The following is a 72,089-nucleotide window of genomic DNA, read 5'->3' on the forward strand; positions in this document are numbered from 1 at the left end:
CGCCAATTTATCTTTATTTCTTCTGCCATATCTTGTTGTTTTGTCATCAAATTGGACAAATATGCGCAAATACTTGCACCTGTTTTTATTCATCGCACTGCGAAATATTGGTGGTCCATACTTTTTGTCCCATAGCAGTTCTATGTTCAGATCTTTGGCTTTGACACGGCCAGTAGTATACAAAGGTCCAAGTAAATACTTCAATTCTCTCTCATCGACCGGCTCCCACTGATTCTGCATGTTGCTTCTTCATGGGTATACCGAACATATCTTCACACATCGTCTTGAATAAATAATAACAGAGCGTCTAAGGGATCTTCGATTATTTTATATCGAAAAAGGAACCTTATTTACTCCCCCTGATGATGTTGTGACATTTCGTCTTCTGTGGTCAAGGAGGTACAGAATATCATGTGGTTCCGTCCTTTGCATATACAATCTTTTCATTACTTTGGCACCGATTTCCAACATCTTCAATCTCAGAATTACTAATCGTATCAGAAACTTTTAATCCTTCGCTTTCCCAATTACTTCCGCTATCTTCAAGTTCACTGCGCATAATGTCTTCGTCTTCGTCCCCAACAACTGGAGATTTCCTTATACAATATTTGAAGAAGCACCATTTCTACACTTTCATTAGCACTAACATACACTAATAGTTCCACAGCGTGCACCACAACAAGAATCAACTGATACAAATGTGCCATATAACTAATAATTTAAAGACAGTTACCTATATTACTACCACTGCAACCCAAATGTATGAAGCAATTTAGTAATGAGTCCATTGGACTCATGTTGGCCTTTTATGTTACGAAATTAGAAATATATTTTTAAAACCTATCCTAATGTATGTTTTTTCAATTCCAAATTGTATTCACACTTTACATTACATACCGATAGCATATCTATAAAGATACATCTATTGAGCAAGAAATAAATTGCAGCTGGATAAAAATTATACGCGATGAGTCCATTGGACTCATGTTGGCCGTTTAAGGGTTAAAAAAAAAAAAATCTAGGCCTCAAGAATGAGTTACTTGAATCATTTTTTAAAGGAAATATATAAGGTTATCCTGAAATTCCGGCTGAGTTAATTTTAGATGGAGGCTAAAAATTGTGGAACAAGATACATAAACTCGTTCTCCTCATCTGGAACAAGGAAGAATTGCCACAAAAGTAGAAAGAATTAATCATTGTTTCAATTCACAAGAAAGGCGACAAAACTGACTGTAATAATTATCGAGGCATTTCTCTTCTGTCAACATCCTATAAAATCCTTTCAAATATTCTATTAGCAACATTGACCCCATACGCAGATGAAATTATTGGAGATTATCAGTGCGGATTTAGACGAAATCGATCAACTATCGACCAAATATTTACCATTCCCCAAATACTCGAAAAAAGTGGGAATACAATACCCCGGTATATCAAATATTTATTGATTTTAGAAAGGCGTACTACTCGGTTAGGAGAGAAACATTATACAACGTTCTTACAGAGCTTGCAATGCCGAGAAAGCTAATTAGATTAATTAAGATATGTTTAAATGAATCCCAAATTAAAGTCCGGGTAGGAAAATTTTTGTACAGGAGCTTTCAAGTCGAAAATGGCCTGAAACAAGGAGATGCGTTGTCGCCATTATTATTTAACTTTGTTCTGGAATACCTATAAGGAAAATCAGAGATAGCAACCAGGGCCTAGAGTTGAACGGTATTCACCAGGTTATGGCATATGCTGATGATGTAAATTTAATAGGGGATGATTGGAGAACAATAGAAAGAAATGCAGAGATCTTATTAAACGCTTGCAGGGACATGGGTTTAAAAGTAAATGCAGAGAAAACTAAATACATGGAAGTGCGTCGTGACCGGAATACAGCAAATTATTAATGCGTTAAAATATTAAATAATACTTTTGATAAAGTGGATAGTTTTAAATATCTGGGATCAATATTAACAGACGAAAATCATATTCACGGAGAAATTAAATGTCGACTAAAAGCTGGGAATTCGTGCTACTATTCGGTTCAAAATCTCTTGCCGTCGCGAATTCTGTCGAGGAATTTGAAGCTTAAACTATATAAAACGATAATCATGCCTGTTGTTTTGTATGGCCGCGAAACATGGTCACTTACTCTGAGGGAAGAACACAGACTGCAAGTATTTGAGAACAAGATCCTGAGACGAATATTCGGACCAAGAGGAACGGGAATGAGGAATGGCGTAAACTTCATAACGAGGAACTACATAATTTATATGGTTTACCCAACATTGTTAGGGTCATCAAGTCTAGGAGGCTTAGGTGGGCGGGTCATGTAGAAGAAAGTAGAAACGCTTTCAAAGTCTTGACTGGAAGAACAATCGGAAAACGACCATTAGGAAGACCTAGGCGCAGATGGGAGGACAATATTAAGATGGATCTCGCAGAGATTGGAATACACAATAGAAACTGGATACGGTTAGCTAAGGATAGAAGTCAGTGGAGAGCTTTTGTGAACGCGGCATTGAACGCGCGCGGGGTTCCATAGGCCATAGAGTTAATTAGTTAATTAGTTAGTGTAATATATAAGGTTGTCCAGCGTTCACTACAGAAATTAATTCGTAAGGCATCAGAAGAGCTGCGAATCCCTCGTGGGTAGGACAGTGCACAGGGTATTCCGAAAGGGTTTTAATCTATTTCCCTACAGACTGCAATTATTACAGGAAATCAAACCAGATGACAAACCAAAACGTGCTCCATTTGCTGAGGATATTATTCCAGGGATGGACACTTTCTGAGGCACATTGCATATTCAGATGAAACAACTTTTCGTGTGTGGGCGAAAGTAAATAAACGTATCGTATGCACCTGGGGCGCAACCAATCTATAGGGGAGGTAGTGCGTGGTATTCCCAAAGTTAATGTCTGCTACTCATGTTAGGCCGCACTATAGGGTCGTTCTTTTTCGCCGAAATAACAGTGAATGCCTCAAAATATTTTGACGTGCTTGAACTGTACCTAATACCCCAATTGCATGTATATCAGCCTCATGTTCTATTATAGCACGATGGCGCACCTCCACACTGGATGTTATCAGTGAGATATCTCCTTAACAGGATTTTCCTACAACGTTGAATTGGAAGAGATGGTCCAATTCTCTGGTCTTCTCGGTCCTCCGACATTACACACCTTGAGTTCATTTTACGGGATTATGTCAAAGATCTAGTGCACCGCACGCCAATGCATGGTGTTCCTGATTTGAAGGCAAAAATAATAGCAGCCATTAAGACAGTTGATCTCGACATGTTATGACGGGTTTAAACAGAGTTGGAATATTGAAAAGATACTGTACGTATCAGAAAAGGAGAACGCAAGTAGAACGTGATTAAAGAACCAGAAAAAGAAACCTTTTGAGTTGGTGCTTCAGACTAACTTTACTTTGTTTATCTAAGTTAATTATAAGTCGAGTTATATGACATTGAAATTGCAAAGTACCTTTTGGGAAACCCTGTATATTTTTATTGTTAATATATATTCCGTATATTCACTTGATATATGTATTTAGCGTAGTTTACGTCATATTCAGTATTTAGCAAAATATCTAGTGCCTTAAAAACGTTTCTCAAATCACTAAAAGACTGTTGTGTCGTCACTTAAATAATATTACTGATACGTGTGAGCTGAAACATGATGCATATGTACTACCATGAGCAAAATAAATGACGCGTCTCTTTATTTTGAAGTTTTTTGAAAATATCTCCGTTTTCTTTATATGTTCGAAATTTCGGAAGGTTTCCCCAGCAGGACAGGTTAATAACAAACCCGTTTTTAATATTTGTGTTAGATATTAGCTTAAAATAAAGAAATTAGAAGCAAAAAACATTAAATCGACAGAAATCTCGAGAATTACCAACTCTGCTAAAGTGGGAAATTTTCAAGAACGCGAGGGAATTCTGCAGTTCAACACGAAGCAGCGACATCTATGTCATTGAGAGAAGCGTGGATTAGATCTACAAACGAAAATTTTAACGAAATATTTCTAGTATGTCTTATTATATGCATTATCAGCGAACTCCAAATATATGAATATATGCTAAGTATTAACGTATAGATAGTGCAAATAGTGGAAATTATCTATGGAAAAAGACGAATTGTTAGCCCAATCGTAATGAAAAATCGTCTTTACTGTAGAACAGGTTCAGCTTACGTAAGAGAGCAAATAGCTCAGTTAGGTAAAGCAACGAGTTTGTATACCGAAGGTAGAAGGTTCGAATCCCGTGGAAGTACTGTTGTCATTTTTATCACTAAGGTTATTTTATTTATTTTTTATTTGGGAAAGAATCAAATTGTAACATATGTGTAAAACTCATGACGATACCAAAAAAAAAAAAAAAAAAAAAAGAGAGAGAGAGAGAGAGAAAATATCGTCGCATTTGCATTAGTGTCTCTAATTTTTGTTTGCAAACAGATTCGTAATTATTTCCCCTGTGCTCACTGATGCATAACGAATGTTTTCCAGTAAATGTTAATTCTAATTTGGAGAATTTTATAGTTTCACAATGTTTCTCACTACATAGTCTTCTATCTACGTGTTTGGATATTTTGATAACATATTTCCCTATTAAATGTTTAATTTTGTCTATAAATATTTGTCTTAAATTGAAATTGTTTTGAATTTACTACATAAGCAAAGTTGCCCGAAGGAGGGGAGCTAAAGTAATAGATATTCTACGTAAAAGCAACCTATTGTAGAATGATGATGCTTCTTACCTTCAGCACATAATGTTAACGTTAGAGAGTCAGAGAGAGAAAAATCCTGGTTTTTCCTCCTCTATGACCACCCATCTTAAACCTCTACATATCATTGTTCGTCTCACATAATTTCGGCTCTCCAAAGACATTCATATTTATTATTATTATTATTATTATTATTATTATTATTATTATTATTATTATTATTATTATTATTATTATTATTATTATTATTATTATTAATGAATATGCGACCCTTATATAATGTTGTAACTTCACTGTTAAAGAAATAGCAAACTTTCTGAAAGGAACTTACTTAGGAAACAGATCTTCCTTCTACTTAGCCAGAGCCCACTCTGAAAAATTGCATCTGGCATTCTGAGTGAAAGTTCTATGGGACTATTAGAAAAATATATTCCCGTTTTCACGCTGACGGTAGAATTTCTTAAACAGTTATTGAATTACGTTCGAAGGGTAGGCGTAAATAGCGCCCCCGCAACAATGTGGCGTGGGGACCGCACAAGCTGCAAGGCCAAAAAATATACAGAAAGTACGCAGGGGCGGAGCAGGCCAAATTTTCACACGGGCAAAGTGACTTTTTGGCGCCCTTCCCCTAGTAGTAGCCTATATTTTACATTTTATCATAGTGTTTTTAATAGTTTAAACCAGGAGCGTCATTTCAGATTTTGCTTTGGGGGGGGGGCAAGACCTCTTGATATAAGTAAAATTTCGCGTTTTTCACTGATTTACTACTATTCTAATGATAAAATCTATATACATCTCAAACTCACGGGGGGCAAATGCCCCTCCCTGCCCTCCCTAAATGACGCCCCTGTTTTAAACCCATTTTCAAAAAGAAATCCATTACCTAGGAAAAGTTCACAAAGAATATGGCCCGCTATAAACAATACCAACTCCACCCCCCTGGTCTAGTGGCTAGCACGCCTGCCTTCTGTGGTACCGGGTCCAATTCCCGGTGGATTACTGTTGAACGATAAAAGTGGTTCGGATTCCACTATAATTAGTATCCACATCTCCCTTGCCCATTAAGGCATAACCGTGGAACGCTAAACTCAAGCAAACAAACAAACAATACTTAATTCCCGGCACTCTTTATTCTACATGCCATCTCTCAATTTTTCGATACAGCCCCCTTAGTACTATGAAACTCTCTTCTTCCATAGTGAAATGGAAAAAGATCATATAATTGCCACTACTTTACAAGAATATAAACCAAAAACGTCAGTAGAAAGCACATTAAAAATTTACTTTTTGAGGCTCGTTTTGGTGCCCCTCTTTCTCTGGCGCCCCGGGCAGTCGCTCGACCCTTAGTCCGCCCTTGAAAGTACGGACGCATAACTAAGAACTGCGGAGGAGAGGTTAACCTTCATGTTATGCCCCTGGTTTGACGTGTTTGAAATGTTCAGTAAGTGATCAGTTGGTGAAATAATTTCGACGGTTACTGATGTTTAAAGTTTAGCTAGGGTCCCGGGTTCGATCCCAGCCCCCGCCAAGTGAACTTTGTGGTGGACAAACACCGTGTGCGTGGGTTTTCTCGGGGTTCTCCCGTTTCCTCCCACTTTCTTCATTCCACCATTTCATTCATTTCTCAAAATCACCGTCTCCTTTAGCCTAACCGGCATAACCGTGGGACGTAAAACTCAGAGATTTCATTTCATTTTAAAGTTTAGCTAAGACAAAGCTACCTAATCAAATACACTTGATATCGCGATGTCACAATTTGATATTTCCTCACATAAAAAAGATAAAAACAATAGTAATAAAAACCCTTACTCGTACTGGGCTCCTAACTAACTAACAACCTAATTCTTACAGACTAGTTGCTCTGACCAACTGAGTTTCGATTTCTTACGCGAAAGAAGTCTGTTATATTAAGAGGCATGCTTTTCATTATCAAAACTGTTCGAAGTAATACGAACATGGCTTAAGAACAGAGACGGAACTGAATTACCACTCGATTGACCTTGAGGGCAAATCACCAAAGCGTAGCTATAAACGTAAGTTCAGCATGCATTTCTCTGGAGTTGTGTTCAGTATTCCTATCTGCCAGTCATGCTTGTTCGTAGGAGTAATATGTTACAAACCTAACCTTTCGATAGAGCACAATGACAGAGAATCAAAATTAATGAATTCTTGCCCTTGTGAACTTGGGATACCACCATGTGCAATAAAACTGTCGCGTCTTCTGAAGTGATATTTTATCGAAAATAACTCGTTTTCCTTTATATATCCGAAGTTTTTGAGAGTTTCAAAATGAGAAAACGTTACTGACAAACAAGGACGCATTTAGGGGTGGGTCCAGGTGGTCCGGACTCCCCTCTGAAATCCCAACTTCTCTGTAAATTTAGCCTAAATTTAAGGATTATCTTTTAAATTTTATTATAATTTATCCTAATATTGAAGTCGGACTTCTCCCGAAATAAATTACTGCATACGTGCCTGCTGACAATTTTCAATATATTCCTTAAATAAGTAAAATAACTAAATTAGGAGCAAAAAGCTTCAACACGGGCTAACTTTTGTCCACTGCCAATATTGTTAGAAGGGATATTAATAGCACAAAACTGCTAGGCAATGCTGAACCTTGGAACTTCACTCCGAACAGCAAGCTTATTATTGAGAACTACATATGAAACATTTTATCAAAACTTATCTAGCTTTTACCTGGCATGAAATTATTATATACACCAAAATTCACTCTCCTAAAATGTGTATCTAAACATTGCTCTACGTATCTACGAAGCAATGAAAATTATTTATCGAAATATGTGAGCAGGGAATTCTAACAGCCAGCCATTTTATTTAAATCGTAGTAAACCCTGTAACCGGGCGTTAACGTGAAGACAAAGCTTGGTCCATTGGTAAAGTGTTGGAAGAATATAAACTCAATGTTCGTAGGTTCGAATCTATCCACTCACCATAACATTTTGTTCTTATGTGTAACGATGAAATAAGAAAGAAAAAATGTATAACCGTTAAGACAAAACTTCAACCAAGTCTGAAGAGAACAATACTAAAATAGTAATACAATGACGTCAACCAAAAATTATTTCATGTAGCGTTTGGACGAAATTACAGCTGTTAACAATTGCAGAAATAAAAACAGGCTGTAATGCAGTCTAGACTTCTGAATGCATTTACTTCCTGAAAACTTCCATCTCGTCATTGGTATGCCGTTAATCATTGTAAAACCTTTCAATTGGAAGTGAAATGACACAGACTAAAACAGTTTTAAATCAATAAATGTCTATGTGTAAAAGTAGGTGTCTTTTATCTGTAGTTCTGAGTTCCTTTTACTTTGAAGTGACAAATGAGAGAAGAAAGTATGGTGTTCGAAAAAAAAATCAAATTTGAGATTTCAACGAATTTACACGTATTATAGCCCCTAACACCGAAAAAGTTATTTTTCGATACATGTCCATCAGTTCGTCCGTCCGTTCGCTACACTTTTCTGTGCACTCGCCTAGAAGCCATACCGTTCAACTTATCTGCACCAAATTTTAGTTTAAGATTTTCATAGTATTTCCTATAGTTTTTTTTTATTTCCCTCCTACTCCCAAAACAAGGGTAGTTTCCTGTACGATGAAAATAAAAAAAATTTATTTTCTCATAACTGGCTCTAACGATCTTCTTTTCTTTCTTTTTTATAAATCAATATTTAATTAGCAACCCTATTTTGTGGTATAAGGCATTTATCTGAGAAAAATCTACAAGGGGTAGTTTATACTAAGGGGGTGAGTTTTTTCTCAGTGATTTTCTCAAAATGGACTCAAATGTTTTCGTTCATATTTCATAAATAGAGATTCATTAATAACTTATCAATATGGCATAACTCGTTTGTCCTAAAAAAATGCGAGGGGTAGTTTATTCTTCGTGGAGTGTTGTCTGGGCGATTTTCTCAAAAACGACTCAAAAGAGTTTATTCATATTTCAAAAATAAATATTTCGTTAATAACCGAACAATATGGCAAAACTCGTTTGTCCTGAAAAAATATGCGAGGGGTAGTTTACTCTTGGGGGTGTTTTTCCTCCACGGTTTTCTCAAAAATGAGTCAAGCAATTTTGTTCGTACTCAGAAATAAATATTTCATTAAAAACCTAGTAATATGGAATAACTCGCTTACCCTGAAAGAATCCTCAAGAGATAGTTTATTCGGGGAGTTATTTTTCCCTCACGAATTTCTCAAAAATTTCTCGGACAATTTTATTGATAATTTATAAATAAGTATTTCATTAATAACCCTATATTTTAGTATAAGTCATTTCTATGAAAAACAATTACAACGGATAGTTTATTTTTGGGGTCAAGGTTTTTTCCCCGACAATCTTCTCGAACGACAGGCGATTTTGTTGAAATTTCGCAAATAAATATTTCATTAATAACCAAAAGTATATCTTAACTCATTGTTCGAAATAATTCACAAGAGGTAGGTTACTCCTGGCGTGTTCTTTTTGAACGACTTTCCCAAAGTGACTCATTTGATTTTTTTCATATTTCATAAACAATGATTGCATTAATTGGTCTATTATATGTCTAATGAAAATGTGCTCAAAGTGTGAGTTAGTTTTGTAGTATGGATTTTCTTCAATCGAAGTTTTTTATTCGATAATCTGACATTCGATGTATTTGAATAATACGATAATTTTATTCGTATTATCCAAATACACACTTCAGTAACAACTGCGGCCTAACACAGTTAAGAAATTGAATTGAAAAAGTTTAGTGCGGTGGCCCTGTAATTGAATATTTTTTGAGAAACTCCCAAGCTTTTTGTGGTAAACTCAGGCTTTTCTTTTTCGAGCGACAAAAGAGAGAAGAAAATATAGTGATTGTGAAAATAATATCAAATTCAGATTTCAACGGATTTACATGTTTCATGGCGTCTACATACCGAAAATGTGACTTTTCGACACCCGTCCTTCCGGTCCGTCCGTTCGGCACACTTTTATATGCACTCGCCTAGAGGCCATACCGTTCAACTTATCTACACCAAATTTTAAACTTAGGGTTTACATAGTATTCCTACAGGAGATTTTCCCATTTTTTCCTACCGCCTAAAATAAGTGTTGTTTACTAACAGCCGAAAATCGAAAAAAGCTATTTTCTCCAAAATGGTTTTAACAATTTTGTTTATTTTTCATTAATCAATATTTAATTAACAACCCTATATTGCAGTATCAGATATTTCTCTTAGAAAAATTTACGAGGGGTAGTTTATTCTTGGAGGTGACTTTTTCTCGACGATTTTCTCAGAAAAGACCCTGGCGAATTTTGTAGACACTTCATAAATAAATATTTGACCTTACAACATGGTATAAGTCAATTGACCTGAAAAATATATGAGTAGTAGTTTATTCTTGGACTTGAATTTATTCCCAGTAGTTTCTCAAACACGACCAGTTGGCAACCCTGTATCTCGACAACGAAGCTGAATTCGAGAACTGCAAGAGGACCATTTGTCTCCTTTTGATGTCACGAATCACCTCCCGAAGTTTGTGGACATCTTTCAGGTTCACCCTTAATGAAGCTTCTTTTCGAAAAGTTAACTATTAACTTTAGGCATTGTTTATCTTTTTTTAAATCACAAATGTCGTTATTAATTTTAAGGCAGAGAACTACTTCTGAGAGAATAGATCTTGAAAAATAATTTTAAAACTTAGACTTTTGTTTTCGAGACATTCCAGACAAGACGAGACATTTTACAAGCTATCTCGTGTCCAAAACATTTGCCTCGTATTATCTTGGATGTCACAAAGCGCGTCTTGTCTCTTTCTCGAGACATGTCTTATCTCGTGCGCATTCGTTAACACTTGGGAAGGATTATCTTTCTACTCAAAGCATTGTTTTTATAATGGTTGCATATTTATGATAATTGCTGTCCACATAAATTACAGTCCTTTCAGTTGAATCAATTTTTATTATTATTATTATTATTGAAATTGCAATATCTAGTTTAACGTTGGACGATTATGCACCTACGCTAAGGGAGAATGATGATGAATGAAATGGTGAAATGAAGAAAGTGGGAGGAAAATGGAAAATCTCAAGAAAACACATACCCATGCACACGGTATTTGTCCACCTCAAATTTCACTTGGCACGAAGTGGAATCGAGCCACGGACCCCCTGCACCAAAGGTCCCTGCAATGCTTTATTATTGTTATTATTATTATTATTATTATTATTATTATTATTATTATTATTATTATTATTATTATTATTATTATTAATAATAATAATAATAATAATAATAATGATAATAATAATAATAATAATTGAAGCGAGCATAACGAGTTTCAACCGTACGACTCAACCAACGTTTGGGTGCCTGTTCGTCTGCTCCTCTCATAAAAGACATTTCATTTTAATGAAACTAGTAAGTGCCTTCTTTTAGCTCTGCGAAGTAACTATTGCTTGGAATATGAATCTGCAAAACATAAGAGGTAAAATTAACCAAATGGTGCAAGTTTCCACTTATATATACAAAACAATTTTGCAATATCAACTACGTGAATCTTGTCCCATAAAGAAGCCGAAACCCCTACACCGAAGAGCCCTCCGAGATTTGATCATTGTCCACACGGACTGAAATTGTCATTTGAAGCCAAGACTTTAATATGAAGCCAATAATTTCTTTAAAATAGACGGAAAATTCGGAAGTTATAAGCATTTTCATATTTTTGCCTTTTCCCATAAGGGAGCCGGAGCACCCTATACTGAAGACCCCCCCGGAGATTTGATCATTGTCCACTCGGACTGAATTTGTCATTTGGAACCAACACTTTAATACGAAGCAAAATATTTCTTTAAAATGGACGAAAAATTCGAAAGTTATAAACATGTTAATAATTTTGCCTTTTCTCATAAGGGGGCCGTATTAGCCTACACTGAAGAGCCCCACGAGGTTTGATCATTCACCACTTGGACTGAAATTCTCATTTGAAACCAAAACTTTAATATGAAGCCAAAAATTAAACTTTTACATCAATTTAAACTGACTGGGTTCCGGTTCCCCCCACTATTGTTTAGTTTAGTTAAGTGGTAATTTGTGACAGCTTCACATCATCAAAAGAATGTTTCACTTCCCCTCCCCTCCCCCAGGAGTTCGTGCTGGGTCCACCACTGGAATCAATAGACACTCTTGCTATTCTTTTTGTCACCCTTGATTGTGTAGGGGCTCCCTCGTACAAATAAAGAAGCGGTAATATTACAATCAAGGGGCGCTATATATTAGGTATTTTTTTAGTTACCTACCCTTAACCGCACAGGGTCATCTTTCGTAGAATAAAAAATATTACGTGATATTCCAATCATGAAAGGGGAGAGGATGCTGTAAATATATTTCTTATTCATTTTGTCTGTCCTGCTTATCAAAAATTACTTTCTGTTGGAAGGCTACTGAAATGAGAGGGGCAAAATAAAAAGTCGTACCCCCTCATACATGGTTGCTCAAATAAGTACTAAAGAAAGCATTTTAAACTAAGATATTTAAGATTTAAACTAGGAAACTAAGATATCCTACATTATGTAAGGATGGCGTATTCAGGATTATTATTATTATTATTATTATTATTATTATTATTATTATTATTATTATTATTATTATTATTATTATTATTATTATTATTATTATTTGAATGTTTTTGGAGCACCGAAATTTTGTGAGACGAACAATGATATGTAGAGGTTAAGATGGGTGGTCATAGAGGAGGAAAAACCAGGATTTTTCTGTCTGACTCTCTAACGTAAAGATTATGTGCTGAAGGTAAGAAGTATCATCATTCTACAATAGGTTGCTTTTACGTAGAATATCAATTACTTGAGTTCTCCTCCTTCGGTCTACTTACCTTATGTAGTAAATTCAAAACAATTTCAATTCAATACAAATACATTGTAAAACTTTTCCGTAATTAAACATCTAGGGAAAATTAAACATTTAATAGGGAAATCTGTTATCAAAATATCCAAACACGTAGATAGAAGACTATCTAGTGAGAAATATTGTGAAACTTTATAAAATTCTCCAAATTAGAATTAACATTTACTGGGAAACATTCGTTATGCGCCAGTGAGCATATGGTGAGCAGTGAGCACAGGGGAAATAATTACGAAACTGTTTGCAAACAAAATTAGGGACGCTAATGCAAGTGCGACAACAGCATTTTTTTCTTTTTTTGGTATCGTCATGAGTTTTACACATACGTTACAATTTGATTCTTTCCCAAATAAAAAATAAAAAAATAACCGTAGTGTAGTGATAAAAATGATAACGGCACTTCCACGGGATCGAACCCGCTACCGACAGCATACAGACTAGTTGCTTTAACTAACTGAGCTATTTGTTTTTTTACGTGAACTGAGCCTGTTCCGGTAAAGACGATATTCATTACGATCGTCCTACCAATTCGTCCTTTTCCATAGATAATTTCCACTATTTGCTCTATCTTTATGTTAATACTTAGCATATATTCATATATTTGGAGTTTGCAGATAATGTATATAATAAGACATACTAGAAATATTTCGTTAAAAGTTTAGTTTGTAGATTTAATCCACATTTCTCTCAATGACATAGGTGTCGCTGCTTCGTGTTGAACTGCAGAATTCCCTCGTGTTCTTGAAAATTTCCCACTTTAGCAGAGTTGGTAATTCTCGATATTTCTGTCGATTTAATGTTTTTTGCTTCTAATTTCTTTATTTTAAGCTAATATCTAACACAAATATTAAAAACGGGTTTGTTATTAACCTGTCCTGCTGGGGAAACCTTCCGAAATTTCGAACATATAAAGAAAACGGAGATATTTTCAAAAAACTTCAAAATAAAGAGACGCGTCATTTATTTTGCTCATGGTAGTACTTTAAGACGACAGAAATCAAATGACACAATGGAAGTATTTCTTTTTCTTTATTATAGGAAAGTTATCAGTCCTCCAAAACGTATGTACTAAGCATTTGCGGAACAAAGTCTATACATTAAAAATGAGTGTCCTATGTGTTTATCACGCTAACGATAAATGAAATAATAAAAGTATCCATTTCATATAAATAAGCTGGTACCCTTCTTAAATACCACAACATATAAATTATTTTATTTTTTTTTTTTATTAATAGAGAAGCTGATCGTACATTTGATATATCTCTATAAATAACGACTTGAATGTACGCACATAATGCATCTTATAATGCTAATTTATAAATATTTACCTAGCAAAGAAAAATGAAATGAAATCTTTAAGTTTTACGTCCCACGCTTATGCCGGTTAGGCTAAAAGAGGCGGTGATGATGAGAAATGTATGAAATGGTGGAATGAAGAAAGTGGGAAGTAACGGGAGAACCTCCAGAAAATCCCCATATGCCGTGTTCTTCCGCTATAAAGTTCACTTGGCGGGAGGAGAATTTGAACCAGGAACCCATGCACAGAGATGAACGCTCTACCACTTTTTTTAAAAGTTAACTGACTCACCGAACGTGTCTCAGCAACTTACTTGAATTACTTATTACTAATTTTACTTGCTTTATTCGTTTTAACTTGCTTTTCCAATCTTCTAGAACGACAGGGACACGAACACAGAAACATCGAGGACAGTTAAAATCACAAAGGCTCTTCCACCGGGAATCGAACTCGGGAACCCGTACACCAAAGGCGAACGTGCTAGCCACTAGACCAGCGGGCAGGGCAACCACTGAGCCACCGCGGCCCCTTTTACCCAGCAAAGATGTAACATTTTTAAATACGTATATCAACAATTTACAATATATAATTTGACAGTACAGTAGTTCAGCAGTAGAGCGCTCACAGCTTGTGCGAGAGACTCTTGGTATCATCTTGAGTCATCCAAACTTGTGGCGGACAATAACACTTATGTAGTTTTTCTGAGGGTCTCCCTCATGTCAACAATTATTTCTTGATATTTTACTTTCGTTAATCATCAGTCTTTTTTAGTCTAAACGGCATTAAACTTAAAATTTAATTAATTTTATTTTACAATATATAATATAGGCATGCTATTTGTAACAATTTCTTCTTCTTCTTCTTCTTTTACCTTCATAAAGCAAGTCGCGTCAGGATCAACCAAAATAATTATTGATAATTGAAAATGAAATTAAATCTTTGAGTTTTACGTCTCGCGGTTATGCCGGTTAGGCTAAAGAAAACGGTGATGATGAGTAATGAGTGAAATGAAGAAAGTGGGAAGAAACGGGAGAACCCCGAAAAAAAACATGCACACGGTGTATGTCTACCACAAAGTTTACTTGGCGAGGGGTGGGATCGAACCCGAAACCCCATGCACCCGAGGTGAACGCTCTACCACTGAGCCACCGTGGCCCTATTGATAATTGAGTGGTTCGGATGAACATAACAGTATGAGAGATGATAACTCAATGATGAGCATAACGTTGAAAAAAATGAAATGAAATCTTTAAGTTTTACGTCCCACGGTTATGCCGGTTAGGCTAAAGGAGACGGTGATGATGAGAGATGAGTGAAATGGTGGAATGAAGAAAGTTGGAGGAAACGGAAGAACCCCGAGAAAACCCACGAGCACGGTGTTTGCCCACCACAAAGTTCACTTGGTGGGAGCAGGGTTTGAACCCAGGACCCCAAGCACCAGAGGTGAACGCTCTACCACTGAGCCACCGCGCCCCCGAGCATAACATTGAGTGGCTGGTATGTACACTTCCGGTTAAATTCAGTTAGTGGGTAGAATGAGTTGGGATTGAACCACAGAACTGTCATGTAAGAGGTGTAGTTTTAGAAAGGTACCTACAGGTGGCATGGAAAGATTGTTTGGTATATGTCATTGCATTGAATTACATAACAAATCTTTTTCTTTTATTTACCCAAAAGTTATAAAATGTGACATGTCAGAATGTCTCCCCGAGCAGCTCAATCTATAGTTACTGTGTGTTAATATTATTGTTATATTAATTGGTATCTCCTGCACGAGCTTTTTATGACTGTTAGAAAGGTTTCCGCATACACTTTCGTCTTCTGTCCAGAAGGATTCAGTATTACCATGAGAATTCTTAAATATAGGGCGTCTATAAAGTCTGGCTCCGGGTCATTTGTTCGGAAACGCTTGCGCAGATGGAAAAATCAGTGAACACGTATCCCATTATTTTAGGGGCACACGTTTTGAGTGGAAAAGTGTTACCCCAATGTTCCCTGGGGGGTCCCAGATTTGGACAACTCAAAATTTTCAAATGGCAATTGGGGGTGAAGTAGTATATCGTTGGAAAGGTATTATTAAAAGAAAGAACATGGTACCAGTCCCGAGTTCCTACACGAACCCTGTGCTAAATGATGGTTGATATAAGGGTGTACACAGTGTGCATTGCAAATTCTGTGGCCACCCCTAGCAATCTGAAACAGTTGATCAGATGTCAAAAGCGAACAGCACGTGTCGCATCATTTCATAAGTACAACATATACACTGCACCACAAAACTTAAGCAACCCGAGAGAACGTGGTATAAGTGACGTGTGGGCCCCATTCAACACTGGTTAGTAGCATGCACATACACAGAGATACACAGGCAAGGCGAGCACCCACTCTATCGCATAAGCGCGGTGAACAAATTATGCCATGAGGCGTACACCACAGCCCAGTAGTGTCCGAGGCTCCAAGCATTGAGTCAGTGGTTCCTTTGTGGGGTACACGCCTTGCAATGGCTGGTAGACGACATTTGAGTGACATTGACCGCGGGAGAATAATTGGGCAGTTGGAATTGGGCCGATCGCAAGTGAAAGTGGCGCAGGAATTCAACGTGAACAAAAGTGTTGTGTCGAGGCTGTGGAGTCGCTTCCAAAATGGAGGTAAAGTCAGTAGACGTCATGGAGGAGGCCGTCCGAAGAAGACGTCAGCCGTCGAGGTCCGATTTCTCACAATTTCTGCCAAACATAACCGTCAAGCTTCATGCTCTCAACTGGCCAATGAGTTGTTTCAGGCTACAGGACAAGACGTGACTCGTAAAACTGTTCGTCGGCTGCTCAATAGAGCAGGACTGTATGCAAGAAGGTCTGTGCTGTGTGTGTCATTGAAACTGGAGCAAAAACATGCGCGTTACACATGGTGCAAGGAAGATGTTGCATGGGGGAAACACCAGTGGGCGCGTGTCATGTTCTCCGATGAGTCGAGATTCAGCCTGTCGTCAGATTCTGGTCGGACTTTAGTGTGGAGAGAGTCAGGAACACGCTATCATCCAAACTTCATTGCTGAACGGCCGTTCTATGGCAGTGGTTCCATTATGGTGTGGGATGGAATTATGCTGGATGGGAAAACGGACCGCCATAGTGTGCAACATGGCACTTTGACAGCACAACGATACTGGGATGAAATTCTCAATACACATGTGCGCAATTTCCGCTGAGCATTTTGCCCAGACTTCCTGTTCATGGATGACAATGCCCGTCCACACCGTGCACATCTTGTGTCCTAGTATCTGAAGAAAGAAGACATTACTCGTATTGCATAGCCTGCATATTCGCCGGATCTGAATCCCATAGAGCATGTGTGGGATGCTCTTGGGCGGAGAATAGCGCAGCGCAGTCCACCAGCGCGCACTCTCCCTGATCTGCAAACAGCTCTGCTCGAGGAGTGGCGCCGTCTACCGCAAGACTTGATCAACACTCTGATTTGCAGATGTCGTGCCTTTATACCTGTTCGTGTGGTCAGACGCCATATTGACCAGCCTATGCCGTCGCACAATCCAGCTTCACATGTTGAGGTATCGTTGTGCTGAACTTTTTGGTCACTCTGTACATCCTAACTGTATTGTTCGTCTTCATTTGTGTTGCATTGTGCATCTGGACCGTGTGTTTTATTTCATTATACTTGGTGCAGTGATCGTGTCGTTTTATTTTCTGCCACTTTCTTCGAGTTGCTTAAATTTTGTAGAGCAAAGTGGATGTAAAATAAATTACCCCTTGTTCCTCCTAGGGTCTGAAACGAGTTTAATCTCAAACGTGTCGAATAGACACGTATGTCATATTGTATGTCGTGCGAAAGATCCGAATAAAAAGTATTGTTATAGGACGTGTGTCCAAAAATAATAATGGCGTCAAAAATATCGATGAATCAGGCCATCTAACAGACACATGAATTTTCAAATTGTACGAAATTGATGTAGAGGTTGACATCAACTCTGTTAGCCATCTGAGTACGATATCCTGTAGGTTTACTGTTGAAAGATTCGAAGAATTGCACACAAAGAAATAATGTGAGATCAGGCTTTCGAAAGGGTGTCTGTAGTTGTGAGAAATCGCCAATAATAATAATAATAATAATAATAATAATAATAATAATAATAATAATAATAATAATAATAATAATAATAATAATAACACTAGTCAACAAGGTTTTTGCCACACGAAAGAAGAATGCTGATCTCTAAAGAACTTTCGCCGCTGAATTCGAATCTGCAATCCGTTTTTCTCTATCATGAACAGTTTTCCCGTGACAGAGGGATTTTCGGGAAATTTCCCCCAAAATTTCCCTTTTTCTTCATTTTTGTACCTCTAGCTCGGGTACCCTTAGACATATAAACATACAAATTATATTCTTGATTAGCCTGATTTCTACTTAGTAAACCCTGTAAGTTTCGTCTGAGTCGTATCATTCTTCATTGAGAATAAATATATTTCTATAGATATATGCTATGTGTACTGTCCATTTTACCATATACAATAGGTGCAGAAAAATCACATGTAACTTCCACGGGAATTACAATATAAGCAAGGTTTATACTTCCTTGGATTTATAATGAAACATACTTTACAATGATGTATACACCATGTCCGCCATTTTTATAAGAGGGAAATTCTAGAGGGATTTTTCGGGAAATTCCCTAAAAAAGTAGATTTTTTGTCTCATGCCACTGTTCATATAGTGATACAGAAACGGGAATTGCGCCAGATTAATTCTATTGGAAAACTGATCTTTAACTCCAAAAGTATACAACAAAATTCTTAGTTTCCACGCCTTTTAAACGTTATTCAAGATAGTAAACAAAAAATTAATATTGACCTACAAAAACAAATATCAATAACTCACAATGGATCAAATGCACAACTGCTTTACAAAGTATGAAAATACTTACAATTAATTCTTCCTTTTGTAGTGCCAGTCACTTTCTCTAACTAAAAACCAGCAGTAGTAGCCCATCATATTAGGATTCCATTTACCTTGATAACGTTGCTCCATTTTTTGAATGTCCTGATGGAATCGTTCCCCTTGTTCGTCACTTAAAGCTCCTAAATTCTCGGGGAAAAATTCCAAGTGAGAATGAAGAAAGTGAATTTTCAGGGACATTCTACATCCTAACCTTTGATAGCTATCCAAAAGCTTTTGAACCAATTGACGGTAATTTTCTGCCTTATGATTTCCCAAAAATCCATACACCACTTTACTGAAAGCTCTCCAGGCGGATAGTTCATCATTATTTAACTTTGTCTCAAAGATGTTGTCCTTTAATAGTTTCCGAATTTGGGGCCCGACGAATATCCCCTCTTTTACTTTCGCGTCACTAAGTTTTGGAAACTGACTTCTAAGGTAGCAAAACCTTCTCCATTCTTGTCCATGGCCTTAACAATGTTTTTCATTAAGCCTAATTTTATATGTAAAGGCAGCAGCAGAATTTTTTTCTGAATTAACTAAGAGAGAATACTTAACATTGTGTTTCCCTGGCATATATGTTTCTCTTGGGGACCATTCGTTTTGAATGTAGTGTGATTCAGTTGCCCTACTGTCCCACAAGCAAAGAAAACAACAGTATTTTGTAAATACTCCCTGAAGCCCCAGTAATATAGCAATAACCTTTAAATCACCACAAATTTGCCAACAGTACTTATTATAATGTATCACAGCTAACAACACAGACAAACTTTCATAAGTTTCCTTCATCTCTATGCCATTGGAATTGATGGTTTAGTGTTCCCATTATGTAGCAAAACAGCCTTAAGGCTTGTTTTAGAGGAGTCGATAAACAACCTCCCTTCTTCAGGGATGTGTTGGAAACCTAGTGCATCCATTAAACCATCTATATTTGTACATGCACAGAGGGAATTTTGCATTATATAGTAACCTGAAAATTGTTCATGTCGGTTTCTGAAAATTGAAATTCTGGTGGTAGGAGCCAGTAAATTCCATTCTTGAAGTCTCCATCCGAGCAACTCAGCTTGTTGCTTACTCAGATTTAGATCCCTCACTAAGTCATTCAGTCTGGACTGGTTAACAAGAAGAGGTGTGTTTTTGGTTGGGCTATAGTTTGGATCAAAGGAAGTTGATGGTTCGGGCAACTCATCTACTTGCTCTTCTGCTGGAGAAGATTCTTCTGACTGTGCGTATGGAACAGGGATTGGGAGTTCAGGTCCATGTGGTATGGGTTTTAGAGCGGATGGAACATTTGGGTACTCAATATTAGATTTTGTTCGTTTAGAATGACCCCAAATTTTTCTTAGACAGAAATAACTTCAGCATGACTGGTTGGTTCTCGCCAGGCCATTGGTACCGCAAAAGGCATAGCTCGAGTTTTATCGCCACTTTTCCATTTAATAAGAGTAGAATAGCATGTTACACAGCACACATGGGGAGCCCACACTTTGTCTTGATCACCCACATGACACATAAAATAGCTATAATAAGCTTGTTTTAACGTTTTTGTTAATGCACGGCGCTGACTTTTCACAGTATATTTTCCACACACGTAACAGAAAGTATTCGGTGAGTTTATACACGCATGCCCCGATCTCTTCATAGCGGAGAAAGAAAACAAACACGCACAAGCACTTACGACCACTTGTCACACGTAAATCCAAATTAAAACTAAACCTACAATATGCATGCAGTTATACAATACTTCCTTATCTATTTGCTATGGACCTGACAATTTATCAGTAGATTCCGATTTTGCGCAGCTTTATTGCATCAGCTAAACACGTGTTGTTGTACAGCTGTATCAATGCAATCACATGGCAGGTGGTAGAAAACCACAGACCTCTTACTCCATGTCGTATACTCTCACTTTTCGTATTTGTGCCTGTATGGGTAAATGAAATTGTGTTTTTTTCTTTCGGTGCAAAGAACGCAACATCACATCTTAAAATAAGTAGTACGGACAACATACATGCAGCTATATTTATTTCTCTAGAAATAATAATGCGATTGTTCTGAAACTTGCGAGGTTTCTTAAGTATAAATCAAAGTTTTATATGGTGTCATTTTTGTATTTATATTTCAAGGGCCAGTGGTACGAAAATTTGGAAAAAAGGTATATTTTAAGGGAATTTCTCAGCCCCCTCCCCTTGTCACGCAAAAAACTGTGGGTGATAGAGAAAAACGGATTGCCCTTTCGATTTCAGCGACCAAAGTTCCTTTAGGATCAGGTGTTTTCTTTCATGCGGCAAAAACCTTGTTTACTAGTGAGCTATTGATTTATTGAATTGATATAAATCTATATGCCGGCGGAATTCCCGCTCCTATATCACTATATGAACAGTGACATGAGACAAAAAATCTACTTTTTTAGGGAATTTCCCGAAAAATCCCTCTAGAATTTCCCTCTTATAAAAATGGCGGACATGGTGTATACATCATTGTAAAGTATGTTTCATTACAAATCCAATGATGTATGAACCTTGCTTATATTGTAATTCCCGTGGAAGTTACATGTGATTTTTTTGCACCTATTGTATATGATAAAATGGACAGTACACATAGCATATATTTATAGAAATATATTTATTTCTCAATGAAGAATGATGCGACTCAGATGAAACTTACAGGGTTTACTAAGTAGAAATCAGGCTAATCAAGAATGTAATTTGTATGTTTATATGCCTAAGGGTACCCGAGCTAGAGGTACAAAAATGAAGAAAAAGGGAAATTTTGGGGGAAATTTCCAGAAAATCCCTCTGTCACGGGAAAATTGTGCATGATAGAGAAAAACGGATTGCAGATTCGAATTCAGCGGCCAAAGTTTCTTTAAGATCAGGTGTTTTTTCTCATGTGGCAGAAAAAAAAGTTAAAATTTTTTGACTAGTGTAATAATAATAATAATGATAATAATAATAATAATAATAATAATAATAATAATAATAATAATAATAATAATAATAATAATAATAATAATAATAATAATGAGAAGAAGACCAAGGACGAGGATAATTCTGTATTCAAAAATCAAAACTAGAATGAGACTTGACCGAACTAGTTATCAAGGTTACTGGCACCTCTGATAAACACTCTTTCTGTACCAACGTTCCGTACACACAGGAACTGAAAATCCTTTTCTGTCCTTTGTGCGGAAGAGAGTTTCCTTCTGCGCCTGTGTAGCCACACTGTCTATGGTTGGCTACAGACATTTCAATGGAAACTATGTTGACACTTTGACCGACCGCCATTTTGGACAGGTTTCGAGTAGGGACACCTGACTGGTACCATATTCTTTCTTTTAAAAATACCTTCCCAACGATATACTGCTTTACTCCCCTTGTCATTTGCAAATTTTGAGTTGGACTCGATTCCAGACCGCCAGGGGACCCTTTAGCAAAACTTTTTACCTCGATGTATTATACTTTTGAAATGATGCCACAAGTGTTGTTCGCTTTTGAATCTGACTCACTGTTTCAGATTGCTATTGGTGGCCACAGAATCTACAATTCACACAGTGTTGACATTTTGGCCTACCACCATTTAGCACAGGGTTCGTGTAGCGACTCGGGATTGGTACCATCTTCTTCCTTTTAACAATGCCTTTTCAACGATACACTACTTGCCCTGGGACAACACTTTTCACTCAATTCGTGTGCCCCTAAAAATAATGGGATACGTGTTAGCTAATTTTTCCACTTACCCAACCGTTTCCGAGTAAATGACCCGGGGTCAGACTTTATAGACGCCCTGTATAGAATTATTCGTAGTATAGTTGAAAAATCAACTTCGTATCACAAGTTTGCAGGATTTCATTCCAATCAGGGATAAGCTATGTCACATTTTATTGTACAGGCGTATGTAACCCAACCAGTGTGTCGCGACATACTGGTGTACCCAACATTCCCATAGGGTGTGTCGCCAAATTTTAGCACATAAAAAATGTAACCCTATAAAATAAGTTAAAATTATTTTTTTAGACGAACTGTATCAATCAACGTCTCCAGTGGTAGCAACAATGCTTAGTATTGGCTTACCATCCTTAGCAACGTTCTACAAGGCAATAATTTCTCCTAAAATGGAATATTTTTCATCTATCTGGACTTTGGTAGTTCTTATAAACCTATTTCTGCTATACTCAGTTCTAAACGTCTTCCTGCCAACAGTACGTTTCAAAGTACCTCCCACACGTGCGAGGACAAAGCAAGAACTGATAGTAATACTAAATATTCAACTACCTGACACTCGTTATAAAATCAGCGATCTCAAATATCTGTACAAACTCACACATGGCTAGTTCAGATCCGAAACTTTGCTCTCAGAAGTGTATTTCCAAATTCCATTGAGACAAACACGTAACATATATCTTTTTATATACTACGACCTAGGCTGTCAATAGTTCAACGCCCTTTTTTTCTAGAGCCTTCCTAAGTTATACAATAAAATGTCACGAGTTCAATCGTGGCTAAGCGGTTAGTGTACGCGCCTTAGGCGTGAGAGACCCAGGTTAAATTCCCGGCAAGAGCTCAGGTTCATATACCACGTTGATCCGTAGTTCCCGTCTCAAACTCAAAATCAACTCAACAATAAAATGTCACATACACCTATAGACTTATTTAATTCTGAAGCTGCATATAATAATAATAATAATAATAATAATAATAATAATAATAATAATAATAATAATAATAATAATAATAATAATAATAATAATAATAATAATAATAATAATAATAATTTATCCTTGGTAATCTAGGGATTTGAGTTTTCAGATTTGCTGAGTCCTACTGTTAATGAGTTCTTGGGAATACGTTGAATATAATTTGGTGGTTTCTATTGTTATATATCGGCCTGTACCGCAATACCTTAGTATTAAGCTGAAGGTCCATGACTATTTCCATATAGCTAGAAGTATCTCCTTCTCAAGTCTCAATCGTAGTTTCTCTTTCATATCGGAGACGGTGCTTTTGTTTAGAATGGGTACAAGCAAATCCACCCACACTGTCTCCTCATTCCCACACTTGGTGAAGGATTGAAGTGTTTGGAATCACCCATAATCATGTTGTCGTAACGTTAATCGAGTTTTCTAGAAGGCTTCTATCGTGTACTTCTAGGGACGTAGACCACAAAAAATGAACCGAAAGCGATCACACATGAATCTTTCTATACTACGTGCAATTTCTATTTCAGCACAAAATAAGATTAGGATTAGGATTTAGATTTCTGGGCTTTTGGCATCTAAGGCCATTTAGCCCTTCACGTTTGAGGGATGACGTCCCTCGGCGAGCACATAATCCGGGGAAAGGGAAGGAAGAAGGATGGGGAAAGAAGGAAGAGGCCTGGGAACTATAAGTTATGTACCACCCCGGCATCAGCCTGGTGTGAATGAGGAAAACCCAGGATAACCTCATTCAGAGTGGCTGGCCTGAAAAAGCGTTCTACACTTTTTCGACCGAGCACCCCACCGGCAATCGAACCCGGGACTGCTCGCACCGAACGCGAGAGCGTTAGCGACTACGCTACGGGGGGGGGCCAAAACAAGATTCGGTATGATGAAATGTTTAGATAGATGCCATCATACCAGAACTTTTTCCTGATAAAATCACAATCTGTCATGGTTCGTCAATACGATGATGTTTACAGATAGAAGATGATTTCAAAACCTAGTTGATACGTTGTTGATTACTATAGTGCAATGTTGATTGGCCCTTTGTTTATATGTTTGTTGTTATTGTAGTTATTGTGATTTGTGAAAAATTATTGCTCTTTTTGTAAGTGGGAATAGTCATGGATGTTCGCGAGGTAGGCAAAAGAGTGCTATTATCCCTCCCTGGAATACAAGTGAATTAATAATTTGAACTAAATTTCCAAGCACAAACAATATTTTCTAAATTTCTCGCCAATATTAATTTATTTCATGGCAAGCAAAATATAAAAGCATTTGTCATTTTGTTAGAAACTACCGTGAACACCGGAATGATATCAAACAAATCGAATCCTGGGCGACTCCTTGCATTATATTTTAGTTGGCACTCCTATTTCAAGCGGAGAATTTTATAAGAATAGAATACACTTCGCATTCATATATACATACAGGGTGTTTCAAAACAACACCGACAATGTTTGAGAGGTGATTACTAACACCAAGATGAAAGAAAAACTATAGACCAACTTAGATGCACAAATGCTTCCTTTCGGAGTTATAGGCTGCCAAAAACATGAAGAAATCAACTTTAAAAGTCCATAGCTCCAAAATTATGGGTATTACCGTACTCAGGTCAATACGTTACTAAGGAACTAGTATGTACCCTATCCAAATATCCAATTTCCACAATCCTGAGGTAATTCCGCAACAATTTTTACAGAGGTAGTTTCCCGTAGCCAAACTCTCTCTATAAAAATTGTTGCGTGAGTACCTTAGGATTCTGAAACATGTATCTGTGTATAGCGCAAATATTAGTTCTTAAGTGAAGTCTTGACCCGACTACGGTAGATATCATAGTTTTGTGGCTATGGACATTTAAAGTTATGTTTTTAAAAAATCTTTTCGGCAGCCTGTAACTCTGAAAGCAAGCATTTGTGCACCCAGGTCGGTCTATACTTTTTGTCTTATCTTGATGGTAGGAATCACCTCCCAGACGTTATTGGCGTTGTTTTGAAACATTCTGTATATGACTTAAAGATGTAATTATGTATATAGGGTCTTTGTGATATATACATATAATTTTACATACTTTACTTTGGTTTCTTGTATTAATGTATTAGAGGCACAACTAAAAGAGAGGCAAACATTTTACAGACCGCATGCTAGTTTTATGGAATGTTTTTGGCATGAATTTATTTGTAATCAAAAAACTTTTTTTCCCCTACGGTGTTACTTTATGTGAGCAAAACGACAAATAATTGTCTTCTTACTACCTCTGAATATGGCGTTTCATTACAATATATTATACACAAATATTTAAAGAGTAAAAGTATATAGTTTGTTAATTCATCATACTGATGGTCTTGCAGACAAAGATAATTGAATTGGTTATTCCAAGAGTGTGGGTGAAGAAAAAGAAATCTCACACTTCAAATCTCGGGAGAGGAAATGAAAGAATAGACACTGCTTATTGATTCATTAATTTATTAAACTAATTAACAGACAACAATCTACATAAGAGAAATAGTTATGCGTGATATTTACAAGTTGTAACTCAGTTCAATAAAGTTCAGTTAATTCTATAAAATAAACGCTACAGTATATGATTACCATATTGAATAACCGTAAGAAATCATCCTTTGCCGAATTTATCCTGTATTTGTTCTTGAGTTGTTTTATCCCCAGAAAGGAAAGAATGGAAATGCTGAAAAAATCAAGATTTATTGGATTAATTTTCATATTCATAATAAAACTGATTATATTATTATTATTATTATTAGTAGTAGTAGTAGTAGTAGTAGTAATAATAATAATAATAATAATAATAATAATAATAATAATAATACTTCACAGGAAATGATCAAGTTTCTTCAAAATATAAAAGAGACATTTTCAAAATATTAATGGCTATTCTACAATTGCATCAGTGATTGAAGAAAGCATCTAAATCCATTTTGTGTAGCTCTGAGGTATTAAAATCTCTTTATATTCAGGACTGCAAAACTTTATTGCTCTCAGCCTAAAGTTCAATGTTTCGTTTAGATTGTTGTAATACCTTCTACACCCGGTCTTTCTATACAGAAAGTGTCTTACATCGTTAGAAAAAGAATTTGACTCTGGTCCTCTTAACTAACTAACTAACTCTATGGCCTATGGAACCCGGAGGTTCAATGCCGCGTTCACAAAAGCTCTCCACTGACTTCTATCCTTAGCTAATTGGATCCAGTTTCTACTTTGTATTCCTATCTCTGCGAGATCCATCTTAATATTATCCTCCCATCTGCGCCTAGGTCTTCCTAATGGTCGTTTTCCTATGGGTCTACCAGTCAAGACTTTGAAAGCGTTTCTACTTTCTTCCATTCTAGCTACATGACCTGCCCACCTAAGCCTCCTAGACTTGACGACCCTAACAATGTTGGGTAAACCGTATAAACTATGTAGTTCCTCGTTATGAAGCTTCCGCCATTCCCCATTCTCGTTCCTCTTGGGTCCGAATATTCTTCTCAGGATCCTGTTCTCAAATACTTTCAGTCTATGTTCTTCCCTCAGAGTAAGCGACCATGTTTCGCAACCATACAAAACCACAGGCATGATTATCGTTTTATATATTTTAAGCTTCAAATTCCTCGACAGAATTCGCGACGACAAGAGATTTTGAACCGAATAGTAACACGAATTCCCTGCTTTTAGTCGACATTTAATTTCTTCGTGAATATGATTTTCGTCTGTTAATATTGATCCTAAATATTTGAAAGTATCCACTTTATCAAAAGTATTATTTAATATTTTAACGCCTCCACAATTTGCCGTATTACGGTCCCGACGCACTTCCATGTATTTAGTTTTCTCTGCATTTACTTCTAAACCCATGTCCCTGCAAGCGTTTAATAATATCTCTGCATTTATTTCTACTGTTCTCCTATCATCCCCTATTAAATTTACATCATCAGCATATGCCATAACCTGGTGAATGCCGTTCAACTCTAGGCCCTGGTTGCTATCTTTGATTTTCCTTATGGCGTATTCCAGCACAAAGTTAAATAATAATGGCGACAACGCATCTCCTTGTTTCAGGCCATTTTCGACGTGGAAGCTCGTGGACAAAAATTTTCCTACCCGCACTTTACTTTGGGATTCACTTAAACATATCTTAATTAATCTAATTAGCTTTCTCGGTATTCCAAGCTCTGTAAGAACGTTGTATAATGTTTCTCTCCTAACCGAGTCGTAAGCCTTTCTAAAATCAATAAATAGTTGATGTACCGGGGTATTGTATTCCCACTTCTTTTCGAGTATTTGGCGAATGGTAAATATTTGGTCGATAGTTGATCGATTTCGTCTAAATCCGCACTGATAATCTCCAATAATTTCATCTGCGTATGGGGTCAATCTTGCTAACAGAATATTTGAAAGGATTTTATAGGATGTTGACAGAAGAGAAATGCCTCGATAATTATTACAGTCAGTTTTGTCGCCTTTCTTGTGAATTGGAACAATGATTGACTCTTTCCACTCTTGTGGCAATTCTTCCTTGTTCCAGATAAGGAGAATGAGTTTGTGTATCTTGTTCCACAATTTTTCGCCTCCAGCTAAAATTAACTCAGCCGGAATTTCATCTACACCCGGAGATTTGTGTTTCTTTAATTTCTTTATAGCGGCTTCCACTTCTATTCGATTGGGTTCTGGAATATAGGGTTCTGCGGTGTGTATCTCCTTTTTTCCACGCACATTAGTTTTTGGCTGCGTGTTCAGCAAATCGTCAAAGAAATCTTTCCATCTATTTAGGAGGCTATCCGTATCAGTGAGAACTGTTCCGTCAGATTTCTTTAATATATAAGCACGAGGTTGATAACCTTTCTTAAATTCGCTGATCCCCTTATACATGTCCCGAATATTTTTATTTTTACTATTATCTTCAAGTTCCTTAATTTTAGCTTTCAAAAAATCCCGTTTCTTTCTTCTAAAAGTTTTGGAAGTTTCCCGCCTGATATCTGCGAAATTTTGTGTAGTTATTTCATTCGGATTTTGTAGCCACCGTAATTTTGCCTGTTTTCTCTTCTCTACTAGTTTAATGCATTCTTGGTCGAACCATGGTTTGTTCCTACGTATTTCCGCGTGTCCCAATTTTTCTATTGCTGAACTTTTAATGCTATCTCTAATTTCAATCCAAGTATCCTCAACACTAGTGCACTCCGAGTCTTCTAAAACCGAGAATCTATTCGAAACTTCAATCTGGTATTCCTCTCTTACCTGGCTCTCTTCTAATTTCTTTAAATTAAATCTCTCCGTTTTCGGGCATTGAGTATTACATTTATTCAACGATAACCTCTCCCGTATTATCGCTGCTACCAGGTAGTGATCAGTGTCACAATCAGCCCCTCTAAACGACCGGACGTCAATTATGCTAGATTGTCTTCTTCTATCTACTAAAACGTGATCAATTTGATTATGTGTTTTTCCGTCTGGTGATGTCCAAGTGTATTTATGAACGTCGCGATGTGGGAATTTTGTACTCTTCACGATTAGGTTTTTGGATGTTGCAAAGTTCACGAGTCTCACACCGTTGTCATTACTTTCCTTATGCAAACTTTCGTTCCCTATAATCGGTTTGAAAATATCCTCTCGTCCTACCTTCGCATTGAAATCCCCTAATAGAATCTTCATATGGTATCGCGGGAGTTGGTCAAATATCCGTTCCACTTCTTCGTAAAAACTATCTTTTATATCGTCACCCTTATCTTCAGTTGGAGCATGTACATTTAAGACAATAATATCACACCACCGTCCCTTAAGAGTAATAAAAGAAAGTCTGTCAGTAACAAATTCAACCCGTTTAATTGCTGGTAATATTCGTTTGTGAACGAAAAACCCTGTTCCTAACTGGTGATTTTTATTTCCTTCCCCGTAAAAGAACGTAAAATTTCCGGAATTCTCAGATCCACTTCCTTCCCACCTAACTTCCTGAACTCCTACTAAGTCCATCTTGTATTTCTCTAACTCACTCGTTACAGATTTTAACGCGCCTGCCCTATAAAGACTTCTAATATTCCATGTTCCAAATCTCATGTCCATTTTCTTTTGCTGATGTCGTGCCAAGTTATCAGTCCTTGTCCGAGGCTTTTGTGAATGTTTCTGAACAAGTACCTTTTTTTACAGGATGAGGGTGTTAGCCTTACCCAAACCCCCAAGCTGGAGGACCACTCCTAGTCGTCTGTCCGCGACTGCTTATTCAGTATATTCGCAGCTAACCTCTATATCTAGAGGCCTTCTCCTCGATCCGCAACCTGAGGACGCGCCATGCCGTGGTGACAGGAACCCACGTTACACGGACTCTGGTCCTCTTAGATACATTTTTTGTATCGTCATTGTACCTGAACAACTGTAGTTTTGTTGCTGTTTCTCTTAGCCTGGTCCAACCCACTTCTTCATCCTTCACTAATCTGGAAGCACGTGGAGTTAATACCGTGTTGCAATTTCGAGCAGACTTCCTTAACTTCCCCAATCATTGAGGGATGTACAGCTTTTGCTTAGTGGCGTGACATTGCAACAGTCAAGTGCACTCAAAGATATGAAGTCATCAGCAACCAATCACCAGCGCCAATATCTTCTTCTTGAGACGATAGTGCTACGTGATTGGAGGAAGGTTCATATAGCAGTACAACTCTGCCGTGTCGTGACAAAACGCTGTAATTTTGGCGGAGCAGTTTTGCGAAAAAGAGCCGTAAAGTTTTCATCCGAAAATGTAATCTGTATCTTGTAGAACCAGTGTATCTTGACTTTGAAAACACGTGGTTACATGTAATGTTACGTAAATGCATGTTGTGTGATTAAATTTGGTGAAAATTAATGGTTGACCATTATTGCCTAGTTAACCTGGTTCTACACGATACAGGTCACAGTTTCGGATGAAAACTTTACGGCTCTTTTTCGCAAAACTGCTGCGCCAAAGTTACAGCGTTTTGTCACGATACGGCAGAACTAATAGATTGTGGGTCACTGTTAGGACGATATGAACCACCGTTACTGGGAGACAAACAACAGACAAGTTCCAGATATACTAATTATGAGTGTACTTTTCATCTTGTAGTGCACAGATAAATAAAGAATCTGTATCAGTAGAATAAAGGCTATCAGTTATTATAAGGAAGGTACTAAGTAGCTCTATGGTCTATGGAATTCAGAAGTTCAACGGCGCATTGACAAAAATTAACCATTGACTTCTGTCCTTAGCCAACTGGATCCAGTTTCTGCTTTGCATTCCTATTTATGCAAGATCCGTCTTTATACTGTCCTCCCATCTGTGCCTGGGTCTTCCGAATGGTCCTTTTTCCGATTAGACTCCCAGTTAAAATTTTGAAAGTGTTCCTACTATATTGCATTGTGGCTACACGACCTGCCCTCCTGAGCTTCCTAGACTTGATGACCCTAACAATGTTTGGTAAACGGTACAAATTATGCAGTTCCTCGTTATAAAGTTACTACCACTCCCCATTCCCGTTCCTCTTGGTTCCAAATATTGGTCTCAGGATTCTTGTTCTCGAATACTTTCAGTCTTCGTTCTTCCATCAGAGTAAGCGACCATGTTTCTCAACCGTACAGAAGAACAGGCATGATTATCGTTTTATATATTTTAAGCTTCAAATTCCACGACAGAATTCGAGAGGACAAAAGTTTTTGAACCGAATAATAACATGTATTCTATGCTCTTAGTCAACATTTGGTTTCTTCGGATTATTAGGAATATGATATTATTAGGAAGGTAGTCGGTAGAAAAGTTGTCACAACTTTTCTCAAGCCTGTCCTCCTGAGTGAGATTTTCTCTGGATTGTTCTTATTGACATCGGGTAAATCCCAGGATGACATCTAACATACAGGTCTTATTTTATTTTTTCCCTTCCCCCTTCCTTTCTTCCTCCCCAACTTCACTTGTTGAGGGACGTAATCCCTCATACATGTTGGGCTATAAATAAATTATTGGCAAGGAATGACTATTTTAAGCGCCATAAATATGCTTTTCATGAAAGGTACGTCTGAGACTGAGTACAAATTATTTCATATTGTTCTGCTTGATATGATCTATCGGTTAATATAAGTCTAAACTTTACATATTTTATCGGTTGATATAAGTCTAAACTTTGATATAAGTCTAAACTGGTTGATATAAGTCTAAAGGTTACATGATATGTCTAAACCCGTTGATATAAGTCTAAACCGGTTGCTATAAGTCTAATAATTACATATTTTATCTTTTGATATAAGTCTAAACTTCGATATAAGTCTAAACCGGTTGATATAAGTCTAAACCCGTTGATATAAGTCTAACCCGGTTGCTATAAGTTTAATCTTTACATATTTTATCGGTTGATATAAGTCTAAACTTCGATACAAGTCTAAAATTTATATGATATAAGTCTAAATCGGTTGGTATAAGTCTAAACCAATTGATATAAGTCTAAACTTTACATGATCCATTGGTTGATATAAGTCTAATCTTTACATATCTAATCGATATGATCTATCGGTTGATATAAGTCTAATCTTTACATATGTAATCAATATGATCTATCGGTTGATATAAGTCTAATCCTGTTGTGTCGGGCTAGTCTAATCTTACAGTAAACTAGAATTAAGTTTAACTAGAATTAAGTAACTGGGCAACTAAAGCATTAATAGTTAGGTATCCATTGAAATAATCCCAGATATAGGAAACTTGTACAACACTCTCACTCAAATAATAAACAGTGGAGGTGGCTTAATCTGGATTTCAAGCCTTTATGTAATGTTTCTAATTACCATGGAAGGAGTATCCAAAACCAAACGTATTATCTCCTTTAAGGTCCTCTGTATTCTTTCCTTCGCCCGTTTTTTGCTGAAGTGGTTCAGCTGCACCATTTTGTGGTATTCCTGGATAAGGATATGCAACAGCTGCGCATACGAAAATAGCTGCTACCAAAAGCATAGCCTGGAACAATGAAGAAATAGAAACTCATTAATGTGTCCCTTAATAGATATGTAAATAGTGAACAATTAAAAAAAAAAAAAAAAAAACGGAATAAAACCTTTGTTTCTGACGCCTCACGGATGTGCGTTTTAGGTTCAAGGAACCGAACAATTGTTGACGTAAATTATTAGCAAAGTATTTGTGGAATGAGAATGTGGGGACAAACTGGAGAGTACATTGACGAAAACTAGAGACTGAAAACTCACGGATATTATGTTGTTCCCCATAAGCTCACAAAGCCTGGGGCAGAGTCGGATTTAGGTTTAGTGGGTTCCTAAGCTGTTAAAGGTAATGAGACCAATTATATGTCCAGCTGAACATAGGGATCGTATATACAGAAGTGAAGAAGCTGGTGATAATTTAGGAAGCAGACTGGCAGAAGGGGCCCCATTACTTACAGTAAATAAGCCTACACAACAGGATTCGCCGTTGTTACGTGTGCGTAAATTTAATTTTATTTATAGATTTTCTTATACTTTGGAAATGTATATTCAGTTTTTTCTTTAGATTTTGTGGCTCCCAAGAGAGTGGGACCCTAAGCTATAACTTGTTTAGGTTATACGTAAATCTGGCACTAGCCTGGGGTCAAATTCATTGCATCAGAGGGAAGCTCCCTACCAGCCACAGTGCCTCCCAATGAACAATTATAAAACACGTGGAGAGATAATACGGGTGCTGTAGATATTTGAAAGAAAAGTCGGTTAATCTCAATTTTAGTAAATTGTTGTGAATTTTGTCACTCCATACCAAAATACATTGAAAAGATAAGCATGACGTTCTGTCGTGTCCTATATTGGTCACTACTGCTTCTTTAAATTCAATTTAAGATAAAACTTTAAAAATACTTTTCGATGTGAGTTGAGTTGAGTTGATTTTGAATTTAACGTCCTTTTCAGCAACCAGGCTATATGAGACTGGATCTACTGATTAACGTGAAATTCGAACCACATGAGATCCCGCCGCGAATCTTATCCCGGTCTCCCACGCCAAAGGCGCTCACGCTAACCGCTTAGCCACGGAGGAGCTTACTTTTCTATTTGAGCACCACCACCACCATCTTTAAAGGTATTTTGCAATTACTTACTGCTAATTAAAAACTCTGTAGCTATATATTCTACAGAGTTTCTTCGCGCATATATTTGTTTCGACATAGCAAGTTCCTTATAAGTATCATTTAATATCAACGATCTTCCTCTACTTATTCTTACTTTTTTTTATTTCTACCATGGAAAATCCGGGTTCGATTTCCGGCTGGAGCTCATGTGGTTCGGATTCCACGTTAATCAGTAGACCTCCGTCTCATATAACCTCTCTGTTGAAAGAGACATTAAACCCAAAATCAACTCAACTCCTATTTTTTTCACACTTTCTTAAAAAGTACAGACCCTTAATAGCTTTATGTTCTATTTGGAATTGTTTCAAATATTACTTCTTTCTGAACATGTTCTCATAATTTTTCGGTCCCATCATCTCATTTTTTCGATTCGTCTCCATAATTACATTTTCTTGACGTATTTCAATAATATGCAGGATTTTGATACGGACGGCAACATTGTTTCAAGTACAATAACTGCATTATAATTTTGAGACCCATGTAGGCTACTCTAATTTATATTTATACTTATTCAAGTAATATATTTCATTCTAAGGGTAACTTAGAACATTAAAGTTACATGAATAGAAAATCGTCAGTATTTTCAGTAGGAAATACGGTATAGGTAAGGTCGGATTTAACATTTTTGTTGCCTTATGCCATAAAAGTATATCAATAAATATCGATGTAGAAAATTGGAAAGAGTAAAGTGAATAATTTATATAGGCTCTATTAATAGAAGTGAAAAATAAAAGTACATGTGATAAATAAATAATAATATATAGATAAATATTATAACATACTAATAATAATATATATAAACAATAATAGAAAATAATACAGTATATTATCGGAGCCAGAAAACTTACTGTCCCGGCACATGGTCCATGTTGGCAAATCGTAAATACAGCCCTGAATGGGAGGTGAAACATTTTCTTTTGTTAGTTAGTAACCGTGAGATGCACATGATTATAATATCTTGTAATATCGTACTTCAATATTCACTCTTCCTAAATCTTCTGATACGTACCTTTCTGCCCGACTTTCTCTCTCTCTCTTCTGTTTCACATAAAACATAGAGCGTTCATATTTTGTACAACACACACACGATACAATTTATTTATTGTTTGGGCCATGTGCAGGACCTAAGCAAGAAAATACCTTTAAGAATGGTTTGCAAGTGCTTATACACTGAGTTTGATTCTCTTGTTTGGGGAGGAGATATTAGGCCTTTCATCTTTTAACTATTAAAAAATCAATAGCCTTGAATTTTCTTATTGCGTATTTGTTGTTGAGCAAATGAAAAACTAGAAAGAAAATAGAGAACCCAGAAACAAGCTATGCAAATGTTATTTACCCACCTTAAAAGCCAGTTGGAGCGAGCTTTGATCTAACCAAATTTTCTTATATAACAAAGGTGCTCTATATGATTGAGTAACTGCGGCTTCCTGAACAATTATAATGTACTGTATGTATGCAATGCAATAAATAATACATAAATTTCTTACCTTCAAATGCATTTTGATAATTTAGTATATACAACTGTTTGGTGAGATATAGCACCTAAATACACTGTAAAGTATAGGAACAAATCTCGATATTTATAATGAAAACTACCCTTGAAAACGTTTTGTTATCCGTAACTAACCATAACGATACGCACAGTTAAGCTAGCAGTTAATTAGATCATTAGGGATAACAGTTTGCTGGTTCGCTTCACTTGTGAACAAAGTGGTAAAAGCAAAACGGATACAATTAGCAGGCATTTTAGATATAATACATGTATAAGAGTAATTATTAATGAGGTCAGGAAAAGAAGTGCTTAAAATAACCACAGACGTTTTGTGATAGTTTTGTAATATAACGAAACAAAGAATACATTTGCAGCTAGAATTCAGGTTCGGAGAATCGTAGAACTTTCAACTTAGTCTGTGAACATATGATTAAAGAGATTGAGTTAAATTACAGTGAATACTGAACGTGATTCTAAGTTAAGAATCAATTTTTCGAAAGTCCGAGATGACACTTTAAACATCTAACTAACTAAATCTATGGCCTATGGAACCCGGAGGTTCAATGCCGCATTCACAAAAGCTCTCCACTAACTTCTATCCTTAGCCAACTGGATCCAGTTTCTACTTTGTATTCCAATCTCCGCGAGATCTATCTTAATATTGTCTTTCCGTCTGTGCCTAGGTCTTCCTAATGGTCGTTTTCCGATTGGTCTTCCAGTCAAGACTTTGAAAGCGTTTCTACTTTCTTACATCCTGGCTACATGACGTGCCCACCTGAGCCTCCTAGATTTGATTACCCTAGCAATGTTTGGTAAATCGTATAAGTTATATAGTTCCTCGTTATGAAGTTTCCGCCATTCCCCATTCCCGTTCCTCTTGGGTCCGAATATTCCTCTCAGGATCTTGTTCTCAAATACTTTCAGTCTATGTTCTTCCCTCAGAGTAAGCGATTATGTTTCGCAACCATACAAAACAACTGGCATGATTATCGTTTTATAGATTTTAAGCTTGAAGTCCCTGGACAGAATTCGCGATGACAAGAGATTTTGAACTGAATAATAAAACTTCCTAGTCGCAGCGTAAAGCTTACTTAGATCTTCTTGTGAAATTCGTTATGATGTCTTTTATTTTCTTATTTTTTATTTTTATCTTCTTTCCTTTGCAGAAATACTTCCTATCTCTATGACATTTACGAATACCCTTCTTGCTCTCAGTATCATCTCAAGATTTCGATACGATACCTAGATTAGTTTCGGTCTTGATATTATCCCTGCTCACAAGTAAATAACCGTTTCTTCAGCAATTTTAAATCTAAGTTATTTCTTTATTTGTGGCAAGTTTCTTTTCTTTTTTCTTTTCTTTTTCTATTTTTTTTTCACATTTAATTTCATGACAATGAGGGTTTATGTTTTCCACCATAAAATTATTTGGTCTGGGATCATACACACTAGAAGCAAGGCTTCTACCATTTAGCCACCGTTTCCGTCACGATTTCCTCGAGAAATATGCATGACATTTCGTCCCCAAAGCACGTGGCTATGCGATTAGCGAACGCACCTTTGGCGTGGGAGACCCAGGTTCGATTTCCGGCGGGAGCTCAGGTGGTTCGAATTCCATGTTAATCAGTAGGTCCACGTCTCATATAGCCTCGCTGCTGAACGGGACGTTAAACTCAAAGTCAACTCAACTCAACCAAACTTGTCTCCAGAGCATCTCGTTTTGTTCCGATCGAAGTGATTTATCAGTTGATATATGCTTCGTGGTCTAACAGACAGAGATGGTCATTTTTCCTAACCCTCCCTCACCCTCAATTGAGCCCCTCACCCTCCATCACACTCAACCTCCATTGACGCCCTCCCCTCACCCTCCCTCACACTCACCCTCCATTGACGCTCTCACACTCACGCTCCCTCACACTCACCCTCAATTACTTTATCGCCCTCACCCTCCAACGCCCTCACCCTCAACTACTAAAATGAGGGTCAGGGCGCCCCGCATGAGGGCAAAATGAGGGAGGATGACAATCTCTGCTAACAGATGTAGAAGGATTGTTTGATGGCAGCGCTGCATTGGAGAAACTAAAATATCTTGCTATGGGGGAATATAGCCTCTTACTTCTGAGAATTGAATCAATAACCATACTTTCATCTTGTAGTCCAACGATATTCCAGGTGGGAGTCAACAGTGTGGTGGCCTTTACACGAACCGGGAAACTACCCGGAGCCCCGCGCACTTGAGACCAATACTTACGATTTTTTAAAACAGTAATGGACACTAGACTCAACAAAACTGTGAAGCGTAGAAAATTCCGAATAGTCAAATCGATTAGAGTTCTATAAGTAACTCATCTGGAGGACATCTACACATGCACCGTGAACAAAAGTATTTCCATTATTCCCTTCTTGTAAATGTTAAATTATTAGCGAGTTCTGTCGCTTACACTTCATCCTGTACTGTTACTATAGATCAGTACCTATCTAGGAAGTGCTCTGTGACGTTATCAATACATGCTTTTTAACTTCGAAGAAGTTTCGAAGTTTAGTCAGAGCATTCAGCTCTCGGTAGAATCTGGTGTAAGACTAAAGAAGTGTTACCGACCGAATGGTGTAATAATGAAAAAATAATTGCAACTTAATGCATGAAGCAAAGGTTTTGTACAGTATACATCTTGCTGCTTTTCTTGAGTGATATCGCTGTCAAATCTCAAATTTTATAGCCTGCAACCTGCTTAGTTAATTGCCTCAAACGCTGGGCGGCGAACTCGAGACAAAATTTGAATGCGATTTCTTTGTGCTAGATTTGAATTCTGTTTTATTGATTTTAGTGTTCTTTTCAGAAGCGATGCTACATCGGATATGAATCCACAGCTTAACGTGGGATCCGAATCACACTTGTTTCCACCGGAAATCGAACCCGAGTCTCCCGCGGGGAAGTCACTCACGCTAACCATATAGGTACTAGGGAGCTCTGATTGCTAAAGAAGACATATTTGTTGAATATAACTTCTATTGCCATAATCGTATCTGAATTACAGAACTCCTCTGCGGCTATATGATTAGCCGGGGAGAGTGAGTTCGATTTTCTGAGAGCTCTTGTGGTTTCGATCCAACATTAAGCTGTAAACTCTCAGTGTACGTATCATATAGTCTCGCTCATGAAAGAAATGTAAAATTTGAAGCCAACTGAACAATATATTTACCCTTTAAACACAAGATGTCGAGTGTAGCAAAGGGTTAGAAATCGAAAAGAAAATAATTCCGGATAGACTGATTTTAACAAATGTTGAAAATTATACAACAACTTAATTTCTTTCATTATATTCTGAAAAGAAATTATATTTATCGTTGTGAACAACTGTCAGCCCACTACTAAATAAACGTTTCTCAAAATTTCTCCAAATTAATTTAGCTTTATCAATTCTTTTACACATCAGTCCAGTTGGTTTCTACAAGGATAATTCGAAATTAAATCTTTTATTGTTGTTGTTAAAAGGGTGTATCTGCAATAAAAACAATGACAAAAACTTTTCATGACATGGTTTGGTGTATGAAAAAAAACAAAAAACAAAGATGCCTTATATTTATAACACGTTTCAAGAAACACACTTCCTTTTTAACACAAATCGTTACATTTACCTCTAAATTATTCATTTCTTTAAAATTGTGAAAAATGTTACATACACCCTTTTAATAGAAAGCAATTCAGTTCTCCAATTGTCTCTTAATATCTAATCAAGTATTGTTTTTTTTTTCACCTGTCATCATTTCTTGTTACAGTATGTTAAGCCTAATGCACCTCCACGCTTAGTTTCGGGCTTGTATTGAAACGTTTTATTTTATCGCTATCTTGATACAAATTAGGAATAATGATTATTAAAACTAAACAGTGAAAATTCATATTTTACAATATCAAAATGTATATATACTCTAGAGTGATTAGTAATGCATTATCGACAACATATTCCATAATTTATGAAAACAAGACTAAATATTACAAAATAATCCATCTATAAATTGATCAGGAAAGTATCAATACGACTGTGCAATAAATTTATTTTAACAAAACATAAATATACAGTGATTTACTGATACTAATGCTTAAGGCTTCTCACTAAGATAATAATCTTCTCTTTTATTTTCCGTAAATAACTCACAAGGAAAGTACTTAGACTCGAACCGGTGAATACGCACAAAAAGGAAAGCATGTGTAATATTAGCACCCCGGAAGCTTCGTTTTTCTGCAAGAAGCTGTAAACTTCCGCAAAAGCAAAGAAAAGTAGAATACGTGCCATAACTTCAGGACGTCTATAAAGTCTGACCCCGGGCCATTTTTGTGGAAGCGATTGAGTGGATGGAAACATCACCGCACACATATCTCATTATGTTTCGTGGCGCACACGCTGAATAAAAACGTATATGCCCCTGGGTCCCCCAGAGGGTCCTAAACTGGGTCCACCTCACAATTTTCAAATGGTAAGGGGGCAAGTAGTATATCGTTGAAAAGTATTTTGAAAAGTTGCCACAAGTCCCGAGTTTGTATAAGCATCTATGTAAAATGGTGGTCACAGACTATTTTATGACAACTGTGTTGACATTTTGAGTGCCTACTATTTTCTACAGGGTGACCGTAGAAACTCGGGACTTGCTTCATCTTGTTTCTTTTTACAATACATTTCAAACGATATACCACTTGATCTTCCTTATTATTTGAAAATTGTGAGGTAGGTCATATCTGGGACCCTCCGGACGACCGTGAGATACAATTTTTTCATTCAAAATGTGTGTCCTTAAAAATAAAGGGACACGTGTTCGCTCATTTTTCCATCCACCCAGTCTTTTTCCGCAAAAAATGGCCCAGGATCAGACTTTGAAAATGACATGAAATCTTTAAGTTTAACGTCCCACGGTTATGCCGGTTAGGCTAAAGGAGACGGTGATAATGAGAAATGAGTGAAATGAAGAAAGTGGGAGTTAACGGGAGAACCCCGAGAAAACCCACGATCACGGTGTTTGTCTACCACAAAGTCCACACGGCGCGAGCTGGGATCGAACCAGGGACCCCAAGCACCGGAGGTGAACGCTCTACTACTGAGGCACAGCGCCCCCAGTGTCAGATTTATAGACGCTCTGAAGCTAAGGCACGTATTCTACTTTGCCCTGCTCCTGCGGACGTTTACAGCATCTTGCAGAAAAACGAGCATCACTGTTTGCTTCCGAGGTGTTAACATTACACATGCTTTCCTTTTCGTGCGTATTCACCCGTTCGAGTCCAAGTACTTTCCTTGTTCGTATAAAAAATAAAACAGTTGCTTTCGAAAAATATACAAATTAGTACTAACAAAACACTACTGAATGGTTTATTTGATTCAAAGATCTTTTTTAAACAGTAGAACAGAGAGAAATGTCTAACTATAATGATCTCATGAAACGTGAATTCAAATATTAAACTAGTGGGTTTTCATATTATTTTTTACTACTTCTCATTTCGGTAGAAGGATACTATGAGATGACATTTTTATTTCTTTGGTTGTTTATTCAGTTCAGCGTCCCTTTCCAGGACAGAGATTTTACGAGACGTGGACCTACAATGTAAAGCGGAATCCGACCAACCGTAGTAAGTCCAATGTTTCCCAATCGGGAATTGAACCCGGAACTAAGCACACCAAGGGGAACGTGCGCTAGACATTACACCAGCGGGGAGAGACGGAAAACTTCCTTTAAGATTATGCATTTATGTATTCAAAAATATTTGTCGCCCATTTCTACCTTCTTCGCACTATGAGAATTAAAATTGTAACCGGATATGGTATTAAGTTTTTATCACTTTTGGTTGTAATAGGGTAATATAGTTGGAGATGTACACTAATCCTGCAGCACTGAATCCATATCGATAACTTCAACTCGCTATCTTTTTTCAACACGACGATCAATGCCGAAACTGGAAATGCTACCACCGTTTTGCTACTACCATTTTGTGTAGAGGGATCAAGATCAAGATTAGACGCTTAATTTTGAGATGTTTACTGTTTCTTCTTAAAAAACAGTAGTGGGGTATTTCCACCACTTCCAGATTTAACACAGACATAACGGTGGGAATGGTATGTACTCTTGGGATACTGAATCGAAAAAGCATGAGTGCTAGTTGACCTAAGTTTTGTACACTTAGGTCTCTGGCTCAGGGGACAGAGGACCATTCCAACTAAGTTCTGGCAGGTCTAGGTTAGTCCACTACCTAAGTCTTTTGATGGGTACGTGGAACCACCACCATCAAATTTTGGAAATTGACAAATGTAAAAGTTTGGTATGGTAGCATAGGACCGGGCTATGTCCTTATTAATTTCAGTTGATCGATCTCATTCCCTTTCATGGTTAATAAATTGTCCAAAATTTATCTTTCTAAGGATTTTACCTATGTTATCTTCTTTGATGCCTTAAATGGTTATATAGACGAGTATCCTTTCATACAGCATAACTAGATTGAAGCACTCCTCTTAAATCTTGGGAGAGATAATTAGAACCACCCCTTAAACTTGGAAATTGTCATGAAACAAAATTTGATAAATGTTCTCTGGGGTCCAAATATATATTACTGTAAGCTTAGATGGTTCATCTCGTTCCTTTTCATAGGTATAACATTACCAAAAATTCATTTTTTAAAAATCTATTTAATCATGTTTCATAATACCTTACTTTTTTATATCTTTATATGAGTGTATAAGAGTCTGTTCTCTTTGTAGTACCTCTCAACCTTCAGGAAGGGTACATAGCACTAAATCTGAGACTTCTCCAAAAATAAAAAAAATTGTAAATATTCTCTAGGACTCAAATACATACCACTGTAAAGTTGGCTGCTACAAATTATCTTCTTCTGTGGGTAACAAATTACCAAATACAGGTATAGCCACGTGGTTGGTGATTAACGTAATTTATGTTCCTTAATGAGCATTTAACACGTTATATGATTATATGGGTTAGTACATATGGGTCCATTCTGTTTTTGATTGGACGTGGAAACATTGATGCTTCTTTTGTAAAATTTAGGAAGGGTACATAGGACCACTTCTTTAATTTGGGAAATGTCGAAAACAATTTTTGGTAAACTTGTCTGGGACTCAAATACCTAACTTTGTAAATTTGGATGTATCTGCTTATTCTCTTCTACGAGTAAACATTTCCCAAAATATATATAGTATCACGTAGTCGTGTAGATATATAGTAAATGTTCTCAATGTTCTCTAGGACTTGAATATAGAATATTATTTTTGAAATTTGCATGGACTTGTTTTTTTCATTATTCTTATGAGTTTAAAATTTTCCAAAATATCTTGTCAAAAGTAATATTTTATATTTAGCGGGAGATTAAAATTTTGAGGGTAAAATTGAAAATGAAAAATGAAATGAAATTTTTGAGTTTTACGTCCCACGCTTATGCCGGTTAGGCTAAAGGAGATGGTGATGATGAGAGATGAATGGAATGGTGGAATGAAGAAAGTGGGAGGAGACGGGTGAACCCCGAAAAAAACCAAACGGTGTTTGTTCACACGGCGCGAGCTGGAATCGAACCTGGGACCACAAGCACCGGAGGTGAACGCTCTATCAGTGAGCCATCGCGTCCCCGATGGTAAAATTGGATTAGTATGGGACACGAAATTTGAATGTTGAGCTTAACGTTTACTAAGATAGATTGTACCGTATAATAATATCTATGAATACGAGGTCCCATTGTCTTTCATTGTGCATGTATACCTTGAGACAGGGAAAATTAGATTTACCCACCCTCAAATTTTGTAGCTGTCAAAAAATAAAAATAAATTCGTAATTGATCTATATAGTTCTGGTAAATTTCGTTGATCTGAGTCCTTCCTTCAGTACATAATTGTCAAAATTCAAATTTGAGAATGTTGATCTAATATACTGTATCGCCTTAGCATTTTGAAACTTGGGACAACTGACAGTCTAACAAGTAAAGGGTCGAAATGGCTGAATCGAGTTGCGGGATGAGACATAGTGCGCCTGATAGAGGATGTGAAAATATGTATATGTGCAAAATTATAGCGGCTGAACTCCATAAGAAACGGTCGGGGAGGGGGTTGAAGTTGGTGGGAGAAGGGCTATGTTATGTTATAGAAATACATCAAATAAACTGTTGAATCGTGAAAATACTGAAAGAAAGACAACACAAACGGTGGTAGTTTCACATATTGGCGAAAGAAGAATGGGCAGAGTAGATCACAAATTTCCTCCGGCATCTTGAAAACTGCCATTTTGAAATATCTGATATATTATGAAATGGAAAGGTAGTCATGTGATATATTAATTAGGGCCAACCCGTTTTCAAAAAGTCAATTGTGGACTTTAGTGATCACTATCTGTGCTTATTTGGAGGATTTGGGATCATCTTTATGATTATTTACGAAAATCTAGGAGACTGATACTCATATGTCGAAAGTCGTGTTATCACGAAAACACATGCAAGTTAAACATATCTACAATCCAAGAAAACTAACAGTGAAATTTGATAATAATAATAATGTAATAATATATCAGTTGGATATCAACGGAGTAACTTGGTGATCTACTCTGCACATTCTTCTTTCGCCAATATCTGAAAGTACCACCGTTTGCGTTGTCTATCTTTCACTATTTCCAGGATTCAGCAGTTTATTTGATGTATTTCTATAACACAGCATAGCCCTTCTCTCACCAGCTTTGACCCCCTGCGTTTCTTATGGCACTCAGTCGCTATAACGTTCCACATACATACATTTTCACATCCTCTCTCAAGCGCACTATGTTTCATCCCGCAACTCGATTCATCCATTTGGACCGTTTACTTGTAAGGTTATTATGATTGTGTAAAATTTTAGAACTTGGCACCTGCTAGGTAATTATTAAACCGATTTATATACTATAATAACAATTCAGTATTTTGAACTTTAATGGGTGTAGTAGCATTAACCGCCCCAAAATTAGGGAGTGAGCCAATGTACCCTTGCCAAAACTTAAAGGGGTTCTATTCACCGCCGGGCCATGTTCCCTGGGTCAGGAACTATAGGCCCTGAGCCAGGACCAGGGCACAAAAGTTAGGTCAACTGACGCTCACACTAATATCGATTTAAAAAAAAAAACGCTTTTCCCATTTATTACCATTTCTTCTATAGGCTGATCAACAATGTAAGTGGTGGATCTACCGGATTAAATACGTAGAAGGTAGATGGATTAGATGAATCTATTCGTGTTCCGCTTCTCGTTATTTCTCTCTGCTCTTGCTGTGACGCCTGTCGATAGACTAACGGATAGACAGACAGGCAGACAAAAATAGCCGTTTTATAAGACGTTATTTCTTATGCATAGTATAATTTGGACTTAACAAATGAAATGAAGTGAGTTTTTTGTTTTACGAAAAATTAATATTTTTCGATTTTCCGTTTTCGAAAAATCCTTTTTGACGATTGGCATCCCTAGTTTCAGGATACCTGTTGTTCTTGACTGGAGCTAAGTAAAACCTCTCACAATCGCTAATAAATAAATTTTTATCACGTCAAGACCGATTCAGCTACTTTTTTCTTATCCCAAAATAGTGAATTCAATCCAAACCATGTAAGGCGTAAGGCATCTTTTAAATCGATCTCCATCACCCTGTAAACTAGTTTTTCCTACGTATCTTTGTGAAAATTGAAACAATGTATATCTTGTGTTGGCCAAATTTATTTCTAGTTTGCTATTAAACAACTCACGAAGAGATTGCCTCCTGTCCTAATGGTCTACCTGATCATGCTTGGATACGTCAAAGAGAACCTGACTTCAGACAGAACTCTCAAAGTTATATCATCACTTAGAGTGACGATTCATAGGTGCAATTTGTGTGTGTGTGTGTTTAAGAGCAAACTCGAACTCTTCCTTAAGTACCCGATGTGTTAGATGCTGTTTCCAGTTGGGAAAAGAAATAATTTTTCAGAACATTTTTTCCTTTTAGGGGTCCTTTATCCGTTTATTTCCTTAATTTGTCTCCGGCACTATCTTTCTTCTTTCCTCTTCATTTATTTGTACCTTTTAACTTTTTATTCCAAATTGCTCGAACAGCTTCGGTTAAGAGTCCAATTCCTTGTTTGGAAATCTTAACAAGATGGAGCAATTTGTGCTTCTTGTGGATCTGACAGGTAAAATTTTCAAAATCGCTCAAACGTGTTCTACCAGAGAAAGTTCAAGATTTAGAGATAGAGTGTTCTGTATGTACAGTTATAAATAAGTGACGACTGCCATTAATAACTTAGACAAAGAACAACTTACTATTTACTTCTGAAAGCCCATAGTTAACTGGTTTCGACAAAGAAAGCTTCAGGTTAGTGTTTAGAGAAATTCCAACGTTTCGAATTAGCCACATCTACATTGTCATTTCAAATGAAGATGAAATTTCACTTTAATCCGACGTTCTCGGGATTGCTGGTAGAGTGAATGTTGCTGTGCTGAGCTTTCGTTATCATACAGCAGTAAAACTCTGGCACTCGTTCACTCTGGCAGCAATCCCGAGAACATTGGATTAATAGTAGACGCCAGCAAAACTTCAAAATCATCACGAAATTTCATTATTTATGGATTTATGAAGAAGTTTTAGTATCTGGAAAAGGGATAAAAATAAAAAAAGAAGCACGCTTACATTTAATAATTTAAGAAATGCTTAATGTTGTTAAGTGTATATTTTACGTATTTTCTTTCTGTGGCGACAACCAGTAGCGTATTTACGATTTTGTTTCGGGGAGAGGCATTGCTAACTTTCGGGAGGGCTTTGCCTGAAAATGTGAAAATTGTGCAAAATATTTCATTTACTTTACTATAGTAAGTAAGAATTCGAGGGGGCTTAAGCCTGGAAGCCCCCCCCCCTAAATACGCCAATGGCGACAACTAATATGTTGTAGATGTGTAGTATTAGTGAATAAATGAATGTAATATTTAGTTTATATTGTTTTTAATTAGATAAAAGAGTGGTTGTCAAAATATAATACCTAAGGGAAATATATATATTTTTTTGCCCCTTTTCTCTCGCCTCAGTTGAGTACGTTTTCACCTTTATTCGTACTAAAACTGGCCCTAACAGTTCTAACCTTAGTCATGGCCCTTCCAGGTAGGCATTATTGGTTTAGTTTGTATAAATTATCTAAATAATAAGGGTGTTGGATACATTGAAGTACTACGTAAACCGATGTATATTAATGAAGAAAGTGTGTCTTCCTGTCCTATCTTTCTTTCATTACACAGTACTATCAGTGTTCCAATACGTATACTACTGTAGATTTCTTAAGACAGTTAATTCATATAAAATAAACTGTACATCTCAATAATTTCAAACTGCAATAGATTAGTTTGCTTTAAATGAATAAAATGATAGTATAAATATTGCAGGTGCATTTATTTTATTTTACTTTTTTGTTACTAATGCAATATCTACATAACAAATTGAACTTATCAATACTAATTACTAATATGTTGGAGGCATTTGAAGAATCATTTTACAACTACGTATATTCCATACAACACATTATATAGAAAATGGATGCCATGGTCGATAAACTTCTGAAACCAGTTTTTCTTTGGTTTCTCTTCTTCCTCTTTCACGTGTATTATTTTAACCCCAGAATGGGAAGAAGGGGAAGGCTGCAAAGAAATAAAAAAAAGTACATTAACTTAAATTCTACATTTTATCATCTATAAAGTGTTTTTACTGCATATACTTGAACGATTCATTCATTTATTATCACTACTCGTTGTCTCCAAGAAGTTGTCCCTCTATACACCATTTGTACAGCATGCTTAACTACATGCAAAAGTGAAAACTGTTTTTGACATTGTAATTGTCATTTACAACATCTGAACATATTTTAAGCTCTGAAAGCATATTTGCATTGTACGGTTAATTCAGAATATTTGGATATGTTTTAAGCTCTGAAAGGAGTTTCTCATTGTAAAATTCATTTAATATCTGAACATATTTTAAGCTCTCGAAGGGGCTTCACATTGTAGGAGTCATGTAGAATATTTGGACGTCATTTAAGCTCTAGAAGGAGCTTCAGAAAATATCTTAAAGATGAAATATGTTCACAATGTCAAAAATTGGACTAGATTTCCTCGTGTACTGAACTCGTCATATATGCTTTGCCACTACGCTTATTTTGTCGGTTTTCTTTCGTCCATCGTCATTCAATTGAACAGATGTTCTGTTTGGTTCAGGTAACCTCGTAAACAGCGCTTCGGCAGTATCACCCAACTGATCAAATGTGCGAAAAAAATCGACTATCAATTAATTGAAAGTTATGTGATATTATTTTTAAAATGCTATAAGGTAAGCTAGTGTGTAAGGGACATTGCATCTAGAGAAGCCGCAATAGAAGCAATCGTAAGTTAAATTAAATTTAAAATTACAATTGCCGAACTACGGACTAAATTGATACATATTAGAACTACTGTTCTAGTATATCTTTAAAATTGCAGGTCGATTTCGAATCGACTTGAAGAGAATAAGTCGACAGAGTTGAAATAATTTAGCAGAATTCAATGAGCGAATTCAGCCTAGTCGATCGGACTTAACAGCAACTGCAGAAAGTCAATCACCCGTGTCACCAAGTAGAATAAGTGAAAAAACAGAGCTTTAGACACCAACTGCAATTCTTGAGCTGCTCCTACTACAGTTGGTAACAGTTTTTTCTATAAATATATAATTAACCTAACATATATTTATCTTGAGATTTATAGTATATAATTAATCAAGTTTTTCATTTATCCGTATTTACAACTTTTTCATTATCTACCTTGCTCCATCTTTATCTTCTACTGTGGGAAAGACTCGGGTTTGATTCCAGATGGAAACTCACATGAATTGGATCCCACGTTAAGTTGTAGATCCACGCCTCAGGTAGGTCTCAGACCTGAATGAGACACTAAAATTCAAATTAATCAACCAAGCAATTTTCTCAATACGCTTTTCTTAAAGTAATGAATATTCAGTTCGGTTTGTATCAAATTGCTAAACGAGGTACCAATCTCTTGTAAACATTTACCATGAATTGTCTTTAAATCCTCATTCACTTATATTGTTTCCTTCTTTTGTTTACATACCGTGAAAGGAGTATCCAAAGCCAAATGTATTATCTCCTTTGAGATCTTCGCCTTTCGCTTCGGATGGTTGCTTTTGTTGCACAGGTACAGCTACTCCACTTTGAGGTACTACACCTGGATAAGGATATGCCATACTAACGCATACAAGAACGGCAACGAACAAAATTACAGCCTGGAAAAAGAAAGTATAACTTAAAATATGCTACCAGGGATTGAAAAAAATAGAAACAAAATGAATATTCAATGAATTGAATTAAACATAGTGAGAAAATCATGTATCAGTTAAAAATTCAAAGGAGTGATTCAGGGGATGTAATCATTAAAATACGATATATTTTTGAGACAAAATTAGTTATATAGTCTCTTAGATATAGGATCATGATCTTTTTTTTCTTTTATACGTACCTATTAACGTTAGAACATTTACAATGCCATTTTGCATGCTTATGAGACTAGAGAATGTAACAAGGTGAATGTAAGTGCAGAAAACAATAAATAAGCCAACAGAGACACTCGATTAATAAAGGGAGGGCCATGGTGGCTCAAATGGTAGAGTGTTTACCTCTGGTGTGTGAGGTCTCGATTCCACATCGCGCCAAGTAGGCTTTGCGGTGAACAAACATCATGTGCGTGTGAGTTATCTCAGTTTGGTTTGATTTGGGAGTTTTCTGTTATCTCACACTTAATTCATTCCATCATCTCATTCATTTTTCGACATCATCGTTTACTTTAGTCTACACAGAATAATAGTGGGACATCAAACTAGAATATTTTGTTTCATACTCCTGACCGAACTTTTGAACCGTTGATACGTATCTCATTGTAAGTTAGATTGGTTGGAAAATGCTTGTCAAAGCTCCAATCACAACGTAGGACTCACGTTGGTAATTCGGTATTCTACCGTTTCCCACTGTTTAACTTACTGTGTATATTGCTAGGGATAATAATGATAATAATAATAATAATAATAATAATAATAATAATAATAATAATAATAATAATAATAATAATAATAATAATAATAATGATCGTGCTTGTGAATGGTTTAGCCTGGCCACATAGCGCAAAGGCAACTGGATACAGCATAGTTGCTTCAAGGCTCTTGTTTAGACTTCTTTTCTAGCTTTCCTAATACACAATGAACTGCCTTTCCCTTTACTTAGCACTTCACTTCTCACGATCAAACAGTTCAGTCAGCCATTATCACTAAATCCTGGAGTATAATAAGGAAGCAAATCGAGGCTCGTTCGGAAAATAACGTAAGCGTTTTAATAATTTACTAGCTGAACTTGCGCTCTCTACACAGCGCATCATTCACACGTAAGTATGAATCTCCTTGTCATTCGTCATAACACGTGTACATATCCCTATACATATACAAATGAAAGACGTCTTGATAAAAATCGGCAAGGGTTATCATAAAGGGGAGTTTTTTCGATTATTTTTTCAATATCTTGCACCGTTTGCAAGATTTCCGAGAGGCTATTTCCGCTTGGAGTTTCTAATTTATGTATGATCAGTGTTTCATTTCTTCTTGCATGAAGTATGTAATAAGCAAATACGTTCCATATACAATTAATTAGAATGCAAGTGATATATGGTGTTCATTAGGCAAAACATTCCCAACAATATATATCCATCTTATACTGGAGAAATGGTTATCCTTCGTTTTTCAGTTTTTGGACACGAAACAAACGTCTGAGAGATATACAACCCATATGTACAACAATGTTGTGTTGGAATGTATAACACATAGGATACAATGCTTTACCTTTTTTAAAATTTCAACACTTCCAGTGTACTCCTAAAGAAAATAATAAAGAAATAACGGCCACGTTTTTAAAATATTCAATTAGAACTGGACAATGTACCCCAAATTTGGAATCGGTCAGCGAAAACGGCACGTTTCTAGCACTTGTGGTTTTCGAGATCTTATTGTCGAAAGTATTGAAGACAAGCATATAAAGTTAGCATTTTAATATATATACTAGCTGAACCTGCGCTGTCTACTCAGTGCATCGTTCTGTTATGACCATGAATCTCCTTCCCACTGTACATGTCTCCTTACTCACACAAGTAAAGAATAGGAGAGTCACAAAGGAAGATAATTGCTATGTGTAGATGTTGGAGTGAATTTGTAGCAAATTTGTAGAAGTAACACGATGTCAGGTGGAAATATTTTTTTCTACTAAATCCATATCCCTCTGAGTACGCCTCTTTGCGTCTCTTGAGGTCTTTGAAGTTGCCATCATGCAATATGTTTTGCCATTCAGATTTAAGCAAAGAGCCTTCAATGTCCGTCAACCCGCCATACGTAACTTCTCTACTGGTTGCCTAACATCATAGTTTCGGCCTGCAACAATGTTAATCTTATCGGCTCAAAACGTCCCCTAAAATGTTTAATAGATCAATAACGACGGCCCGTTTTTTGAAAATTTGAATGAGAATTGGACAATCTACACAAAATTTGGTGTCGACCAGTGAAAACAGCATGAAATGAAATGAAATTAAATCTTTTAATTTTACGTCCAACTGTTATGCGGTTAGGCTAAAGGAGACGGTGATGATAAGAAATGAATGAAATGGTGGAATGAAGAAAGTGTGAGGAAACGGGAGAACCCCGAGAAAATCCACGAGCGCAGTGTTTGTCCACCAGAAATTTCATACGGCGCGAGCTGGGATTGAACCAGGAACCCCAAACACTGGAGGTGAATGCTCTACCACAGAGCCACAGCACCACCCGAAAACGGCACGAGTCTAGCACTTGTGGTTCTTAAGATCTCATTGTCGAAAGGATTGCGGACAAACATATAAATCCAGCATATTAATACATAGACTAGCTGAACCTGCGCTCTCTACACAGGCATAATTCTCATATGAGCATAAATCTCCTTCTCAATTCTCACAACATATGTACATGTCCCTTTACAGACACAAGTGAAACACGTCTTGATTTTAAAACAAATCGGCAAGGGGTATCATAAAGGGGAGATTTTTTTCGATTATTTTTCTCAATATCTCGCACCGTTTTCAAGATTTGAGCCTACTACCGGTTGGAGTTTCTAATTCATGTATGACCATTGTGTTCTTTCTTCTTGCATGCAGTATGTAATAAGCAAATATATTACATATACAATTAATTATAATGTCAGTTATATATGGTGTTCATTGGGCAAAACACTCAAAACATAAAGATTTATCTTAGACTCGAGAAGTGGTTATCATTCCTTTTTCACTATTATTTGGCCATGGAACAAATGCCTGAGCTGTATACAACCCCAATATACAACATTGTGGTGTTGGAATATATAACATATAGGATATAATGCTTTATTTTTTTTTTTTTTATTTTCAACGCTTCCAATGCACCCTAAAAAAATGTAATAAAGAAATAATGGCCATGATTTTTTAAAATATTCAATTAGAACTGGACAATCTACGCAAAATTTCCAATTGATCAGTGCAAACGTCATCTTTCTAGAGCCTGTAGTTTCCGAGATCTCATTGTCGAAAGGATTGACCACAAACATATAAACGTCCTCAACATATAGTTTAAAAGAACTCGGAAGGTGGAAGCACAATTCACATGCATTGATTTTAGAGAAGGCTTATTAAAATACAAAGGCTTTGAACAATAATTTTATATCATAAACTTTATAAAAAAGATATAGTTAAAAAATTTGGACTATTTAAAGTACAAATGCTCAAAATGTTTGTCTCTATTAAACGTGAAATCATACATAACCGTAAATGAGAGATTTGAAAGCCAAAGTTATAGGTTGGAGCTCAGGCGCTCTTAATTGCTATTGTAGCATTTTAATAGATAGATGTTATTAGTATTTAATTATTGTATATAAGTATTGTATTAATATTTAATAAATTAAAGCTTTATAATATTAATTCTTGAAAATAATAATTATAATAATATTAATAATAAACTAATGAAAGTTGCTTACCTTAATTTGCATTTTGTTGAAGTGGTTTTTTGTATAGTTGTTAACGTTTCAATATGATTTGAGTTTCTGATGCTGACAGAATATAAATTGTGAATATTTATATTATACATCATCCTTGAAAATTAAATTTCATGGCGTCACTAATTATATACAAAGGCAACGCTACATCATTTATTAAAAGAATCGTGTAACAGTTTACTGCTTCACTTCTTTCCTTGAAACAAAGAGTCTATTATCTTGTATTATTTATTAATTGCAAACTTTTCTTCTTTCACAAATTAGTTTGGGTTGGAAGGATATGCTTACTTACCCATTGTAATGGTCTTCTTAAAACTTCTAAAGAAGCGGAAATACAATAGCTTAAAATCACAATTCCTTTGTATGTCAGGGATACATTGCCTTGAACCAGAGCTTGTTTGTGTTTAAGAACTTAGCTTTCTTGACTTAGGAAGGGAATTAGGAGTTGAGTTCGATTTCCCATGATCAGATACCTACACAAGTACTGTTATGTCATTTGCATTCATGTAAAATTACAGGTCTATTTCTCAGACAGTATTGATGATGAAGAGACATTATATCTATCAAATTACTTAACCCCTTTCTGCATGTTTTTTTTTCTTTTAGCGAAAAAAATAATCAGTATTGGAAAGCCTCATATCGGAACTTGAAAAATGAATTAAAACTTGAAATTTAGATTTTTCACTTAATTCCGACGAGAAATAAGTAAATGCCATATATGACACACTTACAAGTCACAAAAAAAAAATGCCAGATGACACCAAAATCTCTTATTCATACACGTCAATACCTCACATAGCAGACAAAACAGTTGTTTGATGTCTTTGATAAATCGTGTGTACCATATATCACAAGGCATGCGGTAATGGGTTAACAACAGTAACCAAACTTTATCTTGTATTAGTATGTGCTCTTGGCAGTCAGTTTTGTTCTCTGTCTATCACACACATACACAAACGCATGTGACCCTCGTAGCCTACTCACTAACACTCTCGCCAATGGCTTGAGCGCACCAAGGAAAAATGTAATCTTTAAGCTTTACGTCCCACGTTTATGCTGGCTAGGTTAAAGGAGACAGTGATGATGAAAAATGATTGAAATGGTGGAATGAAACAGGAGAACCCAAAGAAAACCCATGCAAATGGTGTTTGTCCACCACAAAGTTCACTTGGTGCAAGCTGGAATCGAAACAAGGGCCCGATGCACCGGAGGTGAACACTCTACCACTGACCCACGGCAGCCCTGAGCACTCCAGGCCTTGATTGCCGGTGAGTACACTTGATTTTGAAAAGTATAAAAGATTTTCCAGGCTAGACATCTTCAGCGAAGCTTTCTTGTGTTTTCCTGATTCGTATCAGGCAAATGCTGGGATGGTAAATAACATAATGTCCGCAGGTCGCTTTCTTCCTCCCCATTCGTATAGGCGGAGCTATGATATGGTATAGAGGAGCATTGCTCCACCAACTTTTTTTGGCAAAAAATAAAAATGCCACCTATAAGATCCATCAATTGTCATTTGTATTTACCGTGCCCCCCAGCAGACAAAAGGTCTGCCCCCTCAAGAGACAATTCCTAACTCCGCCCATGCCCATTCGTTTCTTCTCCCCAGTTCCTCGAGGAATGTACAAACGTAAGTAAGGGACGACAAACCTCATACATCACAGACTAACATGGCCATTGAGACCGAAAGCCTAGGAATTTAATTCTAATCCTAATCTCTCGCAAACATACTCTATATTCTGTCCTATATTAGGCACGATTTGCCCAAAACTATTCTCTTTAAATTAACTGTTTATAAAGGAAATTCTAGACACTAGCATAAGATCTTGCTCGTATTCTAATTTATGTTTCAACGTCATTACATTTAGAATTTAGTGGCTTTCGAATGGTTCTATAGACATGTGTCATGAATTGATAAATTCAGAAATTAGGAATGTGTATTTCAAATTTTCTGGGACACTTGTTTTAAACTCCAGCACCAATATTCGAAACCCAGGATAAACCAGTTTACAATTCTTCAAGTGCATTCTCAGAAAGAACATCAAAAGAATTATTTTTTATCAAATTTGTACGAAATTGTACGCTTTCAAAGTCTTAACTGGAAGACTAATCGGAAAATGACCATTAGGAAGACCCAGGTGCAGATGGGAAAACAATATTAAGACCATTCTCGCGGAAATAGGAATACAAAATAGAAACTGGATCCAGTTGAATAAGGATAGAACTCATTGGAGATGTTTTGTGAACGCGGCATTGAACCTCCGGGTTTAATATTTGGTCTAGGAATTAATTCGTGCGGTTTTTAATAAAAATTGAAGCTTTATTTCAAAAACAAAGTAAATGAATACGTTAACAAAAATATTGTCCATCGCTAGCCACTACTTTCTCCCATCTTTCAGGCAATTTACGGATTCCGTGTCGAAAGAATTCCTCATCTTTTGACGCAATCTAATCAAAGATCCATTTTTCGATATTTTCTGAAGAAGTGAACCGCTGTCCAATCAAATCGTTATTCATGCAATCGATCAAGTAGTAGTCAGACGGAGCAGTGTCTGGTGAATATCGCGGGTGGAGTAACACTTTCCATCCGACATTTTCCAAATAGGTTTTGACCGGTTTTGCGACATGTGGTCGAGCGTTATCATCTTGATAAATAAGTTTATTATGCCTGTTATTCCATTCTGGTCGTTTTCAGGCCAGAGCTTGCTTCAAACGCATTAATTGTTGTCGATAGCGGTGTCCATTAATAGTTTCACCAAGTTTCAGAAGTTCATAGTACACCACACGTTTCAAATCCCACCATATATACAGCATAACCTTTGCACAATGAATATCTCGTTTCGGTTGTGAAGGACCTGGTTCACCTTGCTTCACCCAGGCCTTTTTTCGTTTAGGATTCTCGTAATGAATCCACTTCTCATCACCAGTTACAATTCGATGCAAAAATCCCTTCCTTTTCTGTCTTTGAAGCAGCAATTCGCAAACGGTTTTTCTTCTTTCAACGTCTTTCTTTTCAATTCATGTGAAACCCAATAAGACATCTTTTGAATCATTCCTATGGCTTTGAGGCGTTTGGAAACTGTTGTTTGCTCAACTCCAAATGCTTCTGCAAGTTCGTCCTGCGTTTGACACGAATCCTGATCAAGCAATGCTCTCAATTCTTCATCTTCAAATTCTTTTGGCTGTCCAAATTGCTTTTGGTCTTCCAAGCTGAAATCACCACCTTTAAACCGTGCAAACCACTTCTGACACGTTCGCTCAGCTAGAGCATGGTCACCAAACACTTCCACTAAAATATGATGACTTGCGGTAGCACTTTTCTTCATGTTAAAGCAATGAAGAATAACTCCCCGCAAAAACACTTTATCAGGCACAAAATGCGCCATTTTCAGTTGAAGAAAAAATGTTGTTGTTTCCGCTTCAAGCAACTGACATATACTAAACAAGATGCTCAATGACAGTAGTTTTCAACGCATGTTTGGATCAACGAAACTATGGGACAATAAGCTAGTTACGCCATCTTTTGTAAAACCGCACGAATTAATTCCTAGACCAAATAGGTCATAGAGTTAGTTAGTTACATGAAATTGTATATTAAATTTATTTGATTAACTAATGATGCAATAATTACTTGAATCAATAACTGGTATTATTATTGAATCAACATTGGTGTCGATCAACATCAATATCATCTCTCTATGACTTACAGTTCCCGACATATTACTCCTTAAATGTCTGGAAATCGCAACTTTTTTGGCCAATATCTCGGGAACGGTAAGAGTGAAGCGATAAATTCGAGATGATTTTTGATGCTGTATCGATTGGAGGGCTCAAAAATTGAAAAATTCGCAAATAACAGACACACACACACATACACAGACATAAAGAATTGAGTAACGAAATTTTAAATTTCGTTAGTGTCTACAGGAAGTGTTATGATTCGTAAAATCTTATGATTTCTACTCTAAGCATTTGCTAAGTTTCATGGAAATATAACTCGTAGGTATGAGGATATAAATTGTTTGTAAAAAATTGAAAATCAATTAAAAGTTAATAATAATAATAATACTACTACTACTACTACTACTACTACTACTACTACTACTACTACTACTACTACTACTACTACTACTACTACTAATAATAATAATAATCACTTAGGAAGCTTCTACTCGCACTAAAACTATCTTAGATAATGTTCGTCGTTTTCTTCAGAATGAAATAGGAATTTAAATTCCATTGTATGTATATGCTACTATCAATAAGTGTGGTTAATTTTGTCGAAATTTCACTGATAAAAGTATGCTTATTTTTATTTATTTATTTATTTTTGCTCCCTTTAGGACTCCAAGTTTCTAACTTCCATGGAAGGTACACTCATGTCCAAAATTATTGATGCATGTCTATAAATATGTTGCTGTTGGAATATAATTTGATAACTAATTCGCCTGGTGTTTCACGTCATGTTAGTATGTGTATAATCGGCAAAGACCTGTATGTGGCAAATTTCATGTCAAAACAGCAGTAAATAAGAACAACAAAACGAAAGCAAAACTTTCTTATCCATTAGCAACGTTTTGTTTTCCTCATTCTAATTTTCGTATTTATAATTCTTTTCCTATGAAATTTACCACAAAAGTAGATTTCCCGATTATACGCATAGTACCAGTATTAAAGTACCCTGCAAAATCATTATCAAATTATATTCTTATAAGAAGGTAGTTATAGATATGCGACAATAATTTTGGACATGAGTGTACATGAAAAATACGACATGTCTACTAAGCTTTATATCTCCCAAGTTTCATTGACATACAGTTAGTTTGTATAAATATACAAGGAGGAATCATACGTTTCGCAATACATATTTTCAGAACCCAAACAGCAAGCGCATCTATACCAAGCGATTAACCGTTAATACAAACTCAAACTGACGCAAAAGGTAATGTGGCATGGATTATTTACAGAGAGGCCGTACCTCCCTCAGTATCTTCCGTCAGTTTTTAATGGCAGTGACGATGAGTAGTCAACAACGTCTGATACCTGAACTGTTACGGTATGAGTTAAAACTCAGGCGTAACGCTGCGTCAGGAACCGAAAGCACTTCCCACAAAATCACAGAAACCCGTCGGTTCCAGAAATTTCGTGCAGGTTGTAAAAACGTGGAAAACAATTCAAAGTTCATCTGCCACAGGATAACAGATTCTAAGGTCATGCAGTACGTTAAAGAGGAAAATACATCGATCTAAAATGCACAACTTTCAAAATAACTCAGTATGTTCTACAGGATAACTCAAAACCATATTGCGCTCCAAAAAGGCAAGAAAAAAAGATCAGGAAGATCAAACTAATGCCACACTCAGCATATAATCCTGACCTTGCCCCTTCTAATTATCTACTAACTTCGGTCCATGGAACGCTTTCTGAAATCAGGATGCTTTATCAAACAGCAGAAGGTGAAAATATCAGTGACTTTTTTTTTTTAAAAAAAAAAAAAGAACAAGACGTGGTATCGACGTGGAATCAAGGAACTGGCAATGAGGTGGCTGCCGAGATTCCAACATGAGGGGCTTGACTTGAATTCTAATATGCTTTCGTTGGTATTATGATAAATGCAGATATGTTGTGTTCCTGTTGTATTTTTGACTTTACCTTGTATGAACGATTCTTGATCCAGTTCAACATTTTTTGCAGATAATAGCACTTGGGACCCTGTGCGCAAACAAAGTTCAAATATGGGTCCATGTAAATGAGTTCAAAATTGAGGTTTTCTTAAACTTAAATGTAGTTCAAGTAGGTTTCTTTCCATCATTGAAAATCCAAGTTCAGTACATTTCGTTCACTAAGCAAGATCAATGAAGTTATACCTCGAAAATTCCGTTCAAGATTAAAAATAGTTTATTGACCTCTTGATTAAGACTCAACGTTGAACGTTGATATCTCGTGCAACAGTTGAAATTTGTTGGCCATTAGGGCCATAGAAGAACAGGGGAATAACGATAAGCAAAGAGAAAGTCTATTTCTACATGCTAATTGTAGCTCGGTCTTTACTAAAGCAGTGTCACGTCTATAATATGTGTAGCAGTTTAGTTTTAAGCGTGATGTTTTCTTAATATTGAAACCGGAAATAGTAGTATATTTCAACCACTTCCGGTTTTACTAGAGATAGAAAAATGGAGATGAAACATATTGTTTGGACGCTTAATTGATTACAGAAAACAGTTTCTCTCTATCTATTACAATGTTTATTATACGGCAATCAATGTTAAAACCAGAAGTGCTTGATTTATGCCGATTCTAGCTTGAATATAAGATTGCCAGAAAAGATTATACATATTCTCAGAACGTTAAGTTGATTCAAAAAAAAAAAAAAAAAAAAAAAAAAAACTTCTTCGCTATCTCTTTATTATTTTTGCTCTATATAGATCAATATTAGGATTGAAAATTCTAGTATATTTCTATCTCTTCTGGGTTTAGTAGAAAGTTACGAATGAAAATGAAATGTGTTCTCAGAGGCCTAATCACTGCGAAATTAAAATGCCACTAATTTTATAGTAATTATGTGATATCTTCAAAGAGATAAAATATAACTGACATGTGGAACAAGAGCGTCGTGGACAATGTTATTTTGCATTAGGTACCGTTATCACGAGTCACCTACTAGCTTTCCGTTTGTAGCCATTAATAAACGCGAAAATAAATGCCGATTTTCTAAATGGGTGGAAATCGAAAGCAGATAAATGAGTCGTGGTAATGGTACCTCATATAAAATAATACTGTCTAGCGAGGTCTTGTTCCAGTTTTTGATTATCTTTTATCTATTTGAAGATATCACATAATTACTGTAAAATTAGCGGTATTTTAATTTCGCCATGATGGGACCTCTTAATGGAATGCAGGTAATCTCTGCTCGGTATCTACTACCATTTCCTACTCTATAATATCTACTATTATACCTACTACTATTATATATCTACTATCTCGGTATCTACTCTATAATAATTAACATTAGAACTAGAAATAACTGATGTCTATCATTTGAGATTTGAATATAACCAGGCCCGTAGCCAGCCCCAACATTTAGGGGAGGCCCGGTAGAAGTTAGGGGGGGCCCGACCCAATCATATTATACTTCATCACCATATTATAGTTCATTTACAAGCCTACCGTGAAATTTTATGGGGGGCAGCCAAAATTTAGGGGGCCCGGCCCCCTCTTGCCCCCCCCCCCCGCGGATACGGGCCTGAATATAACATGTATCAATGAACCCGATTCCGAAGTTTTGACTGGATACATGCTGACCAAAACTGGTGGTGATGCATGAAGTAGTGCTGGAAATTTTCTATGGACGGATGGAACATGGGCAGACAGAATAAATGTATAAAAGCGTTTTGGTACATTAAAACTACTTTAAAATGTGTGGAAACCTGCGAGTAATGTACGTATTTTATTTAGTAAGACCAATGTGACGAAATCACAAACTATGAATGTGAAAGAGGTCATCATTAATTTTATACATGAAAATCATAATGGACAATTCTGTGAGTGAAGCAGACCCGTATCCAGGGTGGGTCTAGGGGGGGCCGGCACGCCCTAAATTTTTATTGCCCCCTCCTAAAATTTTCACGGTAGGCTTACAAGTGAACTATAATATGGTGATGAACTATAATGTGATTGGATCGGCTTCCTCCAAACTTCGAGCACCCCCCCCCCCTAAAATTTTTGGGCTGGTTACGTGCCTGGAGTGAAGCCGAACTAAGATTTTCTTTAATACCTTAATTTTAGTATATATGAATAACATTATTAAAAAAAATAAAAAAAAACTCAAAAGGACAGAACTTGTAACCTTTCGTAAAGTGTTGGAAGCAGAAGAAAGGCGCTAAATAGTAAAAAAATCTCACCAGTGGTGATAAAACATTGTTTGTCAGTAGATAAAACTAAGTAACATTTCAGATAAAATCATGAAAGATTGAAAACAAAAAAACTATGGTAAATTAGACTTCAAATTACTCTTGAGTTTTTTCATGATTAGGATAATAGAAATATTTTTCAGAAAATGTCATTTGAACTTTCTTAAACTCCATTTGGTAAACTTTAAAATACGATATAATGGCCTTTAGTAAATTAACAGGAAAAATATTTGAATCAAACAAGGACAACAACTGATATAAAAAGTCCAAGTTTTCAATGGAAAGATCATCGTACAGATAACCTTCAAGCATCAAGTCTCAATGGAGAAGTTTGTAAGAAGTTACCACGAATGTAACAATTTAAAGTACAGAAACGAAGACCACTGTCTGGTCAAAAGTAAGCAGGATCTGTAATAGGTAGAATATGAGAATAGAAAGCTTAAAACTGTCTATTTGCATATCACATGATTTTGGGAAGTCTCTTAAAACCAGGGTTTCTCAACCTGGGGCGCGCAAGAGTTTCATGGGGGTCACGGAGATAAGCCGAAGATATAAATATAATTAGAATTAAATACCAGATATTACTCAAAAAGGCTGCCTCTCGAAAATTAAAATACTCGGTAACTTTTTAAACAACTGTCTACGCTTTTTAAACCAAAATTAGAAATCACTTTATTTTTTAACATTTGGCTCAAAATTAAGGGAGTTATAAAGTTTAAAAAAATTAAACGGGCTCCATTTTGATAGAGTATAACGGATCGGGATCGATATTTGCAATAGAAATGAACTGACCAAATTTGTTTTTAATCCATTCGTTTTTAGGAAAGTTGCTGTATCCACTATATACAAGAAATGGCTTCTACTATTATAGAAATAGATAGATATCGTGAGATCTCTGCAATAGGTGTATTAAAAATCCCACACAAGCTTATTACAAACCAGAAATTATAATGGGGTCGATGGCAAGTGTATGCGATAAAATGGGGGTCGTGACAGAAATTAGTTTGATAAGCACATACTTAAATATTCAACTTATTTCTCTTATACTTGGCTGGTACTGAATGAGTCTATAAATTAGGCTATCTGTTATTCAGTGAAGGTTACATGTGACACTATGTCAGTTCTCGAACTCAATACTTTTAATTGTTTACAATTGAATTATTACATTGTTACAAAAAGAATATCTTCTTTAGTCTCGAACAGACCGTTTAGTTTTCAATTTCTGTGTAAACTATTTGGTCCATCAACAAAATATTGTCATTCATGAAAATAAGAGATTGTGACCATCACTCTTTAATTTAATTTAATAATTCACTGTTTTTTTTAGTTGTTAACATGACTTAATTATATCTATATATTATTTAAATGTTTTAATTATTTTGCTGTATGCAACACCATAGATACGAAAACTGGAAATTTTGATCATTCGTTGCTATGCATGCTCATGTGACATCTAGTGCACTTAAAGAATAATAACATGGTATAAGTGCTATATTTTATCATTCAAAAATTCTGAACTCAATGGGAGCTCTGTTTTAACCCCTATGGTCTTCTGATTTCGGCCCCTGTTTACATTCATATATTATTTTCTTCCATTTCAGTAATAGAATCATGCATTACAAAGTATTTTGTGAGAGGTTTAGGATAGAGACATACATGGTCCGTATTCACTTTGACGACCGTTTCTGTCTTTCAACGGACAAACATTCGAACATTCGCAATAATTTTAATGTAGTATTCCTTGATACGATTAAATTGAAGATCACTTAACGCATTACACAATATAATTTATTTCACATGTTTTTTGTTCGTCTTCTCAGTACGTAAATGTGACAAACTATTCGATCCGTACTTTTTAATTGGGAGGTTGTCGTTTTGGAAAATTGTAGACAGAAAACTTGCGTGGAACACTTTTGTACTTGAGTGAAACATTTTTAAGTTCTTTCTTATAGAGGAGTGTTATTACCTGACCAGGATAGCAGTGCAGTTTTGGGAGGATGGCGCTGCTGTTGTGTTTACATCAGTTTCTTGGCAAGCACGATGGGACAGCGTATTTTCGAAATACACTGGACTCTAGCCATAAGGCATTGTGAACGGGGTTACGCTTGGCAACAATGTAGGAAAAATGAATGTTTATATCGCAATCACGAGTCATGACCTACATATAGCACAAAGTAAACGCTAGGCGCTGTCGGCCCTGGTAGGCCACAGTTTCGCTCGAGCCTTCGAGCAGTGCAGATCGCAGCAGAACCGGAAGTGACTATTTGCTTTATCCACACCTGTTGTGAACTGTTCATCGCCGATAGTTGAGGCCTATTTCGGCTGATTGGTGTTATTTTCCTACAGTGAAGTTCGTTTAAGTTGTGTTCATATTCTAGTGCGATGCCTTATAAGAAGGAATTGCAATACAAGCTTATTTTTGATAAGCGATACCGGAGTTCTCGACCCCATTCGAGCCTTGTCTACCAATGGTTGACTGATAATTTTCCAGGTATTTTTGAGAAAATTTGTGCATTACAGCTCCATGAAGAGTCTTATAGTATTTATATCAAATTTAAATCTGTTGCGGCTTATGATCAGTTTTCATTGAGAGTACCGGACACAGTGCCATTTAAGCATGCCGACGGCAACACAAGCTTAGTGCGCATCGTCCCAGCAGAAGACCCAGTGAAAATGGTTCGTGTTTATGATTTTCCACTAGAAGTGCCCCTCACAGTGTTAGAGGACCATTTTCGGGCCTATGGTACCGTGCGTCGAGTGGAAACGCAATATTGGACTGCCCCATTTCCCACTGGAATCGACAGTGGTGCTAGAATCATACACATGGAACTGACGAAACACATCCCTTCCCGTGTCATCGTACAGGGCTACAAAGTGAGTGTCTCGTATGAGGGACAACCCATTACCTGTTTTTTTGCCAGAGTTTATCCCACACCGTATCCTGTTGCCCAGTCAAGAAAAAAACAGTTGCACAGGGTGTGAAACCTAACGCTGTATCAGTTCAGATGACGGAAATAGGGAAAGTGCTGCGTCCTGCTCCTTCTCCAGATTTTGTGGACCGCTTGTCGGGGGCCCCCTCAGACCTCCCGTCCGGCCCCGCGCAGGATAAACCTATCCTTGATGTTGCTGACTTCCCTGAGCTACCTCGCCGATCAGATGATTCTACGTCATACAAATCATTGCAGCCCGAGATGGAGGAGCCCACACTCCCTGCGCCCCCGCAGGAACCTACCGATCCGCCACTGGAAGTTTCGAAGATGTCAGTGCAATTTACAAATCAGAATATTACAACAATTTCAGCAGAGTCTATGACAAGTGGTAACGAAGCTTTTATTCTTCCTACTTTTTCCCAGAGTGCTAATTCCGAGGAATCTGATTCTCTCTCTCAACAAAAACGCCGCCGAGTTTCAAGGTCAGCAAATAAAAAGAATGAACAACCTGTTTCCCAGTGTGTTCCACCACGAGCCAAACAGCCAAGTTCTCGAGAACCTCCCCCACAATTTCGTTCCACGTCTGATTCTGAGTTATAGTGAGTGTTGTTAGTTTGCCTTCTTGTCACGATACGATAACAGCTGTGTTTTTGTGTCGATACATATTCGCATGTTATGCGTGCTTTTTGTTTTCTCTATTTTTCCTTGTTTGTTGTTATCAAGTGTGCCAGAATAATAGTTTTGCTGTGGTCTTATCTACCAATATTTCTACGGATTTTTCAAGTAAGTACTGTAATGTGTGTTTTTTCATAGTGCCTCAGAGCATGCCCATGTTAAATGCTTTCACTCTTCTAACTCTTAATATAAATAACTGCACCAAATCTAACGTCGTTAAAGCAGTTTATCGAGCGTCGCCGTCCTGATGTATGTTGTCTCACTGAATTGACGTTTCATTCTTTCGATTTTCTCCCCGATTATAACACTATAATTAACTGTCATAACACCACAGGAGTCGCGATACTTGTAAGAAAAGGTTTGGTTTATAATCGTGTCATGCTATCACCTGATGGTAGAGCAATTAGATGTTATATCTCAGGAATATGCATTATCCTATTGTATGCTTATTCTGGATTTCTTAAAATTAAAGAGAGGGATGAGTTTTTTGCAATGACTATACCATCTATGGTTCCTCCTGGTGTCGATCAATGTATAATGTTGGGCGACTTTAATGCGGTGATAGATCCCAGGGACTCCCTCACCCCCTCACCTCCCTGCCCAGCACTAGTTGAGCTTGTGCGTGCCATGAAGCGACATGATGCTCTCTTTGTTTCTAACTCACCGCATGTGATGACATTTCGCTGTTTGTCAACTCAAAGTCGCCTCGATAGGGTTTATGTCACAGACCCTTTATGCAAGGAAGTGCTTCACGTTTTAACCCTCTTGCCCCCTTTGTCAAATCATGCTGCGGTTGAAGTAGCTTTTAAGCTTCCTTTTTCTCTTCCCGCTGGACGCGGTCCATCGTATTGGAAGATTAACAATACCCTTTTGTCTCGTGAGGACGTGATAGATGAATTTACGACGCGCTTTGAGTATTGGTGCAAGATGCAACGACATTTCCCCAATGTTGATACATGGTGGCAAGTATACGGTAAACCTAAAATTCGCAGTTTTTTCCAATGGCGCGGTAAATTGGCACAACAGCAGGACCGTACGCTTTCAGAATTTTTCCATCGTGCTCTCAGCGAGTTGTGGACATCCCCCCCAACCTTGGCCAACAGGATCCAAATTCAGGAACTTAAGAGTAGGTTGCGTCAACTAGATTCACATGCATCAATACAAGCCTATTTCTCCGAGGATTTTTATCATTGCTTCCCAGAAGAAACTGCTTCCATCTACCAAATTGATCTTCTGTTTCGGAAACGGAAAGCTACGTACATTGACTCCCTCACAACGGCAGGTGGAATAGTAGTTTCTGACTCGCTACAAATACTCCAAGAATTCACAAGGCATTATACAGCTTTTACCAGTGTGCAGACTCCGGACCTCTCTACCGCCCCAGAATTCTTGTCTGCTCTGCCTCACAAGTTCACAGAGAATGATTCTCATGCCTTAACACGTCCTATCACTGCGGATGAAATTTTTTCTGTTCTACGGGGAACCAAAGGCCGTAGCTCCCCTGGGATTGACTGTCTGAGCTTTGCTTTTTATAAGCGTTACTGGTCCTTTCTTAGCCGTTTCTCTGTTTAACGCATGGTTATCTGGGGAGCCCTTTGTTCACAACGTAGCTACTGTGGTTCTCCTACCAAAGTCCTCCAACGCGCGAGTCGTGACCGATTATAGGCCGCTGTCCTTATTACCAGTGGATCTTAAATTATTTACAAAAGTTCCCGCTGCCAGACTTCGTCCTATTATTCGGAAATACATTAGCCCGTATCAAGCTGCGCTACATGACTCACATAACATCCAATACACGCTTCGTTCCCTGCGGGACCTATTTGCGTATTATCACCTTCGCCATGTTCCTGCTGGCGCACTCGCAGTGGATTTAGCCAAAGCTTATGATTCAGTAGACCATCAGTTTCTCCATCAGACGCTTGAATCTTGGGGTTTTCCCACTATTTTTCGCCGGGTGATTCATAATCTATATGCCAAAGCTCAGTTCCGCTTGCAAATAAATGGACATCTATTCCCAACCATCCCTTTACAACGCGGACTACGCCAAGGGTGCTGTCTTAGCACCGTTCTTTTTGCTCTGGTTTTAGACCCGCTTCTCCATCGTTTGGCCATGTTGTCTTCGAATGGACCCTCCCTGTTCCGCAGTCAAAACATTTTTGGGTATGCTGACGATTTGACCATAACAGGAGTTGATCCTGTCTCACTACAGGGCGTGTTTCCTGTCCTGACCCGTTTTTCCCGATGCTCGGGTTTGCAGTATAACGACAACAAAACACAGGTGTTGTCCTTTAACGGTTTTCAGCTCCCAGAGGATCCTTCAGTTTCTCCTGCCTTACCGCATGTCACCTCACTCACTATTTTAGGCATTCCCTTCACGTCTAACCCAACTCCCAACTATGATGAAGTATGGGCTCCCCTTTTAACGCAAATTCGTAAGTTGTTCTATTCACAGCGCTTCCGTAGGCTCAATTTACTTCACCGTATTCAGTTTATCAATATTTTTGTTCTGTCTAAACTGTGGTACAGAGCGCGCGTGTTTCCGTTCCCAGAAATTTATGCCAAACGATTTGAATCCTTATTCCTATGGCATATTTGGCGAGGTTTTTATTTTCGCATTCCCCGTCAAGCCCTTTATTTGCCCCGTTCCGCTGGTGGGCTGGGCTTAGTCAATATTCGTATCAAATGTCAAACGTTGTTTATGGCTGACACTTATGCAGCGCTCTCATCACTCAGTTCTATCACTAACCATTGGGTAAGTTGTTTCTGGAAGGATTATAGTCAACCGCAAAACCCTCCTTATATTCAATTCGTTGATCAGTGCCCGGCCTATATCAAAACGTTTATCCGATATTGGAATTATTCCGGGATGGTTCTCCACCCTCAACAACACAATGCGCGCTCGTTATATAGGGCACTCAATGCGCACTCTTTCTCTCACACTACTTTACGCGTACCTCAAAAGTATCCACACGTAGATTGGCCGCAGGTGTGGTCTAATATCTCAAACCCTGTCATACCTGAGTACATGCAGGTGTTGTGGTTTCAGGTAGTACATCAACTTTTCCCGACACGGGCGCGTCTTTATGAGATTCAACGAGCCCCAGATGCTTTGTGCGAGCACTGCCAGCAAGAGGACACATTAGCCCATCGATATACACAATGTGTCGGATCGCCATTGATTTGGCACACCATGCAGGAGGTGTTGGGCCGCATTACCCGTCGCCCGTCTTCATACTTATTATTATGTTATTCCCAGATTTTCATTTTTATCCCCCCACTAAACATCGAGCGGTGCTGTTTCTTGTTGCCAGCACTCTCCTATATTTTCAGCGCTTCACAACCTTGTTAGATGCACGCACGTATTTTGAATTTTTGAAACGTACACGTCGAAAGTTGTACACCCCAGACAGGGACCGGCAACTTTTTAGCCGGTTTTTGGAAGTGGTTTTGCAATAACGCACATCCCTCTCTTTCGGAATAGTTTTTTTTAATATCATAGAATATTCTATTGTAATGTTTAGTATAAGTATTATTATGTAATACAGTAAACCGGCTTCCGCTTCCTTTAGTACAATTTTTTTCCTTTTATTATTATTATTATTATTTTTTTTTTAATTTTCTTTTGTGATGTATAGTATATGTGTTATGATGTAATATAGTAAACAGGCTACAGCCTCCTTTTGTACTTAATCATGTTTGGCTCCTGTGGTTTTGTTCTCAGCTTGTAATTTCTGTACGGAAATAATAAAACTTGTAGGCGAGTAAGCTAGCGCAACATGCTAGTAAGGAAAATCGTTATTGGCGTGGGTTCAAATCCTGCGTTAGGAAAGTTTTTCTTACTATTTTTAAATTTTTTTTATAATACTTCTTTCGTTAAAATAAGATTAAAATAATATTCAAAAAGTGATTTAACGATTATTTTTTTTAAATTTTCATTAAACTTCTTTCATTAAAATAAGTTTGCCCTTGTACTTATACAGATCCATAGCAAAAGTAATAATAATAATAATAATAATAATAATAATAATAATAATAATAATAATAATAATAATAATAATAATAATAGGAACGGGTTGGAATGCAATTCAGCATTCGTTTTCGTGCGATGTTGCCAAACCTAATGCCTTCTGGCTAGGGCTGAGTGTATTTCGAAAATATGCGGAGGGACAGGGGAAGCGGTGTTTCACTCTGCAGTGTATCCAACGGTTTTTAAAAGTTGCAGTTTAGATGTTATGCATAGCCCAATCTCTTTCCGCTTAATAAAGAACGCCGTAAGTTATATGGTTGTAGTGAACCATTCCTGCAGTAATGCAGATGTATTGTGAATAGTGATATTTGAATGGAAATTATCAATTTAAGAACAACATAGCACAATCGACAATTCAGTGAGCTTCCACCGTGTATTAAGCAGATTGTATAAAAAATTGATTATGTTTTATTCGATGTCATTATAAAACAGGAGCAGCCTGTAAAATGCTGCTCGCTAGTGTGTTCGTAAGTTAATATGGAGGGTGTATTTTTTTTGACTTGTTACTTAAGATGTTCTCTAATTAACTTCAATAACTTTTGAAACTGTTTGTCTTAACTTGAGCCAGGGGCGGATCCAGGCTGAATGTTTGGGGGACGTTCGTTCGAAGTTCAATCAAGGTAAGAGTGTATTGAAAACAAAGTAAAATAAATTTAGAAAAGGAGAAGTAGCTATTGTCTGTAATTTCTAGTAACAGAAATGACCACATGCGATTTCGAAGGTAGATATTTTTTTGAACAAGAACGCCAATGTAAGTAATTTCTTGCAATTTATTGCTTTATTTGACTTCTGCAACGTAAAACAAAAAAAAGTAAGACCTACCTATTTTATGTTTTATTTTACATTTATAATACAAAGGTGAAAATTCTTAGGTTTTACTTTTAAAATAAAAATATTCTATTCTGGGGTGGCAAACGCCCCGATCGCCCCGCCCCCTGGATCTGACCCAGACTTGACCATATGCGTGAAGTGTTTTATTACGAAGACGACAAAAAGAACTGTGATAGATTGATTACAATAATCCAGTTAGAAACACTGCTGCTTGCATTTTAGTTCCAAACCCGGCCGCACGCACTCGTTCGCTGGTCAGGTAATCATTTGTTTACTTCTTGAGAACTGGAATATGTCATAAATATTTAGTATAAAGTTGATAAAGGACTATTCCGCTTTATAACCATCACACGATAAATATTATTTGAATGCTGTAAATCCACCAGAAGAAAGTCACGAAAGATGACGAAACTGAGGTAAGATAAAAGTGTTCATTAGCACTGCCCTCTTTCCACGTACTAAAGAGACTCTTCTGTTCAACTGCTGTGGACAAGTGCGATTGAAATTAAATGCAGACGAAGCGCTTGCCAAGTATATAAACTACGTGATGTATTTCGATTCCTGCGGGCGGAAAGGCATAGTACAGCTTCAATTCATCGTCAAATTGATAAGGATTACATTTGAAACTTTATGAGTGATGGATTTGTCATCTCACATGACTCTCCAATGTTACTTAGTGGTGGTTAAAAAAAAAACATTGCCTTGTGCTTTAGTACGCATAATCTGCATTACCTACCTCCTTGTGTTAGGTCTACTTTGTTCAAACCTTCTACTACAATACTAGGGATGGGCAATTCCGGGATTTTTACCTTCCGGAATCCGGAAAAATTAAAATAGGAAATATTCCGGAATTTGGAAAAAATCTAGATTTTTCCGAACTCCGAAATGTTTTAAATTCCGGATCTCTTTTCCGAATTCCAGAATTTTTCTGAATTCCGACACTACGACAAAGGAAAATACAGAAACATCATCTTCGTCATGAAAATTTGTACCCATTTGCCTTCTATGGACGAATGTCACTGGCATTACTGTGTGAACTGGAATTCGACGAAGTTCTTTTTTTTTTTCAACTTTTGAATTTTCATACCCAGAAATTAAAGAGAATAATTATTTATTTAATATTGTGAAAAAAACAAACTATGATATTCATTTTCTTTCTTCTTCGCTGAAATCCGGGACATTTAAGCGTCGCGAGAAATATTTTCGGGACGCCACACAGTAGTGTTAATATGCATCCGAGAATCGGTTACAGGTTCAATGTGCTCTCCCTCTAATTGTATGTGCAGTTAATAGAAAGACGATGTAAAACAAATGTGTGTTTGGCCTTAGGATACAAAGTTAAAGTTCGCGGTTTTGCATTCGCACCATCTTCGAAGAAACACTAATACTTACTGGAATGCAATGTAGTTCAGGATTACGTAGTTTCGGCAAGGTTAAAAGATTCAGTGTAGAATTTTCTTGTATACTATTGCATTGACGTGTAATATACAGCAGCTCCACATGACTGATAGTTTATCACTGCGCTACTTATGAGACTTTCACTACAACATTGACTCACGGACGAAGGACAATTCAAATTACATACAAGACAATATGCCCTTTTCCTTTGTAAGGCTCAGGTAGCAGATCTCGATTGCGATCAACACAATATTACTCATCATGCATTTGCAGTTAGATAGTCTTTTAAGAATCTTATGGTACAATTTGTATCATACGGGTGTTTTATGGTACATTGCGTTATAATTCTCCTATTTGAGCTTTTTCGTCCGGTTTTTTCTTTTTGAAGTCCAGAGCCATTGTAGAACACGTTACGTATTGTTTCAAACCTTCCTGCGTCGAGACACAGGAGGTGCTGACGTCATAACTTGAAACAACATATTTTCTTTTATTAGGCCTATGTTCATTATTTTGTGGCGGGCTTATTTTTGAACCTAGAAAATTGACATTTTGCACAAAGATTCAGTCCACCAAGTAGTATTTACCAGATTTTTTTCAGTTTTCTGCGTTAGCAGAAGGGGCTCCAGAGGGGCAAAAAGGTAAAAAAGGGATAATTTAAAAAAAATCAGATATCCCTTTTTCACTATTTTACGCCTCAGATACATGATGGAGACATGTAAATGGTACCGTCTAAAAGGTAGTTCTATTCTAAAGAGAATGATATGCAAGCCATGATCCCAGGGGAATTAGGAATGTCTCAGGGATTTTTAAAAAAATATTCTTCTGTATATGGGAATATGGGGTATTGTCGGTATATTTTTTGGCGGACTTACTCTTCCACCTAGAAGCTTGACATTTGACACACACACATTCAGTCTACGAAGTGATATTTATCAGATTTTTCTGAGATCTGTACGTTCATAGGGCCGTTCCAGAGGGGCCCAAAGTGTGAAAAAAAGTTTTTCGTTTAAATTTTTCCGTTGACCTCACTTTTCCCCTCCCCTGTTATATGGTATGGGCATGTAAGTGGTACCATTTGAAAGCCTGTTTTATTCTGAAAAGAATGAGGTATGAACCATGATCCTAGGATAAATAGTGACGATGCAGTAGCTGCTTGACTGAAAGTCTAAAAAAATACTCCAAAAACCCATGATCTTAAAAGGGATAGGGCTGCGTCCTCAAGGAGCACGTGGGAGCAGCTATTTCCAATGCTCAACCTTTGTACTAGTCACGGACAACTCAATAAACCCTATTTTACAGATAAGAAAGGATAAGGTTAGACTGCAGAGCTAGTAACATCAGCATATATGTAACTTTTAGGTAACACTAAGAAATCTATCATATTAATGATATGACAATAGATAACAAATAAACCTCTTCACTAAGCACAAGTATTTGACTCCAATGTACTATCCAACCGCTTTCATCGACCTCAGAAACGATATAAATGATTACAAAATATCATATTGTTTGGTTAATATTTTACTGATTTTTCGGCACTTTTATTTGTTCATGTTTACATGCATTTTATAGACAACGAAAATATACCTATGTTCTGAAACTCTGGATTTGGAAGCAGGAGATATTCTTATAATCAAATATCAATACCGATTTCATAGGAATCAAAGTTGACGAAATCGATTTTTGAACGCTTTTTCTCAGTTTCCGACCACTGTGCGCCGGGACGCAGATTTCGATTCCTTGACGCTCTCGGATTTTCCGGGACGAATGACAACCCTAAAATAAGGCCTGCGGTTCAAATCCTAGTCTGACCCAGCTATTTTGTTTTAGTTAAGCTACGGAATAAGAACAATAGCAAAACGAAATTTAATATCAATACCCAAACATATCAGAGAATAAAACAACATTGATACTTTAATGATAGCTATACCAAGAACGAGAAGCGCGATCTCCGTGCTGGGGTGACAGAGAAAGGTCACGTGACCAACTTAGTGCTACGCGTTTCAAATCCAGATATCTCGAATGTTGTCGTATTTGCATGAGGTGTTTTGAGAAACTTCTGAACTGATTTCAG

The 72,089-nt window shown here is 36.9% G+C and overlaps 1 protein-coding gene and 2 long non-coding RNA genes across 3 annotated transcripts in view; all 3 read right to left on the reverse strand.

The window, feature by feature from the left end:
* LOC145692082 (uncharacterized) overlaps positions 1-240 on the reverse strand; it is a 2,341-nt gene extending 2,101 nt beyond the window's left edge. The window contains exon 1 of the mRNA XM_081767374.1: positions 1-240. This exon is cut by the window's left edge and continues 139 nt beyond it. Coding sequence (XP_081623500.1) covers positions 1-240 — 240 coding nt within the window.
* A 25,783-nt stretch (positions 241-26,023) lies between these two features.
* On the reverse strand, positions 26,024-35,212 carry LOC145691612 (uncharacterized). Its single transcript, XR_014132427.1, has 3 exons — positions 35,156-35,212; positions 32,347-32,515; positions 26,024-26,257 (listed from the first exon to the last, which is right to left on the reverse strand). It is a non-coding gene; the product is annotated as an uncharacterized LOC145691612 (long non-coding RNA).
* Positions 35,213-46,560: 11,348 nt separating this feature from the next.
* Positions 46,561-52,293, reverse strand: LOC145691613 (uncharacterized). Its single transcript, XR_014132428.1, has 3 exons — positions 52,227-52,293; positions 48,271-48,442; positions 46,561-46,812 (listed from the first exon to the last, which is right to left on the reverse strand). It is a non-coding gene; the product is annotated as an uncharacterized LOC145691613 (long non-coding RNA).
* Between the last annotated feature and the right edge of the window lie 19,796 nt (positions 52,294-72,089).

Source organism: Thermobia domestica, chromosome 8 (assembly GCF_964235325.1).
Source record: "Thermobia domestica chromosome 8, izTheDome1.hap1.1, whole genome shotgun sequence".
Taxonomy (NCBI): Eukaryota; Metazoa; Arthropoda; class Insecta; order Zygentoma; family Lepismatidae; genus Thermobia; species Thermobia domestica.